Raw genomic sequence first — 72,089 nt, forward strand, 5'->3', positions numbered from 1 at the left:
TTTTATTTTTTTAATATTTCACCTTCCTACCAGTAATGTACGCTTGGCACTGTAAGAATTCAAAATTTTTCCCAGTCTAATGGATGGAAATAAAATGATGTCTCGTTGTTTTAACTTGCATTGCTTATTAGTTATAGAAGTATATTTTGATTTTTTTTCCTGTTTGGATTTTCTCTTCTGAAAATTAATATTCTTCATTCATTTTCTCTTGGGTGACTTGACTTTCTTATTGATTAGTGGTATTCAGAATATTAGTTCTTTTTTGAGAATATATGTCACAATTATCTTTTACCTTTTTTATGTGTTGTCAATTAATATGTCTTTTTTATGGCTAGCCAATTAATTTCATAAAGTTTTAAATTTTAATATTTTCAAAATTTTCAATCTTTTTCCTTTATGGTGTGCGCTTTATGAAACTTCTTTAGGAACTCTTTCCTTAACTTGAAAAACTGATCCTATGTTTTCTTCTACAATTTTTCCATTCATTCATTTACATTGTTAAAATAACTACTGCCTTGCCAAAGACATAAATCTGAACTAAAGTCCCTAGTTTACATTAGGGTTCAGTCTTTGTGTTGTACAGTTCTACGGGTTTTGAAAAGTTCAAGTCTTATAACCACATTACAGTATCATACACGCAGAATAGTTTCACTGCTCTAAAACTTCCTGTGAGCCATCTATTCATCCTTCCTTTCCTCTGGCTGAACGCTTGGTCACCATTGATCTTTATACTGTCTCTATTATTGTTTTGCTTTTTCTAGAATGGCATACAGTTGGAATCATTTTATAGCCTTTTCAAATCAGCAGACTTGACTTAGCAATATTCATTAAAGTTTCTTTCATTTTTTTTGGTGGATTTATCCTTCATTTCTTATTATTGCTGAATAATATTCCATTGGGTACATGTCCTGGTGGTTTTTGTTGTTGTTGCTGTTGTTGTTATTTTTACATCTATTCAGTTCAGTTGCTCAGTTGTGTCTGACTCTTTGCAACCCCATGGGCTGCAGCATGCCAGGCCTCCCTGTCCATTGCCAACTACAAGAGTTTACTCAAATTCATGTCCATTGAGTTGGTGATGCCATCCAATCATTTTGTTCTCTGTCGTCCCCTTCTTCTCCTGCCTTCAATTTTTCCCGGCATCAGGGTTTTTCAAATGAGTCAGCTCTTCACATCAGGTGGCCAAAGTATTGGAGTTTCAGCTTCAATATCAGTCCTTCCAATGAGTATTCAGGACTGATCTCCTTTAGGATGGACTGGTTGGATCTCCTTGCAGTCCAAAGGACTCTCAAGAGTCTTCTCCAACACCACAGTTCAAAAGCATCAATTCTTTGGTGCTCAGCTTTCTTTATAGTCCAACTCTCATATCCATATATGACTACTGGAAAAACCATAGCCTTGACAAGATGGACCTTTATTGGCAAAGTAATGCCTCTGCTTTTTAATATATGTTGTCTAGGTTGGTCATAACTTTCCTTCCAAGGAGTAAGTGTCTTTTAATTTCATAGCTTAAGTCACCATCTGCAGTGATTTTGGAGCCCCCCAAAATAAAGTCTGCCACTGTTTCCATTATTTTCCCATCTATTTGCCATGAAGTGATGGGACTGGATGCCATCTATTCATCTATTAAATCTATTCACCTTTTCACTGATATCTTGGTTGTTTCCAAGTTTTGTCAATTATGAATAAAAATGAAATACATGAATAAAAATTCTATAAATATTCTTATGCAGGTTTTTTTGTGTGGATGTAAGTTTTCAACTCATTTGGGTAAAGATCAAGGAGCATGATTACTGATTTTATGGTAAGACAAAGATTACCTTTGTAAGAATCTCCCCAACTCTCTTCCAAAGTGACTATACCATTATCACTCTGTCAGTAGTAAGAGTTCCTGTTTCTCTACATCTTCAACAGCATTTTTTGTATTTTGGATTTCAGCTATTCTAATAAGTATGTAGTCGTATCACATTGTTGTATAAAGTTGCAATTTCCTAATGATATGATGTTGAATGTTTTCATATGCTTGTTTGCTGTCTGTGTATGGAATTGGGGTTAGGTCACTGTTCTAATCTTTGCCCATTTTTAAATTGGATTGTTTGTTTTCCATTAGTAAGTTTTAAAAGTTATTTGCACATTTTGGATACAAATCTTTTATCAGATATATGTTGTGCAAATATTTTCTCCCAGTCTGTGTCTTGGACTTGCAGTCTCTTAAATACAGAGATGTTTTTCACAGAGCAGAAATTTTTAATTTTAATTAAGCCTGTAAGCAGATAGTATAGAGGGTCTCCAGAGAAAGAAAAGCAGGCATGGCTTTCTTGACATAAGAGAAGCCATTTTTGGCCTAAGCCATTTTGTGATCTGAGCTTGGCTGCAATGCTTACCCTGTACAGATCTCAGTAATTAATGATCTCAAGGGAACAAAGGAGTTTAGAAACAGAAGAAAAGCAGTCAAGAAACAACAGTTAAGCTATAAAGTAGTCTTAGTTCTTTCTCAAGGTATAGCTATATATCTATCTATATAATTTGACACAAATTCTTGAGCTGTTCTACAGATGGTAAGTCCCCTCACCCAGGTGGAAGACCCAGACTGGTCACAACCTAAGGAATGAAGATGCTGACCTTTTCTGACCCTCATGACTTCCATCAACTAAAGCTTGGACTCTGCTGACCTTTGCCCCAGTAATGCTGAATTATCCTCTATTCAAGTTCCTTCATAAATATGCATATTCCTCCCAATTTGCTTCATGAATATGCATACTCCTTTAGCTTAAAACTTCTCCAATTTTGCTGTTCTAGGAGATGTTGCTTAGATGTTCCCTGGTGTCTCTTCACTTGCTGCAAGTAATAAATATTACCTTGTCCAGATCTTTGCCTTGGTTGTGTCTTTTGGCTCAACATTCACGAAGTGGCAAACCCAGTTTTGGGGTAACAATGGGATCAAAAAAATTTCCCATACAAATAGCAATTACTCCAGTACTATTTATCCATGCTTTCCTAATTTTTAATGCCACTTTCATTATATTCAAAGATCTCATAAATGTGTAGATCTTTTTCTGGAATCTTTATTTGTTCTACTGGTTTGTTTGCCCACTCCTAAACTGTTATATTGGAGAAGGCAATGGCACCCCACTCCAGTACTCTTGCCTGGAAAATCCCATGGACGGAGGAGCCTGGTAGGCTGCAGTCCATGGGGTCGTGAAGAGTCGGACACAACTGAGCGACTACCCTTTCACTTTTCACTTTCGTACATTGGAGAAGGAAATGGCAACCCGATCCAGTGTTCTTGCCTGGAGAATCCCAGGAACAGGGGAGCCTGGTGGGCTGCCGTCTATGGGGTCACACAGAGTTGGACACAACTGAAGTGACTTGGCAGCAGCAGCAGCAGCAAACCGTTATATAATAAATCTTGGTAGCATGTGTTCTCCCAACTTATTCTCCAGTCTCCCTCTCCCACAAAGAATCATAGCAGCTTTGTTCGACCTTATCTTTTGGTGTGAATTTTAATGTCACTTTAACAAGTTTTGTGAAAAACTCAGTTGAGATTTTAATTGTAATTGCCACTATACTTATTGGTTAGTTCAGTGAAAACTGAGTTCTTTATAATAACTATGTTTTCTTATTCATGGATGTGGTTCATTTCTCCATTAGTATAATTTCACCCATAAAGTATTACACATATTTTGTTAGTTTTATTCTTAGGCATCTAATAGTTTTTTTTTGGGGGGGGTGTCTAATTATTAACAGATGTTTCTTTAAAATTACAAACTTGTGTAATTCCAGAAATAATTTTAAAAATCATTTCATAATTCACAATAGTTTCAAAATTCTTAAAATTCCAACTGTTTAATAAAAGTACAAATTATACAAAAATAAAATAGATTCTACCTGAAATGTGAAATTGTTAGTATATTATTTCCACCCAAACAAGAACAACATGTAATTTAGCGTTTCTTGCAATATATGATTTAAAAAAGACTAAGTTTGGAATATGCTGAATCAACTTTCTTGTTGTCTATAAAACTCTCTTTTCCTTGTTTTTAGTTTATGAGGTTTGGCACGTGCACACGCCCACCCCCCCCCCTTATTGAAAGTAAGCTATTTTGTGATTTACAAAGGTAAGTGGGTTCTGAACAATCAAAATGTAAACTGATGTTAATCAGATAATTAAACATTTTGACTGTTAAGCTGAGTTGTTAGTGATGTAATTCACCACTAACAAGTATATTCACCATTTACCAAGTGTTGCAGAGAACACAGATTAAGAGGTCAAATCTAAACCCAATTTCCTCACATTATAAGGAAAATTAGGAAGTCCCAGTAAATTACTTGTGGATTACCCAGTTTCCAGTATTCTCTTAGCAGTGGTATTAGCTGATGTAAGACCATGAGACTAATAGGCCCACCCAGCATTTCCATCGCTGAGCCTCAGAATTACTTGCCTTCCATCTTCATCTTAGACTATAACCTGTTCCTCCTGACTCTAAATAATTCTCAGTACGGTCAAATAACCGACCTTTAAAAATACATCTTGAACTGCAGTCTCCGTTTTACCCAATTATCTTAACTGTGCCAGTATACCATGAGCTCAGTATACTGCTGATGGTAATTTAGTCATCAACCCAACTATGTGGACCTCAGTATACAGCAGCTCCGAGATCAAGGCCACTCAGTTAATTCAGCTTGCCCAAACACAGGCCAAACTCAGAGGCTGACCCTGGGGTTATTTCAGGACGTGTCCCTGGCATTCCAGAAAAAGTCAGCTCTACCTCAAACCCAGATCCCAAGACCCACCCCTTCCCCCAAAAAGGTGAGCTAAAGCTTCAGTGCCTTTCGTTCGGGGCTTGGCAGGGCTCAGCCTCATTCCAGAAGGCGAGCCCCGCATGTTTCCGACTAACAGCACGCCAGGAAGAGTCTGATAAAGGCCGAGAAACTGGGAACCAGGCCCATTGTGCCCCAGAACTAGACACGCGGCCTCGAGCCTGACGCAGCCGAGGCCCCGCCCCGCGCGTGACGCCAGCGTCAGGCCAGTCCCGGCAGGCTCCGCGCCCGCCGGCGGCCGAGCGCAGACGAGAGGAATTTTTTTCCCGTGAGCATTCCCCGCTCAGTTCAGCCGCTGTCCAGACCCGGGTCGGCGAGAGTGCCGTCTCCACCGGTTCTCCTACCGCTCGGCTGTCAGTCTGAACGCCCCCAGCCCTCCCGCGAGGGCGCCCCGGGACGGAAGGATCCAGCAGCCTGTCGGCGCCCGCCGTTCTCGTGGTCGCCGTCGCCGTCGTCGTTGTGGTAGTCTCTGCCGTCGCCTGGGCCATGGCCAATTACATCCACGTCCCGCCCGGCTCCCCGGAGGTCCCCAAGCTGGACGTCACGGTGCAAGATCAGGAGGAGCAGCGCTGCCGGGAGGGGGCCCTGAGCCTCCTGCAACACCTGCGGCCGCACTGGGACCCTCAGGAGGTGACTCTGCAGGTAACGCCCACACCCTAGCCCCGGGTCTCTCCCGACCTTGACGCGGCCCAGCGGGGAGGGAGTGGGGGGTTTCCACCTCACCATCCTTTATGGTCCCCGGGGCCCCAGGAGGATCTCCGGGAACGTCTTCTCGTTCCGTTCTTTGGGAAGTGACCCTGTGTTTCCTCCGTCACACCTAGGAAGGTCACTCCCCCTTTCATCATTGCTTACTGAGGTTGTCCTGAGGGCAGATTTCCTTTTTCCCGAAGCGGCTACGTTAGTGACGCACCGCTTGCACCTCAGGAAGGTCCTTCTTGTTACTCGCCCCTCCTCCCCCTCCCCTATTCTAGAAGACTGCGGAATGAACCCTTTCCACTCCCTTTGCAAGGGGTCCTCGCCCGTCGGCCTAAGCCGCTGTCGCCTCTCCTTTCACAAATAATGCAGTAATTAATTTTCTCTGATCTTTTCCTTTCCCTTCCCAACCTTCCCCCCGTCGGTGTAACCCATTGATGCTCACCCTGCGTTTTTATCTTCTCAAATCCTGGGATTGGCGACAGCCCTGTATCCCAAAGTAATGACCGTGGTCACCATGCATTATCAGATTGGGTTCTTAGGTGGCCCTGCACACGTTATTTTGTTTGTATCAGTATTTCTGTAAAGGTTTTAATCATGTGAGTGAACTTAACAATATCTTATATTGGAATGATAGGTGGCTTGTGAATATTTTTTTTTCCAGAGCCACTGTATTCATAGACAGAAATTGGGAGAAAAAGTCCTGGAGAACCCATGCGTTTTTGAATAACTTATTTTTAAAAAGTTATGATGCAGCATACAGGAAATGTATTTTGAGCACATTTCTTTTTAACTTTTGCAGTTTTAGGTACTATATATGAAAATGAACCTCCTTTTCCCTTGCAAACACAAAGTAATTTTAAAGGCTGGCATATTTAAGGTTTGTTTCAAATCTGAGCAATAATATAAGAGTATTCAGTTGAAGTAGCCAGATCATCTGCCTTATTTTGTTGACTGTTTCAGCAAAGTTAACTTAATAGTATCTCAGGTGCTTTGCTAAAGTAGTCACCTATACAAAAATGAATAAAACATGAATAGTGCCCTAGGGCCCAGAACAGTCCTTGACACTTCAGTTTCATAAATGTTGGCTTCAGTTCTTACTGTCTGGAAGAGTTTTGAGCAGATTAAAAGGACCCATATGTTTTGGAAAAAAGTTACCAGATGAAAATTTTGAAAATTTAAGGGGGTGTTTGTTAGCCAGATATGTAGGAATCAAAAGTGAATCAAAAGTGATTTTCATGTGTAATAAAAAAAAAAATAGTAGAGTTGGACCATAAAGAAGGATGAGCACTGGAGAATTGATGCTTTTGAATTGCGGTGTTGGAGAAGACTCCTGAGAGTCCCCTGGACTGAAAGGAGATCAAACCAGTCAATCCTGAAGGAAATCAGTCCTGAATATTCATTGGAAGGACTTATGCTGAAGTTCCAATACTTAGGCCGCCTGATTTGAAACACTGACTCATTGGAAAGACCCTGATGCTGGGAAAGATTGATGGCAAAAGGAGAAGGAGGGAGTGGGGCACGGAGGATGAGATGGTTAGATCGCATTACCGATTCAAGGGACATGAATTTAAGCAAACTGGGAGATAGTGAAGAACAGGGAAGCCTGGTGTGCTGCAGTCCATGGAGTTGCAGAGTCCGACACAACTTAGTGACTGAACAATAACAGCGTATTTTCTTTAGGGAAAATTAGTTTAATTGAAACTTCCAAGTTAAAACTCTACACTTCTTTAGTTTATTATTTATTAACTTATTCTAGTTTTTTTACATTTATTAAAATAAGTTATGTTCTGGCCATCAATTATTAATTAAACATATTAATTAAAGACATTGCTGTTTTCTGGTAAACTCTGGTTCTGACAAGCTGTATTACTTTTTAAGCAGAGACTTAAGAGTTTGAAGCTTTGATGACTGGAATTTCAGAGGTACATGAAGTGTTTTTTTTAAATCATTTAATCCCTCAGACAACCATTTTAGATGGGTACTATCATTTTTTTAGATATAGCTCAGTGGAGAAGGCAATGGCACCCCACTCCAGTACTCTTGCCTGGAAAATCCCATGGACAGAGGAGCCTGGTAGGCTGCAGTCCATGGGGTCGCAAAGAGTAGGACATGACTGAGCGACTTCACTTTCACTTTTCACTTTCATGCATTGGAGAAGGAAATGGCACCCCACTCCAGTATTCTTGCCTGGAGAATCCCAGGGACGGGGGAGCCTGCTGGGCTGCCGTCTATGGGGTTGCACAGAGTTGGACACGACTGAAGCGACTTAGCAGCAGTGAAGTAAAGCCAGGATATAGGTTGAAAAAAAGGATAAAATGTGTTAACATTCAGACTGTTTCTGATTGTTGAAAGTACTTGAGAAACCCGTGTATCAACTTTTGACTTTGAGATCTTTGTACTCATTATCCAAACTTCAAATGTGCTTATTTGTAAATGCAGGTAAATATTACCATTTGTTTTGCTCTTATGATGCTTGATATTTAGAAATCTAATCCCTCCATGTGCAAGCAAAGCTTTCGATCCAGAAGCTGGGACAACTGCTAAGCTGAGTTGATGGTTATTCATCTGTCAATTTAGTAGATCTGACTCCCACATTCTAGGTCATTATAAACTCTGCTTTTATGATGCTTCAGAATTTCTTTAGTAAATATGGACACAAATATTTTCTTTTGAGATTTGCTTTTATTTCCTTTGAAGTATAAAGATAAAAGTCATACCTCACATATAGTTAAAAGACTAAAACAAGTATCAGTAATAAAGCGCATATTTTTAAAAGATTTTTTTCTCAAATTCTTATGTGATATAAAATATTATTTAAACATACCTTAGAAGCTTACTCTAATAATACTTATTTACCTGGCACTTAGTCTTGCCAGCTGAACTTTGAGAGCACATTACAAAATCCAGAAGCAAACAAAAAAAGATGTTAGTACATTCAAAATGATAGAGGGTCCCATCTTTGCTCACAACGTATGGACATATGGATAATATATCTCATTTTAGATAGAGCTTTAAAAAGTTGAATTATTTTTTCCCTATCTCTGCCAAATTAAAAGAATACAATATAAAAGGAGTGGTGAGCTTTGTGGAGTATAGTATGTTAGAATAGGCAGAGTAGGTCTAAAACAATACATCAGAATGTTTTTTATTTAATAATATTTTACTGTTTATAAAGAAAGCACTTTGGCATACACTCTCGCAGCAATCCTGTGAGATAGATGTAGACTGTTAATATGTATTTTATAGTTAAATGATACTGAATTTGAAGTTAGCAGATCTGGGATGCTGCTGCTGCTGCTAAATCGCTTCAGTCATGTCCGACTCTGTGCGACCCCAGAGACGGCAGCCCACCAGGCTCCCCCGTCCCTGGGATTCTCCAGACAAGAACACTGGAGTGGGTTGCCATTTCCTTTTCCAATGCATGAAAGTGAAGAGTGAAAGTGAAACTGCTCAGTCGTGTCCGACTCTCAGCGACCCCATGGACTGCAGCCTACCAGGCTCCTCCGTCCATGGGATTTTCCAGGCAGGAGTACTGGAGTGGGGTGCCACTGCCTTCTCCAGATCTGGGATGATAACTCATAAATTATTGCTCTTTGATAAAAGTTTATGTTTGATCAGTTCAGTCGCTCAGTCGTGTCTGACTCCTTGCGATCCTATGGACTGCAGTTTGTATATTGTGATTAAGACAGGGGAGCCATTTCTCTGCAAAATTAGTAATTTGCTTAAAAATTAAATCTTTGGTTCACAGAAAGATTTTGTCTTAAGTTCCTTACAAATATAATTTCATTACTTTTTCCACATGTGACATTATTCTGGAAAAGGGATTCACTTCTGCTTTCTTTTAAAATTATTACTATCTAATAGGAAAGTATTTGAGTGGGTGATAACACCTAAGAGTATTTTAACTATGACTAAGAGAGATGAGATGTTTAATAGGCTCCTGTGAAGGGTGTGTAATGTTTGATAGGCTCCCATGTATTTTGATAATGTGTGACCACAAAGTCAGGGGTCTAATGTGCTAGTTCACTTTCAAGTATTAATAGCTATATGTCTTGGACTGAACAACCATTTCACCACTCTTTGAGGCCTCAGCATAGTGTAGTGTAAAGAGGATGGTTTCAAATCCTGATGTCAGCCATTTGTCACCTTTGGCAAGTTTAAAAATCTCTATAAAAAGAAATTACTATCTACCTTGGAAAATAGTAGCAAAGTACGAAACAGAATTTAACTACTATCAGTTCAGTTCAGTCACTCATTCGTGTTGCACCCCATGGACTGAAGCTCATCAGGCCTTCCTGTCCATCACCAACTCCCAGAGTTTACTCAAACTCATGTCCGTCAAGTCGGTGATACCTCCAACCATCTCATCCTCTGACATCCCCTTCTCCTCCCGCCTTCAATATTTCCCAGCATCAGGGTCTTTTCACATGAGTCAGTTCTTCTCATCAGGTGGCCAAAGTATTGGAATTTCAGCTTCAGCATCAGTCCTTCCAATGAATATTCAGGACTGATTTCCTTTAGGATGGACTTGTTGGATCTCCTTGCAGTCCAAGAGACTCTCAAGAGTCTTCTCCAACACCACAGTTCAAAAGCATCAGTCTTCGGTGCTCAGCTTTCTTTATAGTTCAACTCTCACATCCATAGATGACCACTGGAAAAACCGTAGCTTTGACTAGACGGACCCTGGTTGGCAAAGTAATGTCTTCGCTTTTTAATATGCTGTCTAGGTTGGTCATAACTTTTCTTTCAAGGAGCAAGTGTCTTAATTTCATGGCTGCAATCACCATCTACAGTGATTTTGGAGCCCCCCAAAATAAAGTCTGCAACTGTTTCCATTGTTTCCCCAACTATTTGCCATGAAATGATGGAACCAGATGCCTTGATCTTAGTTTTCTGAATGTTGAGTTTTAAGGCAACTTTTTCACTCTCCTCTTTCACTTTTAACTACTACACTACAACAAATAGTAATTTTAATTACTATTCATTTACTGCTTTTACTGCTTTACTACTAAGAGTAGAGTATCAGGAAAATTAAATGAAATAGGTAAAAAATTATGCACAGTAAGTTTTATTACTTCACCCTGCCCCCAATCCCCGGCTCACCCCCAGCCTTTGTAAGTAGAAAGTTGTTCTAAAAGAATTGTAAGCTCTTAAAATTCAGTAATTTTGACATTTTTTTTTTTGTGTGTGTGCTGGCATAATGCTAATTTTCAGCAGCATTTCTTGTAGCAGAAGGTAGGCATGGGAGAATGGAGAAGCAAAGGCTTCACAGAGAGGCTTCAGGGGGTACCTTGAATTGAGCTTGGAAGGAAAGACAGGTGATGGAATGGGGAAGTATTTCTGGGCAAAGAAAAACCACTTTCGTAAACTATGAATGTTTCGTGGACTATGAGTGTCTTGGGTAGAATGGTGTACAAAGTGATTTCCAAATACGGCAGAGGTTGAATAGGAAATATTTATGCCTCATTAGGAGGTGGTATTTTATTATCTAGGATGTTTTTAAGCAGTATGTTACGTATTTTTTAGAGAAGTGGCAGATTACTATTTAGGCAGCATCCATTGAAGAAAATGTTTTGAATTGGAAAGTGAGTGATCACTTAGAACGGAGAAGGCAATGGCACCCCACTCCAGTACTCTTGCCTGGAAAATCCCATGCACTGAGGAGCCTGGTAGTCGGACACGACTGAGCGACTTCACTTTCACTTTTCACTTTCACTTTTCACTTTCATGCATTAGAGAAGGAAATGGCAACCCACTCCAGTGTTCTTGCCTGGAGAATCCCAGGAACGGGGGAGCCTGGTAGGCTGCCATCTATAGGGTCATACAGAGTCGGACATGGTTGAAGCAACTTAGCAGCAGCAGCAGATCACTTAGAAAGGACATTATTTTTGAAACTCTTCGTTGCTGCTTACTAAGAGGATGCTAATTAGTATGTGGATTGAAACCACTACAGTTTAAAAAGATGAGTTAAGATGTGATAGGATAGATCAGAGAGCATTGCAAGTAATATGGTTAAATATTTCTTGTGAAGCTTGTTTTAGTTTTACATAAAATATATGTGTTGAATTAAACCATAAACACGTTTTTTTCCCCTGTGTGCTGTGTTAAAAAATGTTGTGAAAGACAACTGAGGAGAGACTGTTATGTTAGTATAGATAAGCGGTGCTGGGATCCAAATTAGGACAGTGGCCTTGAAGCTGGAAATAAGGAATAGATTTGACATTTCAGAAAATAAATGTGCAGGACTTGTTAATTGCTTGCAGGTCCGGGAGGAAGTGGGAAGCTTAAGGGCTTTGTTTTGTTTCGTGTTTCTTTTTGTGGCTGACAAAGATAGGGCAGCAATGAAAGGCCTTTATGTAAGGATTCAAGTTGTATTTTTCAGGATTCTGTCACTGTTTTTTATCTTTTGGCCTTGCCATGTGACAGGTGGGATCTTAGTTCCTTGGCCAGGGCTTGAACCTGAACCCTCTGCCGTAGAAGCACAGAATCTTACACTGGACCACCAAGGAAGTCCCCTGAGTAAAAGAAGTTCTTTTACTCTGATACATCTTATGGGCTATAGGTAAATTTTTGTCACCCTTTTAAAAATTGTAAGATACAACAAGCCTACAGAAAAAAATGAAACATAAATTGTTGTAGGACAAATACCTTTGTAGCCCTAGCTCAGGGAAAGAGAAAATATTAACTAGTAACCCAGAATATCTCCCACTTCCCTTTCTGCTCCTAACTTTTCCCTCCCTCTAGTGGTAATCACAATAACAGTTTAAAAAAAGTTAATAGAACAATATTTTTGAATTGAATTAGTCATTTTTTCTAGTACTCTGAGAAAATATACTGTATGTGTAAATTTTTAAAATAAAGAACTATATAATCATGAAGTAATTTAGTTTTACTGAAAAGATGTAACACAATATTAAAATTTTGAGTAGCTAAAAACCCCCACTTCCTATTCATATTTTATGAAACAATCAACTGTTCTATTTTGTTTATTACCATCTACTTCTCCCTTAAATATTTTACATACTTGTTTTATTGAATCTTATGTACACTTTTGTATTCCTGTTCTTCACATCAGTTCAGTTCAGTTGCTCGGTCATGTCCAACTCTTTGTGACCCCATGGACCGCGGGCTTCGCTGTCCATCACCAACTCCTGGAGCTTGCTCAAACTCATGTCTGTTGTAAATATTTTCATGTTTTTATGGTATTGACCACAGTTTCTGATAGCTAGAAACGTAATATTTGATCATGTTAAAGATATGTGACTTAATTACTTTTAAAGTGAGGTTTTAAAAAGAATTCTAAAGAGTAAAAACAGGAAAATTAGAAAGGCTCAGCAGATAAAGAATCTGCCTGCGTTGCAGGAGACACAGAAGACAGCTTGATCTCTTGTTTGGGAAGATCTCCTGGAGGAGGAATTGACAACCCACTGCAGTATTCTTGCCTGGAGAATTCCATGGACAGAGGAGCCTGGCGAACCATAGTCCATAGGGTTGCAAAGAGTTGGACATGACTGAGCGACTACACAAGCACATAGGCATTCATCACACTCATAAAAGAATACTATCTAACCCTGTTGATTTTGTTTAATAAATACAAATGGTTCATTTTCTTAATAAAATATTTAAAACATAAGTAAGGCTATAAAATGGAAAGTAAAAAACTTAAATCCCTCAACACCAAGTCCTCAAAGGTAATTTTGTGAACAGTTTTTTTTTTGACTTATACAGAATTGTCAGATTATTTACCAGCATAAATAATTTATGTATGGATTTACCAGCATACATTATCTACCTTCATTTATAAATATAGTAAATATAATTAAATTATTCCATATTGTGCTTTTAAAATAATATATCTTCAATATCTCTATGTCAGTGTATGTAATCTTTTTTTAAATTTTGTTTTTATTTTTTAGATATTAAAATCAGTATTGCAGTGAACTACTTTTATGCATATATTTTGGGTAACTTCTTTAAGTATATCCATAAATTCTTAGTGAAATTAAATTTAAAGAAAAAAAATATACACACACATATACATGTATGTGTGTATATATATATATATATAATCTACTTCAAGGAACTGGCTCACACAGTTGTAGAGGTTGGTAAATCTGAAATTTGTATGGCATTGTCTGGTAAACTGGAAACTCTTAAGACAGGAATTGATGCTGTAGCCTTAAGGCAGAGTATCTTCAGGAAAACCTAAGTTTTGCTTTAACAGCCCTTCACCTGATCAAATGAGGCTCACTTATGGGGATTAATCTTTTACTTGAATTTATCTGGTTAATAAGTCTGTGAAATACCTACAGAGCTGCATCTAAATTAATGTTTGATTGAATAACTGGGCATTATAGCCAATCCAAGTTGACGTAAAACTGTCATGGTATTTCTCACTTTATGTAATTTTTTATTCCTCAAAAAAGTATTGTAAAGTATCTTTTTCTGTATACCTTCTCCAATCTCTGATATTAAATTAAAAAAATTTTTGCCAGTTAGATCCATGAAAATGGTATTTTGTTTTCTTTTTACATTGCTTTTAATTCTGTCATTTTGGAAGATGGTGGAATCACAATTGTTTCTTCTACAAAACAGTTACTGACACAAATTAATTCCATCTTTCTAAATTTCTGGTCTTGTCTAGTAGTCATTGTCTTAAAGAATAATTGAAACTTGTCTTTCCCATTATCTTGGCCTGTGGAAGCTTATTCATTTGAATTTAGTATTAATTGGTCATTTTAAACCATAAATAAATATTAAAACTCTGCTTGGTTTCTTAATCATCTTAGGGACTAAAGAAATTTCGTGGTAGCTGAGATATAGAGTTTGTCATTGCAAGATAGTGTCACGTACTGAAAGGAGGCATTGGATTATGTTTTGGGGGTCTCAAGAAGGTCTTCAGGTTCATTGATAGTCACTTTAACTTCTAAAGTGTCATTAAACTGTAATTTCTTTTCACCAACCAGGTTTTCTGTGTTACTTCAAATGGCAACCTGTACAGGTTTGGGCAGTGCAGCAGCATAGAGTCTAGGGCTAATCTGTAACAGATGTTGTCATAATTATTAACTTTTATGATCTCATTATGAATCATTTTGCTGTCTTGTGTTGAAATTTAAATATGTGGTTATCTGCATACTTGATAAGAGCTTAGTTTGTGTCAGAAACTGTTTTATGTGCTTTTGTATATGTTAAGTCATTAATTCTCATGAATGAGAGTTGTTCAGTCGTGTCCAACTCTTTGCGACCCCATGGACTATACAGTCCACGGAATTCTCCAGGCTAGAATACTGAAGTGGGTAGCCTTTTCCTTCTCCAGGGGATCGTCCCAACCCAGGGATTGAACCTGTATTGCAGGCAGATTCTTTATCAGCTGAGCCACAAGAGAAGCTATTAATTCTCATAAAAAATATTAATTAAAAACAAAAACTAAAACTATAAAGTAGATTCTAATTGCTTATATTAAACATGAGATGAATAAAGCACATACAAGTTAAGTGACTTGCCTAAGGTTACTCAACTTATAGACTAACACATCTAGAATTTACAGTCAAGTAGAGGAGTCTTGCTCCGATCTCATTCTCTGAACTAGTACTATCTTAAATACTTGACAGATAGTGTAGGATAAACCCTGTGAAAAGGAGCTCCATGAGATTTCTGTTGTTTTTGTACCCCCTCCAATGAGGTGGAATTTTACATTTCTAGTATATATCTGATATAGTGCTCATACCTAGCATATACCTAGTATATTTTTGTCTGTTTTGGAAAGCTGAAGTACCTTGAGTTAATTGTTGATTTATGCATGAGGTAGGAACCATCCAAGAGTGAAAAAGCATTATCCATACATCTTTAAAGTCAGAAATCTCCATCAAGAGGTCATTTGAATAGCTGAACAAATTGGATTTATTACTCCTTGCAGTTGAGGAAGACTTATTCCATGAGTAATGGTGGGGCTCTCAGTATGTGGGTATTAGAAAGGACTTAGTATAAAAATTTAGGAGAGGGGTCAAGGAAGCTTCCCTGATAGCTCAGTTGGTAAAGAATCCACCTGCAATGCAGGAGACCCTTGTTTGATTCCTGGGTTAGGAAGATCCCCTGGAGAAGGGATAGGCTACCCACTCCAGTATTCTTGGGCGTCCCTGGTGGCTTAGCTGGTAAAGAATCCACCTGCAACCTAGGATACCTGGGTTCAATCCCTGGGTTGGGAAGATCCCCTGGAGAAGGGAAAGGCTACTCACTCCAGTATTCTGGCCTGGAGAATTCCATGGACTATATGGTCCATGGGGTCGCAAAGAGTTGGACATGACTGAGTGACTTTCACTTTCAAGGTAGCAAGGCTTTCCTGTGGATTGGGTGCTGTCAGAAAGGAAGTGGGGCAAGTCTGTGACTGTGGGTAACTTACCTTACCTAGAGGACTGGAGGAATGAAGCAGGGCCAGAACTGTGACTAGAAAAGGAACAGCAGTTCCTCATATTAGCCAGAGCAGGAGGATGTTTGGTGATTTTTGTGGTCTGGAAGAAATTCATAGTTTTATCTGTGTTCACACATGATTACAGAGTGGCTTTGTTTTTGTCTTGATGCATTATGGTCACAGAGTGGTCTCACCTGATACTGATGTTCTGTGAAATTACTTATGTTCAACTGAATCTCTAGGCCTTGCTGTGTGTGCTGGGTCTGTTCCTAGCTATTGGGCTCTTTTGTTTTTCTCACTAATTTAACTTTTTCACATTTAAACTGGATTGATTATGGAAGAAAAAAAAAAAAAACATGCATAAGCCAAAAGAAAAAAGTTTAAAACAGGGAAACAAGAGACAGGATTTAAACTACCTAATATTTGTGTTGGATATTTTTGTAGACATTTCTATCCTTATTTATACATAAATATAAATTAAGTGATACTTTACATAGAATACTCTTATGAAGTAAAAGTCCCTTAGTCGTGTCCGACTGTTTGCGACCCCATGGACTGTACAGTTCATGGAATTCTCCAGGCCAGAATATTGGAGTGGGTAGCCGTTCCCTTCTCCAGGGAATCTTCCCAACCCAGGGATTGAACCCAGGTCTCCCACATTGCAGGTGGATTTTTTACCAGCTGAGCCATCAGGGAAGCAAAATACTCTTATAAATGAAGTAATATTTTTTTGCCCCAGGAATTTATTGTGACTATCATTTTATTGTAAATTTGTAGCTATTTTGTATAGTAGAGTATGTTAGGGTTAGTGTCATTGGAGTTGTGAGTCAGTGTCATCCTTCTAAATATGTGTATATTGTTCAATAATCTTATCTAATGTTATCCACTTCTAGCCCTTTTAAGTGCATACATCTTAAATGTGTATTTCTGTGTGTACACACAAATATACAATATAGCATGCACAATTAAAGAAATGTATTATAGGCAAGAGTGAAAGAATAAATATGGCACCCTACTCCAGTACTCTTGCCTAGAAAATCCCATGGACGGAGGAGCCTGGTAGGCTGCAGTCCATGGGGTCGCTAAGAGTTGGACACAACTGAGCGACTTCCCTTTCACTTTTCACTTTCATGCATTGGAGAAGGAAATGGCAACCCACTCCAGTGTTCTTGCCTGGAGAATCCCAGGAATGGGGAGCCTGGTGGGCTGGTGTCTATGGGGTCGCAGAGAGTCGGACATGACTAAAGTGACTCAGCAGCAGCAGATCAATAAGACAAGCTAGTATTTAAAGTGAAAGTGAAGTTGCTCAGTCATATCCGACTCTTTGCGACCCCATGGACTGTAGCCTGCCAGGCTCCTCCATCCATGGGATTTTCCAGGAGAGAATACTGGAGTGGGTTGCATTTCCTTCTCCAGGGGATCTTCCTGACCCAGGGATCGAACCCAGGTCTCCCACATTGTAGGCAGAAGCTTTAACCTATGAGCCACCAGGGAAGCCAGTATTTAAGTCCTTACTAAATATTTTTGGGGAGGATGTAGAAAACACAGGTTTTACTCCTGGCTTTTGAGAAGTGTGGAGTGTCATTCATCATAAGCATTTCAGAACATTAATTACTTCAATAATTGAAATATTTTATTTCTATATGATATTTGGAGGAGTTACAGAGTAATATGTGTGAGTTGATATTTTAATAAGAACAAACTTGCAACATAGTTTTTAAGAAAATGATGATTGGAATTTAGTATAAGGGCATATGCTTCTTGTCATTGTCTCCCTACCTACCAGCTTTTTGAAATCTAGGTGGAAGGCAGAGTTTGTATGTCTCTGCATACCCTCAAAACATAAATATTCAAAATAAATCTTTTCACATTAGCTCATTAAATTTACCTACATTAGGTGAATAAGGATAAGAAAATACTTCTTTCAAATTTCACCTGAAGATCTTAAGCCTTCTCAGGTATCATTTATCATTATAACAGTCTTATCAAAATAAAAATACCCTCTTTCTCAGGCATTAGTTAAATGTGTATACATTTAAAACTTATCCTTTGTTCATTATTCTTGTTCTTTCCCAGTTGTCTTGGGAAAAATGTCCTTAACACTTGCTTTCACTTTTATCCCTTTATTCCACCCTAGAGCCTCCAAAAGCTCTGAGTTATAATTGGGTAAATAGAAAGTTTTAGTGTCAATTTTAGGAGAAGGGGATGACAGAGGGTGAGATGGTTGGATGGCATCACTGACTTGATGGACATGAGTTTGAGCAAGCTGCAGGAGTTGGTGATGGACAGGGAAGCCTGGTGTGCTATAGTCCATGGGGTTGCAAAGAGTTGGACACGACTGAGCAACTGAACTGAACTGAGTGTCAAATTAATGTAGAGGAAGACAAAAGTTGCAGTTTTTGGATAGACTTAGAGAACTAATATTGCTAATCATCTGTTTGCTTTTTAATATAATATTATACTCAAATCTGAAAAAGGACTTTAAAACTCCGGAGGGAACTTCCCTAGTGGTCTGTTGGTTAAGACTCTGCCCTTCCACCGCAGGGGGCATGGGTTCAGTCCCTGGTTGGGGAACTAAGATCCCTCATGCCTCACGGTGCAGCAAAAAAAAAATCTTGAAAAGTCCCCAAACTCCCTTTTAGAAAATATCTGTGAAATCTCTAGTTACTTCTCTGTCTTCATCTAATTAAATTGTGCTGCTGCTGCTTGTTTAGCTGTAGCATTCAAGTTTAAATTATTATAACCAAAATACTTAGAAGAATTTCTAGTGTATATTATGGTAAGTAATCTTTGAAAATAACATTTAAAATTAAGTTTTTTATAAATTGGAGATTTACCATAATAAAAATTATGGTACATTATGTTTGTAATTTTAAACTTGTGAACATTATTAAAGACTTTTTAATATCATACATTACGCTAGCAAGAAAGCCACTTTCCCTATCTTCAGAGATTTTCCAATCTGTTAGACATAGGAGAGAGAAAGAATGTGTGTGTTGCACCACACAACATATTAAACAGCAGCATTCCATTTTGTTTACATCTAGAATTAAAGTTATAGACATGTTAGGCAAAATTATATTCAAAAACTAAGTAGATATTTTCTTTCAATTAGTATTTAATGTTTTTCAAGTTATCTCCTAATCCTTCCTTAAAAGTGAATAATTGTTTTTCCTTTTTTTTTTTTTCTTTTTTTTGGGGGCAGCTTTTCACTGATGGAATCACAAATAAACTTATTGGCTGTTATGTGGGTAATACAATGGAGGATGTCGTCCTGGTGCGAATTTATGGCAATAAGACTGAGTTGTTAGTCGACCGTGATGAGGAAGTGAAGAGTTTCCGAGTGTTGCAGGCTCATGGCTGCGCACCACAGCTCTACTGTACCTTCAATAATGGACTGTGCTATGAATTTATACAGGGAGAAGCGTTGGATCCAAAGCATGTCTGCAACCCTGCCATTTTCAGGTACATTTCTTTTCCGAAGTAATTTATCCTTTTGAAAAGTTAAGTGCACTAAGGAAATGTTTTTTGAAGCTGCCTTTTCTTTCTTTAAGCAACTATTTGGTTAATTAGAAACTTTCTCTTGTTCGGGTTTTGTTTTGTTTTTGTTAAAGAAAAAGCATTCCTTTTTATCTGAATTCTCATAGTTAACTCTGCAAAAGAAATAAGAGTGTGAGGTTTTAGATTAGCTTGCTATAGAAGGTCAAAGTTTCTCCTTAATTTTTTTAAAATAGTGCTTGAATCAAATCATTACACATTTCTTATTATTAAGTTTTGTCACTCAGTTGCTCATAGTTTCAGAATTATTGCTCACTAAGATCCTTTTAATACTGTTAACACTTCTTTGTTACTCTTTAAACTTCTAGTATTTAATTCAATGTATTGTATTTTTATAAGGAAATGCCCTAAAAATATAAAATTGATAAAATTTTCTTTTCTGCTCTTGAAAACTCAATAAATGGGCTTGATTTGAAAACCGCAAGTTCATTTATAGTTTAGATCTAAACTTCTCAAACAGTTTGGTCCCAAGACTGTTTTACAACTTTTAAAGTTTACTGAGGACCTAAAGAGTTTTTGTTATTGTGAATTATATTTATCAATATTTACTATGTTAGATCATTCAGGTATGACCTAAATCAAATCCCTTATGAGTATACAGTGGAAGTGAGAAACAGATTTAAGGGACTAGATCTGATAGACATAGTGCCTGCTGAACTACGGATGGAGGTTCGTGACATTGTACAGGAGACAGGAATCAAGACCATCCCCAAGAAAAACAAATGCAGAAAAGCAAAATGGCTGTCTGAGGAGGCCTTACAAATAGCTGTGAAAAGAAGGCAAGCAGAAAGCAAAGGAGAAAAGGAAAGAAGATAGAAGCATCTGAATGTAGAGTTCCAAAGAATAGCAAGGAGAGATAAGAAAGCCTTTCTCAGTGATCAATGCAAAGAAATAGAGGAAAACAACAGAATGGGAAAGACTAGAGATCTCTTCAAGAAAATTAGACATACCAAGGGAACATTTCATGCAAAGATGGGCTTGATAAAGGACAGAAATGGTATGGACCTAACAGAAGCAGAAGATATTAAGAAGAAGTGGCAGGAGTACACAGAAGAACTGTCCAAAAAAGATCTTCACGACCCAGGTAATCACGATGGTGTGATCACTCACACTCACCTAGAGCCAGACATCCTGGAATGTGAAGTCAAGTGGGCCTTAGGAGGTATCACTATGAACAAAGCTAGCGGAGGTGATGGAATTCCAGTTGAGCTATTTTAAATCCTGAAAGATGATGCTGTGAAATTGCTGCACTCAATATGCCAACAAATTTGGAAAACTCAGCAGTGGCTATAGGACTGGAAAAGGTCAGTTTTCATTGCAGTCCCAAAGGTAATGCCAAAGAATGCTCAAACTACTGCACAGTTGGACTCATCTCACATGCTAGTAAAGTAATGCTCAAAATTCTCCAAGCCAGGCTTCAGCAATACGTGAACCGTGAACTTCCTGATGTTCAAGTTGGTTTTAGAAAAGGCAGAGGAACCAGAGATCAGATTGCCAACATTTGTTGGATCATCGAAAAAGCAAGCGAATTCCAGAAAAACATCTATGTCTATTTTATTTATTATGCCAAAGCCTTTGACTGTGTGGATCTGTGGAAAATTCTGAAAGAGATGAGAATACCAGACCACCTGACTTGCCTCTTGAGAGGCAGGTATGACCTGTATGCAGGTCAGGAAGCAACAGTTAGAACTGGACATGGAACAACAGAGTGGTTCCAAATAGGAAAAGGAGTACGTCAAAGCTGTATATTGTCACCCTGCTTATTTAACTTATATGCAGAGTACGTCAAGGCTGTATATTGTCACCCTGCTTATTTAACTTATATGCAGAGTACATCACGAGAAACGCTGGGCTGGAGGAAGCACAAGCTGGAACCAAGATTGCAGGGAGAAATATCAGTAATTTCAGATATGCACCCTTATGGCAGAAAGTGAAGAACTAAAGAACCTCTTGATGAAAGTGAAAGAGGAGAGTGAAAAAATTGGTTTAAAGCTCAACATTCAGAAAACCAAGATCATGGCATCCGTCCCATCACTTCATGGCAAATAGATGGGCAAACAGTGGTAACAGTGGCTGACTTTATTTTGGGGGGCTCCAAAATCACTACAGATGGTGATTGCAGCCATGAAATTAAAAGATGCTTACTCCTTGGAAGGAAAGTTATGACCAACCTAGACAGCATATTAAAAAGCAGAGACACTACTTCATCAACAAAGGTCCATCTAGTCAAGGCTATGGCTTTTCCAGTGGTCATGTATGGATGTGATAGTTGGACTATAAAGCAAGCTGAGCACTGAAGACTTGATGCTTTTGAACTGTGGTGTTGGAGAAGACTCTTGAGAGTCCCTTGGACTGCAAGGAGATCCAACCAGTCCATTCTAAAGGAGATCAGTCCTGGGTGTTCACTGGAAGGACTGATGCTGAAGCTGAAACTCGAATACTTTGGCTACCTGATGCAAAGAGCTGACTCTTTTGAAAAGACCCTGATGCTGGGAAAGTTTGAGGGCAGGAGGAGAAGGGGACAACAGAGGATGAGATGGTTGGATGGCAATTCAATGGACATGGGTTGGGTGGACTCCAGGATTTGGTGATGGACTGGGAGGCCGGGCGTGTTGTGGTTCATGGGGTCGCAAAGAGTCGGACACGACTGAGTGACTGAACTGGACTGAACTATGTTAGAAATTAAAACAAAGTTTTTAGAATGGAAGAGTACCAAAGTGCATATTCTTTTAGCTGTCAGTCAACATGATGACAACATCACACCATTTCATGTAACTTTTCAATATTGTTCTCTACACCCATTTAGAAAAGAAGAACGAAAAAGGTAAATAACACTTGATGAAAATAGTTTTAATCTCACAAACCTTTTCCTGAAAGGGTCTTGAGCCATAGATCAAAGTGCACAGTATTCTCTTGCTTTGACTTCTTCAGACGTACCTACTTGCCTGTATTATGATTATAATAAAGAGAATCTACTTTGGATATACCGGACATTGGAATATATTTATATTTAATCTAACCTAGGGGAGGGAAAGTAATTCAGACAGTCAGCCGCTCTACTAGTAATACAGTCTGTGATAGATAATAGCCTTGGGGGGGGAAAATAAGCTAAATAGTATACACAGAGGGGTAGAAAAGGCTTTTAAAAAAGTACAACTAATTTACTGTGGTATAGTTGGGAAATAAGCAGTGTTTAACTAAGATGATACTTGAATTGGACCTTAAAGGTGATGCAGAACATGGAGGAGTCTGAGGGAGATGACAGGTAAAGACGAATTACATCATGCTAATACTTAACTAGTAATTCAGCCTATGCAAGTTTATCATGACCTTTTTTATTTGAATTTCTCTATAGCAGTCAAATATTGCAGAAATCTTTAATTATTATTATTATTATTTTAATTCTAAAGTGTTTAGGAATTTTTTTACCTGGTATTTCTCTAAAATTTACCTCTTGCTGGGAATCCTGGCTGAAGTGTAATTAAAACTGCTCAGCAACAGACATACAGGGAGAAGTGCAGTTTAAAATGAGTTATTGCACATTTATCAATAAACATAACTAAAAAATACCAACTTCCAGTGCTGAGCATATTGTAGTGAAACTGGTAAACTATGGGTTGCAAATAGAATTGGTAATGTTCTCTTTTGGAAATCCGTAGGGCAATATATAGTAAGTCATAAAAGAAAGTCATATGGCTTGGTTGTGTGATAACTCATATTTGAATATAACAAAGGTACATTAGCACAAATAAATGTTATGTTAATATTGAATGTTGTCTAAAACATACAAAATGTCTGATGTAGGACTAAGAAAAAATAAGCTTACTAGTTAAACTGTGGCTACAATCAGTAATTTGTTTATGTAAAAAACTGAAAGGAGTTTTTAAAAAAATAAATTCTGTTGGGAAGGTAGGATTGGGGATCTGTTTTTTCAATTTCAAAAAATGCCTGTTATTGTTATAGTTTTTAAAAAGCTTCCAAGAAAGGAGCAACTAGTGAGTATTAGTAGGTATTTGAAGAAATTCTCTGCAGCCTTGAGGTTTTCAAACATTTGGGTTTATTGAGTATGGAATTTAAAGTAGCATTTGCCTTGATGTTAGTACAGTAAAACCTTATCTTACTGAGACTACATAGAAGAAGGACCATCTGTGATAGTGAAAATAAGAAATCTTAATTTTTTATTACCTAATTCTTTTTCTTGTTGTATATAAAATTAGCTAATAGAAAATAATTGAATTGTTCTAATCAAGTCTTTTTAAGAACTGTATTCTTTTTTATGACCATTTATATTATTTAACATTTTTATTTTAAATTGTAATAAAATACATGTAACATAATTTGCCATCTTAATTTTTAAGTATGCAGTTGCATAGTGTTAAGTACATTCACATTGTTTTGCAATCTCCACAGTTCTTTTCGTCTTGCAAAACTAAAATTTTATATACAAAAGCAACAACTTCCCATTCTCCCCTACTGCCCCCTTGGCAGCCATACTGCTTTTTGTCTGTATGAATTTGACTGCTGAGGATACCTTATATAAGTGTTACTTCTGTCTTTTTGTGACTGGCTTATTTCACTTAGCTTAATGTCTTCATCCATGTTGTAGCATGTATCAGAGTTTCCTTCCTTTTTTTAAAGGCTGAATAATATTCCATTGTATGTGTAGGCTATGTTTTGTTTACTCACTAATTTATGGATGAACATTTGGGTTATTACTAGTTTTTTTGCTTACGAATGTGGGTGAGCAAATGCTTTTTTAGACCCTGTTTTCAGTTCTTCAGGATATATTATCAGAATTGCTCGATCATACAGTCATTCTATTTTTAATTTTTTTTGAAACTGCCATACTGTTTTCCATAGCACCTATACTAATTTCCATTCTCACCAGCAGTGCACAGGGTCCAGTTTTTGCAAGTCTTTGCTGACATATTATTATTATTTTGATAGTAGCCATCCCAATTATAAGGAGATGGTATCTCATTGTGATTTTGATCTCTGTTTCCCTAATAGTCACATTTAGCATCTTTTCTTATGCCTGTTGGCCATTTGTGTATCTTCTTGGGGGAAATGTCAATTCAGGTCCTCTTCCAGTTTTCTACTTGGATTATTTTTTGTTGTCAAGATGTAAGAGTACTTAGATAATCTGACTATTAACCCCATATCATATATATGATTTACAAATACTTTATTTAATTCTGTGGGTTGCCTTTTCACTCTGTTGATTTTGCCCTTTAATGCACAGTTTTAAATTTTGATGTACGTGGATTGTTTTGCTGATCACTAACAACCTGTGCAGTTGTTGGAAGAGGTCATCAAGGGGATGTGACCACCAGTTGACCCCCTGGGCTGTACTCACACAATAGGAGGTTCCTCACCCCCTCCCTGGAGAAGGCCATGGCACCCCACTCCAGTGCTCTTGCCTGGAAAATCCCATGGACGGAGGAGCGTGGTGGGCTGCAGTCCACGGGGTCGCTGGGAGTCAGACACGACTGAACGATTTCACTTTCACTCTTCACTTTCATGCATTGGAGAAGGAAATGGCAACCCACTCCAGTGTTCTTGCCTGGAGAATCCCAGGGATGGGGAGCCTGGTGGGCTGGTGTCTATGGGGTCGCAAAGAGTCGGGCACGACTGAAGTGACTTAGCAGCAGCACCCCCTCCCCTGCCCTTGGAATGTGTACTCTGCTTACTGTTCCCCAGGTGGAAGCTATTTTCGAGGATAGAGCCTTGAGAGAATGGGGTGTTGTTGAGACTGTCTGGATGGCATACATTACTGAACCCCGTTAAGACTTCTATATAAACTTCTAAGATTCTGGCAGGCAGGTAGATCTATTTCTCCTGCAGCTACCCAAGACAAGCCTTATATGTAAGTTCTCTTGCTTATTTAACCTGCTACCTGCCCATCTGGGGGAAAAAAAAAATTGATGTATGTAGGCCAGTTTGTTCGTTTTTAGTTTTGTCATCTGTGCTATTGGTGTCATATCCAGGAAATTGTTAGCAAGTCCAGCGTCATGAAGCTTTTCCCTTATATTTTCTTCTAAAAGTTTTATAGTTTTAGCTCTTACATTTAGATTTTTGATCCACTTCAGGTTAATTTTTATGTATGATTTAAGGAAAGGATTAAGGAATTTCTGTCTTTTACATGTGGATATTCTCTTTTTCTAGCACCATCTGTTGAGAAAACTGTCCTCTGCCATTGAATAGTCTTGACATCCTTATTGAAGATCATTTGCTCATAAACTGGGGGGTTTAGTTTTGGGCTCTATTCCATTGGTCTGTGTGTCTGGTGATATGCCAGTACCACTCTGTTTTGATAACTGTAGCTTTGTAATAAGTTTTGAAATCAGGAAATGTGAGATCTCTAACTTTATTCTTTTTTCTTTAACTTGTTTTTAATCTGTCTGGGATTCCTTAAAATTACATTTGAATTCTAGGTTTTTTTTTTTTTTTCTGTTTAATGTAAAAAATTCTATTAGGATTTTGGTAGGGATAGTATTGAATTTATAAATCACTTTGGCTAGTATTGACATTATAGCAATTTTAAGTCTTCCAGTCCACAAACAGGGGATATCTTTCCATTTAATTTAATTTTTTTCAGCAATGTTTTGTATATAAATTTTTTTACTTTCTTGGATAAATTTATTTTTAAGCATTTTATTCTTTTTGATGCTGTTGTAAATGGAGTTGTTTTGCTTAATCTCCTTTTTGAGGAGAATGTTGTTCATTGATAATGTAGATTTGTAGCATATTTTATGTGTTGATTTTGTGTTCTGCAAATGTGTTGAATTCAGTTACGAGTGGAAAACTGTAAATTTTCCTAACAAAGCCATCCTTCAAAAATTGCATGTTGGTTTTTTTTTCAAGACCAATTTATTAAAAATTTCAGATGAGTATGGAACTTGTAAATAGGACTTATTTAATTTTTAAAATCTCTTAGTAAAGCTTGTTTTTTAAGTATGTAGTTGCTGTGCTTGCAGTTTAACTATATTTGTTATTTCCATGAGGATATTTGTATAATAGATTTTCTTCCTTTCCTTGTTAATTTTGCTACAGAGATGAGAGACCAGTAGTTCTAAGACCTGTAGAAATTAGCTTGAATTCTAAATTTTGAAAGAAAAAAAAAAGACATATTATACAAGTTATGTCTTGTCAAATAACAGGCAGTGTTTCAAATGGATGGTCACTTTGTCTTTCTGTAGCTCTGCATTAATTTTGGCACAACTGGTATTATATGAGATTTAAAAAAAATCCAGGATAGATTTTAATCCACCTGAGGATAACTCCAATAGTGGTAGAATCCTGTGGTAAGTTTCTAAATGTACCCTGAATCTGTTACAAAGATGATGATTCTTATTCATCAAGTATCTATTAAGTACCTCCTTTTAGTGCTGAATGCTAAGAGAGAAGAATTAAGGCATGGTGTTTGCCTCTTGTAGGATAACCTAGTGATAGTATTGATCAGTAGTATTAATAAAGCAATCTCAACTATACTATTATCATTTGCTGCTATTTTTAAAAAATTACATAGGAAAATGCTATAAAACATTTAAATAATATTCTGAATATATTTTTACCTGTTATATAAGCATGATGTTATCATTTAATATTAACATCATCCCTTAATCAAATACTGTTTTGACAGTGTACCTTTAGAAAGGACAAATATATCTATAATTTACTTTAGAAGATACTAATCATTAGCTCTTAAGTTTCGATATAGCTTTGTTTGAAAATACTAATTTTGCTCTTGTATGTTGGTAATTACCTGTTATATAAGCATGATGTTATCATTTAATATTAACATCATCCCTTAATCAAATACTGTTTTGACAGTGTCCTTTAGAAAGGACAAATATATCTATAATTTACTTTAGAAGATACTAATCATTAGCTCTTAAGTTTTGATATAGCTTTGTTTGAAGATACTAATTTTGCTCTTGTATGTTGGTAATTAACAGTTTGTTTTCCATTTGAGTAGATATGTATCTCATTATGTAACAGTATTTTTTAAATTTCATATAAAATAATTTTTATAATTTCACTTGTAATTTCAGAAATTTACTCAAAGATGAAAATAGTTGCTGATTTTTGATAAAAATCAGTATCATTTGGAAAACTTTGCCTCTTTTAGTCCATAGATCATGTATGTTTAATATTTCTATTATGACTAGTAGGAAATTGATATGAGATGGGAAGTTAGTTTACAGGAGCCTTGTATATGAATAAAAATGTGAAATTCCTATTGTCATTATTGAACTTAAATCTCTAAACAGAGTGGATGTTTATATAAATTTTTTTCTTTTATTTACAGACATCCCTTCTTAGATTTGAAGGAGAGATTTTAAGATGACATGAGTAATTTGGCTTTCCTTGTTAGAACCCAGAGACTCAGAAATGCAGTGATTTGCTAATTCTGTGCAGTGTAGCCATCTTTCTGCCCAAAAAGTCAAGATTCTCACAATTAGTAGGTGCTTTTTCTCATAGCAACTATTCAACAGATTCTGTTAATATGTAAGAGCCCTTTGGAGTTATGAGCATTCTATTTACCGTAGAATTGTCATTTCAGTCACTCGTAGCTGAGTAACTTATATTTGGAGAACTTCTGAAACTACATTTTGTGGTTTTCAAATCAGTCTCATATAAACTCTGGGGTAAAACAATGAAAAATGACATTATTATTTATTTTTAAAACAGCAAATAAAAATTTATGTATCTATTCTAATACGTGACCCTTCTCCAAAATCATTGGTCTCATTTGTTGGGTAAACAGTTTTAGGTCATAATGTTCTGTTGATATAGATTTGTCCTTGAGTTTTGTGTAACATGGATTACTTTTCTTCAGACCTCTTGTCCCAACTCCCTCGCTTAAAGTTTAAAACCAGTTTATGTATACATATACCTGTGTGCACGTGTATATAAATATATGTGTGTTTATTTGCACTTTGTTTTAATTATCACTTGGTTTTTTTCATGAAGTTTCTTAGTGCTTAAAGTGCTATATGTTTATTTATAGCACTTTTATGGGTCTGGCTTTTTAATGCAAATACTGTATGAGAGATTGATAATAAAAATAGATTTTTTTATTCTGTATTCTTATAGAATATGTGGTCTTAAGGTCATTCAAGCAATAATTATTTATAAAAAATGATTATTTGGTAATTTGAGAGATATGAACCAAAACACACATACCTAAAAAGATCATGGGTTTTAATATTTTGGCAATGCATTAGGATTCTTTTTTTTTTCCATCAAAATATGATTTATTCTTCACATGGTTGCATACTTAGTTTTATTCTCAAATCAGCAAAGTTTTCCATTTTAGACAAGAATGCAGTGCCTTAAAGGCAAAAGATATTCTCAGATAAGATACCTTTTGCTTCTCCTTTTAAATAACTTCAACATCCATAGGTAGAATTGTAACTTAATCATCAAAATAAAGGCCAAAAGCAAATATTACTCAGTTACAGTGAAACCTCATCATACTTATTTTTCAGAATAGAAAACAGTAGAAGGAGAAAAATATTGAATGTCTCACAAGAAGAAAAATATTGAATGTGTCAGACATGACACTTGCAGTGTCTTTAGGCTGAGGAACTGGATATGGCTGGATATGATCTACATGTAATCTTTAAGCTTAAGAGTAACAATATTAGGAGGTTTCTCTTTAAAAATTTAGGTAGGTTAAAGAACAGCATTAAAATTCTTTGTTACTCATTTTTAATTCGATAGTAAAATCCAGTAGTGCTCTGAAGACGAGAAACTGACCAATTTCTGTATCTGGGTACAGGGGAGAATCAATAGGGAAACAGTGAATTCAGTTACAGCATTGTGCATCAAAGACAGATCTGTGAGGGCTATGTCCCATAAACCTCATTTTGTTGCTTCAAGTACTGTCAGACCAGTAACAGTTTTCTGCTTCTTACAAGCATTAAGCATTACCCCCACTGTGAAATATTTTTCAGATCATCGAACATCAAAATAGATGTGATCAGCTGAATTATAATCATCTAAATGGAAAGATGAAGAATATTAGTCAATTGGTTGGTTCTTTAATGCTATGTTCTTTCAAACAAAGCATTGAATATTTCTTGTAGTAAAACTGGAACTCACTTGCAGTAATGTCTAAACACTTCTGAGCCGCATCAGGACTCTTATTGAGGATAATAATATGAAAATTCAGACTGGCTCAAAGAAGAAGGAATTTGTTGGTGTCTATATCTGAGAATACTAAGTTCAAGCATGGGTGGATCCAGGGGCTCTAATAGTGTCTGTCATGAGGAGTGTTGCTGTCTATTTTATTGTATGTTAGCTTTTTTTTTCTGGCAAACTTTTCTGAAGAGTGACAATTATAATTACTAGTAGTTGCAGACTTATCTAATCAATTTGCACAGTGTGCGTGTGTGTGTGTGTGTGAGGGTGTGTTCCTCTTTTTCTGATGGCTTCACCCAAAGTCAGTAGCTTCAGTAGAAGTTTTGGGATCAAATCCTTTTAGCCTGAGCTTGGGTAAAATACCCTGAACCAATCACTCTGGCATGCAGGATGGAGTGCTCTGGGCAAGACTGATATCTCTTCACTCCTGAAGTTAGTGGTGCAGCTGGGATAGGGGGTTAGGATGGAGATCAGCTCTGAAGGAACCACATGAACTAAAAGTAAGAGGGATGGAAGTTTTTCCAGAGGAAAATCAGGAATCTTATTAAAAACTAAGTAGATAAGAATATTCACTGTAGTATGAAAACATAATAAAACTGTTATTTTATCACAGATTGGTGAGCGATAACTACAATACTAGATTCCCTGTGTGCTTAAAGTGATTTTTGCGTATTTACGTCATCTGAGAAGCTTTTAAAATAACCTTGATGCCATGGCTGCACCCCAAACCATTTAATTTCTGGGGTAATACCCAGGCTTTTTTTTCTTTTTTTCTCTAAGTTTCCAAAGATCAATTTTAGTACATAGGCCAGCTAATGTTTGTTAACATAAGATATAGAAATTAAGTTATAGAACCTGTTAATCTGCCCACTTACCTTTTTACCTTAGTCTCTTTTGCCGTTTAACCTCAGGGACTTCAAAAGCAGAATTGGAACATTAAGTCAGTACTTCTCAAATTACACAGTGAATTGGAATCACCTGGAAATCTTGTTTAAAATGTAGAGTGCTAGGGCCTACCCCTAGAGTTTGTGATTCAGTAGATGCAGGGTAGAACTTCAGAAATTCCTTGGTGGTGCTGTATTTTAAGACCTAGGACTTTACTTTGAGGGATGTTACATTAGATTGTAATGCTGAAGATTTGCCAGTTTTAAGTTCTTTTTTTGTAGATTATTGTCACTTTTTTACCTATAGTTCTATGGACTGAATATTAATTTAGTTCCTATTTCTATGTAGTATGCTTATTCCTCCATTAGCATTTGCTGTACTAGGTTCTACAGATAAAAAGTTAGTGTGGACATAAATACACACAGCTTCATATTATTTTTTCATTATATCAAGATTAATTGACATCATAAAATCCTAACATTTGTTCAGAGAATTTGTTAACACCCCCCTTCAGAAATTAACTCATAGAACCTTTTTATCTGTCCATTTACCTTTTAGTCCTCTTTGCCCTTTAACTTCAGTGACTTCAAAGGCTCAAAATTAAAATGACTCAGTGTAATTTAAATGTATTGGTAATTAATGTCTAATACGTGCCTTGAAATCATTTATAGTTGTGTATTCTTCTGCTGGTTGCCGACATTGTATAATCAAAATAGGCTGCCACTCAATCCCTTTTGAACTATAATTGCTATATTAATTTTAGGTATTTCTTCCTACTTATATTTTAAATGTTTACCTTTTCTAGTGAAAGTTGACTTGCCATATTATTTTGAATCTTATGTAAGGTAAAAAGAAATCATGTTATATGATAAAAGCACCCTAATTATTTTAGTTTGAGTAAATATGAACTGTATGGTGCATAACACTTTCCTTTTTATGCTGTTTTGTTTTTAAACAGGCTAATAGCTCGTCAGCTTGCTAAAATCCATGCTATTCATGCACACAATGGCTGGATTCCCAAATCTAACCTGTGGCTAAAGATGGGAAAATATTTCTCTCTCATTCCCACAGGATTTGCAGATGAAGACATTAATAAAAGGTAGAATTACTTTTTTCATTTGAAATTATGTTTTACATTGTTTTGCTATATATGTATAGGGTTTCAAAGATAACTGTAAGGTGTGTAAAATCTGATTTTGTTTATCTCTTTGCATTTAAGTAAAATAAGCATTAATTCATTTGACTCTCAGAAGGCACTACAGAAATCTGCTTTCTTCCCTAGTTAGCTCAAAAAAAAAAAAAAAAAAATCAGTCCCTATAAAAGTGGGGAAGTGGGGAGCCAAGAAACAAATATAGAACATTTATTTGGCAGTAAACATAATATAAAGGTTACTGTTATTGGGTATATTAGTGTGAATTGACCATAGAGACCTTTTTAATGCAATTCTTTCTGTCCAAAGGAAGGCTGCTTTGAATGGGCCTAGAGATCTACATTGGGGCAGTGTAGTCATATTGAAGTGTGAAAAGGTTTGGGTTGTCTTAGTTTATTGTGACTTTTAAAATCTCATATAATGAGATTGAAAGTTCTTTTACTGGAGTCTCAGATTTTGTAGGACTTCAGGTTCAGAGTAACTAAGATATTTCATTTCCTATAAAGATAAATGTGTAAATCAGAATTTAGAATCTAAACAAGTTTTTTTTTCTTCCAGTTTTATTGAGATATAATTGACACACAGCACTGAATAAGTTTAAGATACACAGCATAATGGTTTGATTTATATATGTTAATGAAATTATTACTGCAATAAGTTTAGTGAACCTCTGTCATCTCATGATAAAGACATAGAAAAAAAATTTTTTTCCTTGTGATGAGAACTCTTAGGTTTTACTCTCTTTTCGTGTATAACGTACAACAGTGTTAAGGGGGCCAGGCTGGCTCTCTGGTGGGCAGAACTGGGTCTGGGGTCGGTGGTTGTGGGGCTACAGATCCTCAGTCTAGTGTGGGCCTCTGGTGGACAGGGTCCAGGTCCTGAAGCTTCCTGGGCCTAGAGCTGGTCTGCTGTTGCGTGGAGTCAGGTCCCAGGGTCTCTGGCTGCAGGGCCCTGAGGTTCCTCAAAGTAGGTATCAGACCTCCAGTGGGCAGGGCTGGTTCAAGCACAGCTGGCTTTGGGGTCCAGGGTGTCCTGGAAGCTGGTATCAGCTTGCTGGTGGGTGGGGCAAGATCCCTGGATGGCTGCGGTAGGGGCCCAGGGTGTCCTAAAACTTTATCAGTTAGAGTGGGGCTGGGTCCTGGTGCCAGTGAGCTAGAGGGAGGATTCCACAGTGGTGCTTGCCAGGACCAGTGTCCTCCTGGTATAATGAGCTCCCAGAATGGCTGCTGCCAGTGCCTGTGAGCCCAGAGGGAGCTTCATTTGCCTCTTGCCTTATCAGGAGGCTCTTGAGGATCAGCAGGTGGGTGTGACCCAGGCTCCTTTCAGATTACTGCTTCTGCCCTGGATCCTAGAGTATGTGGGATATTGTATCTGCCCTTTGAGAGTGGAGTCTCTGTTTCCCACAGCCCTCTGGTTCTCCTGAAAGTGTGCCCTTAAAAAGCCAAATGTTCTAGGAGCCAGCCTTCCCAGTGTAGGATTCCTGGGCTAGGGAGCCAGAGATGCGGCTTGTTGTCTCTCCATGTGGAGAGCCTCTGCAATTGTAATTATACTCCCATTTGTGGGTTGCCCACCCAGGGGTGTGGGTCCTCACTGTACTGCATCTCTGCCCCTTCTGCTTGTCTTACTGTGGGTTCTCCATTCTACCTTTAAAAAATCTTTTGTGCTAGTCTTCTGGTCTTTCTCCTCATTAGTACCTCTATTGGTAGTTGTAATTTTGATGTGCCCGCTGGAGCAGGTGAGCTCAGTCTTCCTACTTACCATCTTGACTGCTCCTAACAAAGAGAGCACAGTCCTGCTGGGACCCTCTGAAATAACCTGTGACACATGCCTCAGAAGCTATACCAAGCATGTTTTTACATAATGTTATTAATACTAGTACAGAAATTGCAAATCTTACTTTGTCTTTATATCTAAAATGTACATGAAGACTTCCACTTTTGTATTCAGGAAGTCTTTAAGAATGACAGAGGTAAACAGGACCTGTGGATTTTTTTTTTCCTTGTTTTGTTTTATTTTTTATAATTCATTAGGAAAAATTAAAGTTGATTATTTCAGAAGATTAGTTTGGCTCATTCTGTGTGTGCTTTGTTTGCACACAGTTTGTCAGACTCTGAATGGACAGGGATATTGTACCCTGTAAACTGGGAGAGACAGACATCTGAAAGTTTGTCCATGGTGCTGGATATTCAGAAAATGATCACATAAAAACAAACAAAAAAATCCACCTTTGAAATAACAATTTTATTGAAAGATTTCAGGAAAAAAATCACTTTAAAATAATGAAGCTGGCAGTGGTGCAGTGTTGAGAGGGAGTATGATATTGTATGGATTAAGAGTATAAGACTCTGGAGCCAGATTGCCTGGGATCAAATCTCAGTTCTGCTGTGTAACCCTGGACACGTTACCTGTTTCCTTTTCTGTAAAATGGAAATAACAAGGGTAGGATGTTTACATTTTAGAGATTTTGTGAGGATTGAGTCAGTATATACAGATACCTTAGAACAGTGCTTGTGCATTTAAGTGCTAAATAAATGTTAGCTGCTATTTTAAAAATTTATTATTCAGAGGTTACTTTAAATTCTTGAGGTTAGTGATAAATCTGGAGATGGCTCTGGTAGATAACGAAAGATCCTTGCCCCAATAGAAAATACACAACTAAAGTATTAAAAATAATTAATATTAAAAATATTTTTCATATTTCCTTTCATTCCTTTTTGTCTGTACATGATTGTGATTATGTTAATAATCCTTTGAGTCCTATTATTTTCATTCAGCTCGGTACTTTTAAAATAAATTCTTGAATAATTACACCATCTTACGGATCTCTGTTGGAAGCTATGTGTAGAAGAGAATGCAGCAGTTGGGAGACAGTGAATAGGCAGATTCATTAAAGTAAACTCTGATACAGATTGTTTATTGTATTGTAAAATGAAAGGGGTAATCTGAGAGACTGTAGAGAAAGAATGAAGAGAACTTGTCTTGAAATTTTAGGGAAGAAGAGGAGGAACAGCAATTTTGTAAGCCTGATGGTGCTATTGAGGAATTAATAGCAGCACACTATTTTTGTTCCATTGTATTTTTATTATTACAAATATGGTACAATAAATAGTACAGAAAAGAGTACAGGATAAAAAGCCATAATCACCAGTCCTTGGCAAACTCTCATCCTTCCCAGTCTAACTACTGAGGCAATTCTCTGTAAAGATGAATATTCTATGATATGGTTATCATATGATAGTATCATAATGTTTATATGATTGATGATTATCATATAATAATGAGTTGATTTGTCAGCAATAGATAATATCTGCATGCATGCATGCAAAGTCACTTCAGTCATGTGTCTCTTTGCGACCCTGTAGACTGTAGCCCTCCAGGCTCCTCTGTCTGTGGGATTCTCCAGGCAAGAATACTGGCGTGGGCTGCCATTTCTCCCTCCAGGGGATCTTCCCAAGTGTCCTGCAGCTCTTGCACTGCAGGTGGATTCTTTACTGCTGAGCCACCTGGAAGGCCAAATATATCTGTTGACTTTCAAATGTGACTTTAACTAATTTATACGACATTCACCCTTCCAAGCTTGAGATAGATGTTTTAGTTCTTTAATAGGCTGTCTTTGTGACTTTAAATACTTAAACTTCTTTTTATTAAACTATGTGTCTTGGTTTCCCCCATCTGTAGAGTGGAGATAAATATAAAACATTGAGAAGAATAGTGTTAGTAAATGTCAGCTGTTAGACATGTATATTCTTCCCTGCCCTGTTTTGTACTGATGCACTTTTTACTTTTATGCCCTGCATTTTAGGTGTCTTGTTCAGTTTTTTTTTATTCATAGTAAAGTTGTTTATAATGGATTTTCTTTATTCTAATCTTAGAATAATTGGCCTGTTTTAATTCAGAAGTCTACATTTAAATGGAAAGAACTTATTAAAAATAGATTTTTTGTTATGTATTGAAATACCGAATTACTTTGTCGTACACCAGGAAGTAACAGTATTGTAGGTCATTTATATTTCAAAAACAAACAAACTAACTCAGACAAAAAGAGATCAGATCTGTGCTTACCAAAGGTGGGGTGTGGGGAAGGGGGAATTGGATGAAAGTAGGCAAAAGGTTCCAACTTCCAGATATAAAATAAATAAGTACTAGGGATGTAATATACAACATGATAAAGTAACATTGCTATGTTATTTATGAAAGTTGTTATATTGTTATAACAACTTTTGTTATATTGTTATATATGAAAGTTGTTAAGAACATGAGTTTTCATTACAAGAGAAAAATGTTTCTTTTTATTTTGTATCTGTATGAGATGATGGATACTTACCTAACCTTATTGTAGTAATCATTTCATTATGTAGGTAAGTCAAATTTTATTTTTTACACCTTCTATAGGGCTGTGTGTGTCAATTATATCTTAAAACTGAAAGAAAAAAGTTGTATGTGACCAAAAAGAAAATAAAAGGTTTTATTCCTTCAGTTCAGTTCAGTCGCTCAGTCGTTTCGAACTCTTTGCGACCCTATGAATCGCCAGGCCTCCCTGTCCATCACCAACTCCAGGCCTCCCTGTCCATCACCAACTCCCGGAGTTCCTTAGGGAAACTTAAAAAAACATGTTGTCATTAATATAAACAAGATGTAACTTTTTTTTTTTTTTAACTGAAAGGTTCTTAAGTGATATCCCAAGCTCTCAGATTCTTCAGGAAGAAATGACTTGGATGAAGAAGATTCTTTCCAACCTGGGCTCACCTGTTGTGCTTTGCCATAATGACCTGTTGTGTAAGAATATAATCTACAATGAGAAACAAGGTAGGTATCTGACTTTAGCAGTAAGTAAAGTTTTTTTTTCTTTGTGTTTATAACAGTCCTTTGATCTTTGTATCAATCAATAAATTTAATTCAAATGTAAGGGTTAAAAACATGTTTGAAGACTGAAGTGTTTTCTTTTGGTTACAAAGTCATGGTAACTGTGCTACATTAGGAATATATATTTTCTGCATAGTTGTATAAAATATGTTTCTTAGAATTGGTTTATTAGAAATAGTTTTTGGTTTCTGTTAGAGTTTTAAGTGAAAAATGATGACATGACTGTTTATAAATTTAATTGTAAATATTTGGTAATTCGTGATTTGAAAATGCACCTGCTTGTAATGAGGGTTATTGAAAAACCGACTGACATTGCACTGTTTTATAAATATAGAAATATTCTGAGTGTTGGGGGTAGACAGAGTATTAAAAACAAATGTATCCAGGTTTCCTATTACCTGTTTATTTTACTGACTTGTTAGATATTTTGATGCTAAGGAAATAAGCCACAGATGGAGGAAATTTTATTTTGTAGTTGCTGAAATTTTATCTACTGAAGTAATAATCAAGACACTTTAGTAAATTGTCTTAACATTTTTTGAGGAGGACAGTGATACATTTTGGTGAAATGTTTTTGGGGATTGTTTTTATCTTGCTGTATTCAAATTCTCTTATGTTTTCATATTTAAGAAACACATGATTGTATAATATTGGATAAAGTGGTTTGAGGTTTGGTTGCTAAAATGGTAGATGCCCTTCAATATACTACACTGAAATTTAAAAGACACAATTTTGGTTGAAAGATTAGTGTTAATTCAAAAAGTCTGTCTGAAACTTTGAAGCTGTTGCGTTTTGTAGGAAACCAGTTTTGAAGATAAATATTACAGTTGGAAGATTATTTTGAATTACAAGTGTGCTTTTTGAAGATACTGAAGCCAAAGAATTCTGATTAAGTGGTCATATTATGTCAAATTACTATTTATGACCATTCTTATCAATTATAAGTTGAGACTGTTCTAATGCAAAAGCTTGTAATATTTATAACTGACTTCAACTTGAAAAACAAAGAACACTGTCAAGGATGGTAGACTGAAGCACATATTTTCAAAAACATGCTTAAGTCCCTTTTATATTTGATATTTTAATCTGGATTAGAGAGTCTAAAAAAATTTTGAGCTAACATCTCTATTTTGAATGTCTTGAAGTCTATGGAATAATTTTTTTAAAAACTTCCAGTGTACCCTAAAACATTAAGTACTTGACAGTGTCCTTTAATTTATTGTTATCCATTTATTACCTATAATTGTTACAGTATATATGTACTACATTGTATAATAGTAACCAAATCTCAATGCCATTTGTGAAACAAGAATATTAGTTATTCATTAAAGTGATGTATTATCTTTTAAGTTCAGTGCAAGATCTAATAACACATTATATTATATAATGGAATTTCAAGTAAGGGCCTTCATCTGACATTTGAAGTGGACACTCAGCTTTATTTTTAACTGCAAGTTAATTAAGAGAATCTCTTATTTCCTTTGGAATATAATTTTAACTTTTCACATTTTTATTTTATAAGTTTCTTTTGCATATTCATTTCACCAAACAAACTTAATTGATTTCTAAAATAAAAGGGACCAAAAAAATCAGATTACTATGTTTTAGGTATAGAACATGAATTTTTGCTTTTTTATTTAACTAGTTGGCTATCTAAACTGCTGATTAGTGATATGAAAAGGTCTCCTCTTTTCAAATAAAATATTTATGCTTCATCCTGGCTTTAAAAGTTCAAACTTCTTGTCATTTTTTGTTTTACCAGGAGTTACCTAAATCATACTTTTGTGTCTAATTTTTCTTCCCTACATTGAAGAATAAAACTCACAGTTTAACAAGTATAAATATGTTGATACAGTTTTTAGAGTTTGCCCTTCGTCATAGGAGTCTATTATGTACCATTTGTTTTTTCTTGTCTTTGTGGTTATGTTTGTGTGCTAGTTATGAAAATATTCTGTTATATTTTCTTACAATGTTTTTTTTTCCTTCTTACCAATGGTTTTATACTGTTCATTAGGAAGGCTACTTTGGACTTTGCGGCATCCATTAAAAAAATCAATTTTTATGTGATTAGTTGATACATAAGCATTAAGAAAACATGTTTGGAATGTTGTTCAGGTAAAATCTGAAACTCATGAAAATGTGGCAAGAAGCTTGTTTTTATTTTTTATTATCTTATCCTGCTATTATCTTACTTATTTTGAATTAGGAGCTAATGGTTTTGAAGTAATGTGGTTATGACATATTGTCTTTAGTTATAAGGAGAAGTAACTTGCCTCATACTTTTAAAAAAGGTAAATTATATAAATTTAGTGAATTTAATAAGCAAAGAATATATGTATTTGAGTTGTAGCATAGCATTAGTACTTAAAATTGTACCATCAGGAGGCTCGTTGAAATTAGAAACATGGACTGCAGAGTTCTTTACCTTATTGCCTTGTAGTATCTGAAATCCCAAGTTTTAAGTCTTTCAGAATTAAAATGGTTTCTACATAGAATAAATGATTAAGTTACATATTATGTTCACAAATGTGTTTGATTTGTTATCACTTGATAAGTCGTTCATGTGATTTGAGCTCAGGGCTTCACCATTTTGTACCCACCTATGATATATATAAAGTAATAAGATATAGTGTATTTCAGACTCTTAATTTCTTGAAAGTACAAATTTTAAACTTCATGAATGTATATTGGATCATCTTGGTCTCTATATGTACTTTTCAGCTATAATAACTTAGATTTTTATATCATATAACTAGATTAAAAATCTCTTAAGTAACTCTTATCAGCAGATATATTACTCTTAAAAGAGTAATCAAACTCTTAAGTAACTTTAAAGAGAAGTCAAAAGGAATATAGATTTTGGAACCAAACACTCTTGTGTGCAGATCCCTGCTAAATCACATATGGAAGTAGGTGGTATTAAAGAAGTCGTTTTTATCTTCATTAAATGTTTATATTTAATCCTTTACTGTCTTCACCAGAATCACCTAGGATACTTAGGGAAAATGTAGGTATCTGGGCTCCATCCAAGACCATCTGAGCAAAAATTTTTATGGATGGGCTTAAGACTCTAGGAAGTGCTGCTTATACTATTGATAGTCTAGAACTTTTATTTGCTCTGTTTGAGACTAGAGATAATAGCTACTCCAGATGTTTCCTGACAAGACTTTAGATGAGGCATATAACACACATTGCACCAGACTAGGTACTTAACAGCTCTCAGTTGCAACTATTATACTGTGATAAGTGAAGTCGCTCAGTCGTGTCCGACTCTTTGCGACCCCATGGACTGTAGACTACCAGGCTCCTCCGTCCATGGGATTCTCCAGGCAAGAGTACTGGAGTGGGTTGCCGTTTCCTTCTCCAGGAGATCTTCCCAACCTAGGGATCGAACCCGGGTCTCCCGCATTGCAGGCAGATGCTTTACCATCTTGAGCCACCAGGGAAGACTCAATACTGTGATAAGAGTTGGCAAACTGTAAGGAGCTTTCTGTAAGGAGCTATGTAGTACATACTTCAGACTTTTCATCCCATATTATAGTCTCTGTTTCCACTATTAAGCTCTGTGTTGTGGCACAAACACAGCCATATATTGTTAGGCGCTGGGTTGAATTTGGCTTGAGGACACATTGTTTGCCAACTGCTGTATTATGTTCATAGGAGATGTATTATACAAAGTGTATCTGATTCTGAAAAAGTAAAAATGGTAACTGTAAGCCAGAAGGATTTATGGCTTAGTAGTATAAGATGACGATTCAGATTGTCTTTAAATGCAATTTACAGATTTTTCTTAACTATAATTCGAGTGATTAATTTAAAGTTAAAAATGTATATATATGTGTGTGCTGTACTTATTCATATCCACACAAACACAGACTATGAGTACTCTGCAGTTTGTAGGCATTTTCACCTGTGAATGTTACAGGAACTGGTAGGCATCACAGAAGAAATCCTGCTTCTACTTGTTTTCATCATGTCAGTTGACAGGACTCAGGAATATGGGAGAAGAGTAAGCTTCCTTTCTGAAGTTGATGGTAGTTGTCAAGATTTTTGAAATGTTAGTCAGTGCCAGGAATTAGGTGGTTGGTAAGACAGCGTCCCATTCCTTGGCTTCAGTGAAATGACATCTTAAAAAGGTAAGAAAAGTATACTTAATGATATGATGATAGAATTTGTTATATAATGATAAAACCAAAAGCAGTGACTCTTGATCCAGAACTGTATGATAAGACTTATCAGTCTTCTTCTAAGTTAATCAGCAATTAATTAGAAATAATTTATACTAAGTGGAACAAATTTCAATATTGCTTATTAACTGACTTCAAATCTCGTATTTTAATTTTAACTAATCCTTTAGCTGCTGACAGAAGTAATCGCTAAAGCTTTTGAGTTTGTCGTCTCATGTCTTAATCCTCTGTCAGAATGTTTACTGGTGGCTGTTTTGTTTCTTCTTTTCCCCAATTCATAAACTGAAATTTGCTCAGTCGTGTCTGATTCTTTGGGACCCCATAGACTATAAGAGTCCATGGAATTCTTCAGGCAAGAATACTGGAGTGTGTAGCCTTTCCTTTATCCAGGGGATCTTCTCAACCCAGAGATCAAACCCAGGTCTCCTGCATTCCAGGTGGATTCTTTACTAGCTGAGCCACCAGGGAAGCCCCCCGTTCATAAAAACTTCATAAAAAGCTTAAGACCTAATATGTAACTTTAAATGGCTGCCATTGATTTTTTTTTTTCTGTCAGCAAATGCAGGAAGCTAATGTATAACTATTTAAGGAAACAAAGCTTTCTTGGGCAGTTACAGAATAAGCTAGATTCTTCTTCAGAGTTTTATTTTTATTTTTTTCTTTTTTTTTCTTCAGAGTTTTAAACAATATAATTAGAAAATGGGTGAGTCACCATTCACCCATTGATTGACTCTAGAGTTGATTGACTCTAACTCTTACTCACTTTATTATTATTCATGAAAAAGCATTGTTGTGGTTATTTTATTGATTTTTAACAAAAGTGTTTTTTTGTTAGTTTTATTTTTAAATTAAAATTTGGTACCGTATTTGTTAGCGTATATTTTCCAGGGTAGAATTATTATGAAGGATAGTCTTAACTTTGCTTTAAACCTTGTAGTCTAAATCACTATTTAGCATAAAATAAAATATCCCTAATTCACACAATAAAAAACTTAAATGGACTGTAAAAACTTTAACTATTAAGGAAGAGCTACCTAAAATAGTTACTAGTTTAGATTTTTTTCTTTGCTCATACATTCACTTCCTCTGTATGGTCAACCATATACTTGAATAAGAATGTCAGAAATGCCATACTTTGTTCCTTAGTGTTTCATACTTAACTCCCCTGCTCCCATTTAAACATGTGTTATCACTGTGTCTGAGCATTCTCTGCAAAACTTCCATTTATTAATATTTCACTAGCATTTGACTACTTCCTGTATGCTAGGGTTTGCTCTGTGGATTGCATGAAGAAATGTGGAAGGGACCTGCTGCCCCTCCAACTGCCCCTCCAGGAAACGATGGAGGAATCAGATAAGAAAACGGATGTTTGCATTCAGAATGATGAGTGCTGTGGTGAAGGTGTGCATGTCCAGGGTAAAGTTACTGGACTTCAGAGAAAGAGATGAAAGGAAACTTTCCCAGAATAGAATACTTCCTTTTTCTGCCTAAGAGAGAAAACATTTTGCCAACTTGAGTGTAATTGTGGTTACTTTTTCTCTCTTCTCTTCCTGTCTTACATAACTCTATAGAGCAAGTAGGGTGAATTGGAACCATTTTCAGGTTTTCATACTGGTTACTTTGCTTTTAATCCTTTTTTCCTTAACAACAACAAGTAAAGGAGTCCAAATGAATGGATCGTGTGAATTATATAGACTTAGTTAATTAACTTTTTTTTGGTTTTAAAGTACTTTAAATATTGTTTAAACTGTACTGAGATTTGAACGATTTATTTAACTCAGTAAGAGTGGACTTCATTACTGTGAAGATAAAGAAACATAGTAATAAAAGAAAAAAACTTTTGAGAAAACAAGATAGTCATGTCATATGAGCTGTTAGTTTTTAATAGTGATGTGGATGTTTCTCTAAATAAATTGGAAATTTTAGAATTCAGAAGTTAAATTTGTAGAGGAAAAAAGTTCAGGGTATTTTTTTTTTTCTTGTAGGAAAGCATTTTTCAGTAATTTGATTTTTCTGGCACCCAAAATAAGGAAAGCAGGCCTCTTTAATTCTACTTTGTTGCAGAAGATTAAATTTAAGGTTGAGTTCCACTTTGTTTGCAGTAGTTTGAAAAGAATAGTTAATGCAGATTAAAAAATTTTTTTTTCCTTTTAAGCTTTGTGTCTTGTAAAATGTGAGTTTGCCAAATTTTCTTCATCTGCTACAGATTAGGTATGCCATTGTTGCTGCCATGTGGCGGCGCACCCGTGCTTCTTAAACGCACTGACTGGAGGTTTATCGCATCACTTGTTCACATGCACGGAGCCTGGTAACAGCCTCATCTGTATCTTGTTAGCTTCATTTTCTTATTTTTAAAATTTCATTATTTATAAACTCAACATAGCATTTAAAAATAAAGGCTAGTTTTAATGAATTAATGCTACTACAAAAAGTCATTGCTAAAATTTTCATACTGAAACAGATTTTAACTTTTGTTAAAATGATCTATGCTTTATTTAAATTGTATATCCTCTATAAGCAGGCATGTTTTACCTGCTGTTTTATTTATATTTGCCAAATTCTAAATATGATTTTGAAAATTGAAATTGAAGCTTTTGTTTATGTGGCTAAAGTAAGCTTCGGGACTGGGCTGTGTATTTTTATTGGCATGTAACAGTTTGTATGAGCTCTACAAGAATTTGTATTAAAGAGCTAAAACAATCAACAGCTGTAATTTGAAAAATTGTTTATTAAAATTGTTTGGTTGACTCAGTGAGACAACTTGGTAAATCCTCTGGAATCCTCATATTTTGAAGTCTGGGTGGGTAGATAGGTATTTCCCAAATCATTATGTTTAGTCTCTTTCATCCTAATCTTTTTAAACTATCATTTTTTTTTCTCCTTAAAGTAATGTTTATTGTAAAGAATAAAGGAAAAAAGGTCACTTGTCTACCATCTGAAATGAAACCAATAAAAATGTTTTGGTTTATTTCCACCATCTTTCCCCCCCTATGTATTATGTTTCTTTTTTTTTTCCTTCTCTCTTCAGGCATATTTTAATAATTTGGATCACTGTGTTTGCTATTTTGTATCTTTTGTCATATAACATTTGTAATTCTCCTGGCCATTAAATAACTTTTGAAAATGAAATTTTTATCATGGCTGCAAAGTATTTTGTCATCATGGTGGTCTTTACCCTGTCATTCCCAAGGGTACCTAGAAGAAAATTTTTAAATATATTCTGACTTTTCATTTTGCAACTTATTGGTGAAGTGATTTGGTTAAAGCTTGTTCTGTCCTCCCATTCTGCTGGTTAGTGAAGTGCTTTGGTTAACTTTAAGACTTTCTGTGGGATAGTTTTTGTTTCTCCAAGAATATAAATTGGTTGTGTTGCAGTGGTTTATGTAGTCACCAGCTTTTAGAAACTTTATTTTGTCAATATGCATATAGATTTTGGTAACTGGACTTTAATACTTTGATGATCTCACTTATTTTACTCTAGACTTGACTATTATGAAAGTTTTGAATTATATATTAAATGCCATTATATTAATTTTTTTTTGCTTTTGTGTAAAATACTCCACTTGCTATTACATTTTTTTGGTCATATAATACTCTTTTTCTGAGTTGGAATATGATCAACATACAGTCCAAGATTAAACATATAAATTGATAGCAACACATGATAGTTAAAAGGCTCTTTCATCTGGGAAAAGCCAGTGTGTTTAAACCAGAAGTTTATTACCTCAGCTTGATGTTTTAAAAGATAGTGTAACTAGACATAGCTCTGTATTTTCTCAATATCAGCAGCTTAGAAACTATTCTTACAGCCTTACATCTGTGTTCATGTATCCATTTTAACTGTTGAGCCTTTTGAGTTTGTGATCCCCTGGTGTAGACAGTGACCCATTTTGATGTGTTTTCCTTAATGTTTCTCTTTCTCTCTCCCTCCCTCCCTCTCTTTTCCTCATTTGTCTTTTAAAAAATAGGACCTATATCTGTGTTGAGCCAAATCTTCTAACTAAAACTCAGTATTCAAAGATGAAGCTTCCTAAGCAGGAGTTTGTCCCTTGGGCGAATGGAACAGGATAGTCTGAAGAATTATAATAAAATTTGCATATATATAAAGCACTAATTTAGAATAGGAATTTTTTTAGTTTATATAAAAATTTCTCAAAAAGAAAAAATAGCTTACCTTTATTCCTTTAAATGATAAAATGACCACCTTAATGCTGCTCAAGTAAGCTATTGGAAACCTTAATTATGTAGCATTTCAAGAATATTTAAGAGTTTGATAGCAACTATCTTACCTTAAAGAGGTTTTGTTAATCAGCAAGTGTTATAGCTTAAGTGCAGGACTCACAGAATTCAAACCTTGGAAAGTCTATGTATTTTTTCCATCGGTAAACTTACTGTTGGAATATATATTAATTTTTTGAGAAAGTTGCATAAATTATTGTTTCCAAAGGTAGTTTTCATTTCTGACTAAACTTGAATTTTTAAGTAACTGATGCCCCCATGTGGTTAAATACATATTTGCTTTTGTTTGAATGTGGAGAATGACTGTATTTTTTGACTTTTATTTAGTATAGTGGACATTGATGTCCGCAAAGAAGCTGTTGACCTATGTACATAATTGGAATTTTGTAAAGCTCATTGCCATAAAATTCACAGCCTTACCCTGTATTGTCTCAGAAGTGCATGTAACCAAGCACGTACAATGAGACAAAATATTGGAAGCTATTTAATTATAAATAGCATAGGGATTTTCGTATCCTATACGTGATTTCTTATGTCTTTGTTTTTGTGTCTCACATAGGTGATGTACAGTTCATTGATTATGAATATTCTGGATACAACTACCTGGCATATGATATTGGAAATCATTTCAATGAATTTGCAGGTAAAATCCAGCAGAGAACATGTTCCTCTAGTGAGGTAGCATATAAAACTTTGAAAGGATGCTTTTTAGAATTTTTTTGTTCTTTACAGAAGATCAGCTTGGGGGTAGGAGCAACAATTTTTATTTTCTTCACGACCATTATGGTTTTTCTTTATTATTGGAGGAAAGAGATGATGACCTCTTCCTTAATTTCTTAAGGAAAATAAGAGAAAAATAATAATTGTGGCTTTTACTCTTTTTTTAAGAATTGACATAGTTACTTTATAAATCTCATCTAATTTTTTCTACACACAATCCATGTTCTCAATTTACAAATGAATAAAGTAATTCACCAAGGTCACGGTAAAATGCAGAGAACTAAGATTTGAAACCAACTCTTTTTTTTTTTTTTTTTAATCATGTAAAGGCCTTTGCTGTTTCCGTTGTGTGTGAGTGAAAGTCACTCAGTCATGTCCAACTCTTTGCAACTCCGTGGCCTATACAGTCCATGGAATTCTCCAGGCCAAAATACTGGAGTGGGTAGCCATTCACTTCTCCAGGGGATCTTCCCAACCCAGGGATCAAACACAGGTCTCCCACATTGCAGGCGGATTCTTTACCAGCTGAACCAACCACCAGGGAGGCCCTAGTGGAGCTTCCATGGTCAGAGGAGCCTGGCAGGCTACAGCCCATGGGTCCTAAACAGTTGGAGATAGCTGAGTGACTTTGACTTTCCATTGTATACCTGGGCTTTTTGAATGTCATCTAACTAAAAAGCTCAAGAATTTATTTATTTATCTGTAGGAAGGGAGAGTAGTTATGCATAAAAAGTTATCACCATGAATATGCTTCACTGGTGAGGATACAAAAGAGGAAGCTTCAGTGATCTTATTATGATTTTGTGTAGAAAAAAACTGAAAAAGGTAGAATTTGGATATGCACATAGAAAGGAGGGCACTGCAGGAAGAAGGAAGAAATCTTCAAGGTGAATATACCTATTCCTATAGGATATAAAATCCATGAAGGAGAATAGAGTGTCATAAGACCAGAGAGGTAAGTTTGGATCAACTTAGGATCAACTTGAATGGTAGGCAAAATACTAGGAACTAGATGAGTATTTTTCAAACTGCACATCATGAGATCAGATGTGTAGGGGAATTAATTAAAGAATGCAAAAGAAATAGAAAATATCAGAATTGGAAGGTGTAGTTAGTTAGAATAAATATTGTTTCATGAAATACAGTATCAGGTGCATGTGTAAGGCTTCAATATAAACATGTATTTATGGTTTTCACTAGTGGTCCAGTAGTTAGGACTCCAAGCTTCCAATGTAGGGGGTGCAGGTTCAATGCTTGGTTGGGGAACTAAGAGCCCACATGCTGCGTGGCCAAAAAACAAAAAATATAAAGGTCTATCCACTTAAATGTATTTGTTACTTTGGGAGTAATGGTTAAAGACGCTTTAAAGCCACAGTTCTAGAAAATGCTTTAGATGCTAGTGTGCATAAGAATCATAAGAATCTCCTGAGGTACTGGGGTAAATGAAGATTTGTGATACCTAATGGTAGTTGGTTCAGGCTTCACATTTTGAAGAAAAATTGAGGCAGTGAAAATTGATTATGGTGATCAAGTGTATTGTATATTAGAATTTAATTAGGAATACGTTATGATTGGTTTACTTAATAAATGGGATTTGCTTAATAATATCTAGTGTTTCAGCAAAAAATGGAGACATTTAATAATTTTTTTCTGAAAAAATAGGTAGATGGTACACATTATTAAAGTAGACAGAAGATATGTCATGTGTTTTAAAAAATCTCACTGTATTTTTCTATTTTAGGTGTGAGTGATGTAGACTATAGTCTTTATCCAGGTAGAGAACTACAGGGCCAGTGGCTGCGTTCTTATCTTGAAGCCTACAAAGAATATAAGGGTTTTGGGACTGAAGTTACTGAAAAGGAAGTAGAAATACTCTTCATTCAAGTCAATCAGTTTGCTTTGGTAAGTTTAAATTTAAGAAATTAATGAAAGGTTCTTAATACAGTGTTAATAGCTTAAAAAAAGTTTTCTATCATTTTTTAAGCAGTTCCTATTTTGAGTTTTTTGAACTTGTTAATTGTTTAAAATAATGACAAAACAAGAGTGTTTAAAATTCCCCCACTGTAATGCTTTTGAGGACAAAGATTTTATTTCATTTACTACTGTATCCCCAGCCCCTAGAACAGCAATGCCAAACTATAGGTTAAGTGCTCAATAAAATTATTTGTTCAGTGAATGGATTTGAGATAGAGTTAGGATTAAAGTGTGAAGCACTTTTTAAAAATACCGAATTCTCTTTCTTTATGTTATTAAAACACATAATCAAGGATAGATTTATGAGAAATGAGGTTATTTCTAGAATACATGTAATCATCACATGAACTTCCCATGTTAGCATGATTAAAAGTACATTGGAAGAACCGGTAGAACTGCATTCATAACTGCACAGTATTGTGTCTTCATGACCTTTTGATAAGCAGTTATTTCCCACATCTTTGGTATTTTAATGCTCTGTTATTTTCAAGACCCACCTCTCTTTACTCTAAATGCATCTACTTTTTCAAAATTTAATTCATTTAAATTATCTTTTGAGAATGACATGATGCCATTAGAATGAGCTTTCAGCTAAGGTGTTGAGACAAATTGAATATTGGGTTGCAGTTCTTTTAGCTACTGTGTCTTTTTAGTTTTAATACAATTCTCTACAATTGACACGGGAATTATTTGCCATGTAGTCTTTACAAATAGACCCTAATGGTGGCTCATGGGTGTACTGTTTCCATAGTATTAAAAGTAGCATTTCTTCAGAGCCATTCAGAATACATCTTAAGAGGATGTGCTGAAATGTGACTTCTTTGCCTACTGTTCTGATGGCTTTAGAACATTAATGACATGCTCTCCATTTGGTCCTAGGATGCCTGCTGTTTCTATTCTTTTTTAAGCATGATTTTAAAGTAGAGAATATAGGGTTTTCTTAACAATAATGGCATAATTGCTAAATCCAGTTAAAACTCTTAAGTCTTTATCTTACTTTATCTGTCCATAGCATTTGACAGTATATTTTCCCATTGATTCCAGTTTTTTATTTGTTAGTTTTTGTGGTACCATTTTCCCTTGGTTTTTCTCTTTTGTGCTCTCCTGCTTGTCTGCCTCTCTGGCTCTTCTTTCTTCTTACTCTTCCTCTAATTCTTTTTCATTCTAGTGTTTCCTAGTGTTCAGATTTTGGGCTCTGGCCCATTTTCTTCTTCTTCTTCTTCTTCTTTTTTTTTTTTTTTTGCAGCACCACACAGCTTGTGGGATCTTAGTTCCCTGACCAGGGATTGAACCTGGGCCCTTAGCAGTGAGAGTACCTAGTCCTAGTCACTGGACTACCAGGGAATTCCCTACTTTATATACAGTTCCCTGGCTTTTACTGCCCTTTCTTTTAATGATCCCAAGTTGAGTTTCCTGCCACTGTCAAGCTCCAGATCTGGACTGTATCTCTCCAGGGTTCCATTAGTATTTGACCACAATGTGTCCAAACTTGAATTTTATTTTCAGCATCTTGTCCTGTTTCCCATTATTTATTCTTTACTGTACTGTTTTGACTTAATTAAAATGATGTGCATTCTATTGTATTCTGAAACCAGGAAAGAAGGAATTATCTTTCAAGTGTTCCTCTTCTCACACTTTTCTATTTTCAGGTTCTTTCTTTTTTTTTTTTTTTTTTTTGGTTCCTGAAATTCTGTGAATTCCACCCCTTATCTCCTTAATTGCACGGCCTATGATTAAGGACTTAGTCTCTCACCTACGTTAGTCTTTACTTGTCTCTTCACCTTTAGGTTTTTTCTGTCTATAATTCATACAGTATGTTTGAAAAGTGATCTTTCTAATAACTAGAATCTAAGTTATGAATCTGATTGTGTCACTTTTCTACTCTATGGCTCCCTGTGATTTACAGAGTGACATACAAATGATAGCATCTACAGATTTTCTTATTTCCCACTGTATTTCTCACATCCCACTTCCTCCTCTAGCAGAGTCATCATGTTTTCTAAACACTCCAAGGTGTTTTAACCCTGTATGCTTCTTTCTACCTAGGATGCCCTTTTCCCTGTATTTTCTGGCAAGTTCCTCTTATTCCTTATGGATATGTCTTAAAAACTCTTCCCTTCTCCTTCCTTGATCAATTGTCATGAAGAAGACAGCACTGACTTACATTGTAAGGCTGTTTTGATAAGGGAGGAAAAGAGGTTTGAGTAATAAGATCGAGGTGTAGATGTTTTAAATAAATAAATGGTTATGTGAAAGTCACTCAGTCATGTTTGATTCTTTGCAACCCCATTGACTATACAGTCCATGGAATTCTTCAGGCCAGAATATTGGAGTGGGTAGCTTTTCCCTTCTCCAGGGGATCTTCCCAACCCAGGGATCAAAGACAGGTCTCCCGCATTGCAGGCGGATTCTTTACCAGCTAAGCCACCAGGGAAGCCCCAAAATAAATGGTTGGTAAATGTTTATTCCTCAGGGCATGGTCATACTTTTAAATATTAAAAGACTTCACTTGTTATTGATTGTTTACTGTAATTAATTAATGTTGAGATGATGACAAACAAAAGTAGGTATTTGCATTATAAAACCAAATAGCTAATGCCTGGGTTTTTTAAGCTCTGATGAGTTTTTAGACACATTGTTGGCAGACTTCAGATTCTTTGTAAGTAAAGTTATATTGTATAATTATATATTTACAAACTTATACATATGTATTATTTATACATAATATATTAAAATATGAGGTTTTCAGAAGAGTTTGAGAATTTATTTTATTTGTTCACTATATAAAGCTTCTAATTTTTCTTGGCAACAGATGTGGGTAGCCTGGGCATTAAAATGCCCTCTGATAGACGTACATATCTGTAACTTCCAAATCTGAGACAAATAGTATTAGTAAATCATAGAATTATAGATTATTATATTAGTTGTACTTCAGTATCCTCACTTTTCCATTTTTGAGAATGCAAATAATAAATGGACTGTTCCCTTATTTTCCTTTTTATTCATATAGGAGACTAATATAAATATAATTTTTTTGTTTTCAGCCTGTAAAAGGTGTTAACCTACCAAAATAAGTACGGTTCTGTGTATAATGCTTCTCTAACATAGAATCATTTAGTTATTTTACATTACTGTATGAATAAAAATTGAGAAATACTGTTGATAACAGTGCTTGAAACATTGGGGAGAGCTGTTTTGATGTTATTTTTAGGTGACCAATATTTACCATCTTGGATATTAAAACAAATTTAAAATATTTACTAAATATATATATATATTTAAAAATCTCAGATTAACATAAACAGCATTTTAAAAATTAAAAATAACTATTTTCCAAAGCAAAAAACACTTCAGTGAGAAGAATGACATAATTTTATACTTTTACAAATTTCTCTGATGTCTAGCTTAACAAAAGTTAGACTCTCATATTTGCTTCTGCATTTCATCTCATATAATGTGTTGTTTTCTCTGAAGTGTGTGAAGATAGTCCTGTTTGACACACACATGTTGTTGGGAATGAGAAGTATTTTGCCTTTTCAGAGAACTGTGGATATTCTTTTTTTGATGCTTCACCAAAATTCAATAAGTAATAGTTGCTTAAAGTTTAGTAGTAATGTTTAATCTGAGCATATCAGTTAACTTTTGTACTCTATTACATTAAACTTCGTTAGTTTATCTTACACTTTGAATGCCTGTTATACCAGTGTGTGATTTTTTATAATTTTAATGTCATTCATTAGTTATTTGGAAAATATGGATTTATTAAGTTGTATAATCTTCTCAAAGTTGATACATCTCATTATATATTGAAAAATTACACTTGTTTATGTCACTGCCAATATCAGAAAAATAATAAGCACTTTATTGAGAAGCTGATAATCTCACAGAGTTGAACACAGGTTTTCCAGTGTTCTAATTTAGGTTGAATAGTCTTAAGTCTATCATTGGCAACAAATACTGTCAGTTATTTTCAGTGAAATGACAAGTTTTCTTTTTTTATATTTGAGAAATGTCTGCCAAATACCCAAGTCTAATAGTTCATATGTCAGTTGTTCTTTCAAGTAAGAATGGTATTCCATTAAAATTGTGCAAGTTTAGGTCACAACTCAATCATATGTGTGTTACCTTGAGACAGCCTTCATACTCTGGGTAGGCATCAGCCGTGCTTTATGTGTACTTCCAGTGTCATCTCACAGAATGTCAGAATATCATGTATTCAAGGGTGGAGATGTAATAAGATTAATAGTTTTAATGGCTTCATAAAGTACATTCTTTAGTGAGACTGTATTTGTACTGTGAGTGTGTGGTGGTAAAGAGTAAGACCATTATGCTAGTACAGTTTGGTGTACCGCTGCCTTGGCTTATGTTAAGGAACCAGGAGCGTCACCCATTACTGCTTTTCCATTACTGCAAATGTAAACAGAGTCATAAAGACAAGTAACATGTTAGTATTATAATGAAAATAGCTCGGGGCCTCAGAATCTTCCATGGACTTCATGGATGGACCACTTTGAGAACCGCTGACTTAGACTTTCAAAAGGAGGAGGGCATTTCATAGTTCACCTTTCAATACCTGAGACATATCCTTAGATAGAAAAACCATTTTTTAAAGTCTTCCTCATTTTTGTCATTCTGGTTTTGTGTAATTATAATAATTAACATTTTATTGGATGTTTGTTGTATGCCAGGTGTAAATACTATTGTTAGTTGCTCTGAGGTGGTTCTCCCCTTCCCCCGCCCCTAAAACACACACTAAGCAGTTCTCCAGTTCTCAGCAGGCAGTGATTGGGTGTCTTACATATTCTACTCAAGTCTGATGCTGTCCACCTGGAGGTAGTGTCAGATTCTATAAGTTCAGGGTTCAGTCCCACAAGACTGTGCCCTCACCCCTTTAGATGCTACTTGCAAGTCTAGGGTGTTATTGGTACTTCTTACCAACTGGCTATAAATGGGAGGTTTTCACAACTCCCTCCTTGGGGCCTATTAATTTGCCAGAGTGGCTCACGGACCTTAGAGAAATGTTTGCATATGTTCACTAGTTTATCATTAAGGATATTATAAGGATACAGAAGAAAGCTCAATGAAGAAGTGTGGTAGAGTGAGGTCTGGAAGTGTCCTGGGTTTAGGAACTTCTGTTCCATGGAGTTTAGGGTAGAACACTCCCTCCCCTCCCAAGCATGTGCATAGGTTGTGGTTCGTGAAATTAGGAAACTCGCAAGACCCCTTCCTTTTAAGTTTTAATAGATGCTTCATTACAGAGGCAAGACTGATTAAATCATTGGCCATTGATTTATCTCAGCCTTCAAGCTCCTCTTCCCTCCCTGAGGTGTGGAGGTGATGGGGTTGAAAGTTCCAACCATCTAATCACCTGGTTGGTTCCCCCTGGCAACCAGCCCTCAAGTTTAGCATCTTTTCAAACGATACTTCAGTAACATGTGGTTGAAAGGGACTTGTTAAGAATAACCAGACATTCTTTTCACTTTTATGGCTCTGGAACTATTTTAGGAACCAAAAACAAAAGACCACTATATAAAATATGCTCCCAGTTGCTTTATGCTTAGGAAAGTCAGAAACGGTGGATGTAGATCAGATGTTTATTTTTTATTATAAATGGTCACACCTGCATTTTACCAATGAGGAAACAGAGGAGTTAAGTTGTTTACGGCTACACAGCTAGTAATTTTTTTCTGGTTATATAGTATTAGTTATAGTATTAGTTATAATATTTCTGGTTACAATAGAATATTTCTTGGGAAGTGAAGTCTTAGATTCACTAAGTGAATAGTGAAATAGATTTTAGTAAAGCATAAATAAAAAATTATTGTGCAGCTCCCCATTATACCAGAGGAGGCAATCCAGTACTCTTGCCTGGAAAATCCCATGGATGGAGGAGCCTGGTAGGCTTCAGTCCATGGGGTCACTAAGAGTCGGACACAACTGAGTGACTTCACTTTCACTTTTCACTTTCATGCCTTGGGGAAGGAAATGGCAGCCCACTCCAGTGTTCTTGCCTGGGGAATCCCAGGGACGGGGGAGCCTGGTGGGCTGCCATCTATGGGGTCGCACAGAGTTGGACACGACTGAAGTGACTTAGCAGCAGCAGCAAATTGTGCACTTCAGTATTACCTGTGTTGTAGATACTTTGTGTTAAAAAGGCATCAAGGAAATATGCATGGGGTTGATGAAAGAGGAAAAACTTACAATTTGATATTTGCTTTAAAAAGAAATCAATTATCATAATTCTTGATTTTTCTTTCCTTCTTTTAGGCTTCTCATTTCTTTTGGGGATTGTGGGCTTTGATTCAAGCCAAATACTCTACTATTGATTTTGATTTCCTTGGGTAAGTTTAATTTTATTGTATGCATTACATTTGTCTCTACTCTTTTTGGATTCATTTTAGAATCCATAAGGGACATGTAGTTACTATTAGTCAGATGTTACAAGAGTTGCATGCATTTAATAGTTGGTTTGCAAGGAAATTTGGTTTAATCTGTTAAATGTTCTCAGAAAAGTGTCCAGTAGGTGGTGCAATAAACTAAAAATATGTCCTTTTAAATTTTAAAACTTAAAACAACTTAGAAGGGTGAGTGAAAATAAAGGAAGGATTAAGGTTTTTAGCTCTAATTCTGTTGTTACTCTCTTTTCTTGATAGGTATGCAGTTGTTCGTTTTAACCAGTACTTTAAAATGAAGCCTGAGGTTACTGCATTAAAAGTGCCTGAGTAAAGAAGACTTTAATTATTCTTAAGTAGCTGAACAGTGCTTGTGGATCTTTAAGAAATTCCAAAAAGTCAATATTTGTTAAAATTCTTTTAATTTGGTTTTCTTGCTTTACAAATTATGCCTCTTAACAAACAATTTATTTTTTAAATAGTCTGAATGATGTCAAGAAATATACCTACTGCTTTCAGTATGTGGTGGGTTAGAAGTTTGTTAAATCAGCAAAAAGATACAAAGATGTCAGTTTAATCCTTTTATAATTTAATCTATGTTATATGTGAATTATTTATTATAAATTTAACATGAATTTTGTGACTGCTTTCATCTGTTTCATCTGTTTGTTGAGTGTAAGCAATGAAAAATTCCCAGAGAAAATATTTTTTTTGTTATGTTTTACTTTAATAAGATTAATTTCAGTAAACATTTTTGATGTTTAGAGTAACCTTTCTGACACACTGTAAGTAAAATGAATCATCTACTCTTGAATGCCAGACACTGGTTTAGATAACTTAGAATGTTCATAGAAAAATATCTGTTTAGGAGAATGAAATACATACACTGTCTGTGATAGTGGTACATCTTTCTGAAGAATTGGAAAGCATTTTGGAGGGGGGAACATCTTAGAATTTAAATTTCCCTCTTCTTACATAGTCTGGCAGAATAAATATTAACATTTACCATATAATCCTGGAATAGATATATGGTGGTTTTGTTACCAAAATCTGCATTAAATAATGTTTCCATGTACTGTGTATGGTCATTTTAGGTACAGTTTGTTTTTAAAATTTTACTCTTATCAATTTGTTTCTAACCAAAAATTTTGTTTCACTTATTGGGATATACTGTATTTTGTTTGTTATTAAATAGTAGCTAGTACAGCAGTTACTAATTTTTGAAACAAAGGTAAAATGCTTATAATATTTGGGAACAAGAAAATGTCATTTAGATTAATTCTTTTTTACTTCTCCAGATTCATTCCTTACACTGTGGCTTTATGTTTTAGTTTGGCTTCTGTGTCTTTAGAATGATAGCAAATGATTACTTGATAACATGTAGTTTCAGAGAAATAAGTTGAGGTGGTTAAAAGAATTAAATAAGGAACATTTAGAACATCAATCCTGTACACTTAAAATCTGATATAACAGTGTGAATTAAGCAAAAATACTCATGGTAGGAAGGCTTCTGTTTGTTTTGATTTCTTTTGATTTCGTTCGTTTTTGTCTATGAGAGGATGATAGTTATTATTTGGAAGGAACTTGTGTCTTTGGGATAGATAAGCAAACTTCAAGTTTTGAAGACTGCTGTGTGGAGTTGAGCAGTCATGGTTAACTTTGCTTAGAAAATTAGTCTGAGAAGCTTTGCACATTTTGGTCACATAAGTGCCCATGTACAAAGTTGGCTTAATGAGTCTGCATATTCAGAATATGCAACTGCAAATTTATCCTCTGAGAAATCTTCTGGGGAGTCTGATGTATTATTCCAAATGACTTATACTCTCAGATAAGTGCTTTAAAATACTTGGATTAGCTCAAGATGTTTAAAACTGATAAGTAGAAACACAGGCATTGAAAATGGTAAATTCTAGTTCCATGAGTAGAATCTTAAAATCTGTCTGAATCTGTAACAGTGTTAGCCACTATTTGTTTCCTACCTCCCCAACGTTGCAAATGTTCATTTCTGTTTTTATAAACCGTATTATCATTGGATCAGTACAATTTTACCTAATTAACTAAAGGAAAAGAACCAGTTAAACAGTTAATAGCTTTTTATAGAATGTTAAGAGTGAACTTAAGAAATTGTTTTTGGTGGAATTTTCATCTGTGGCTGGAACATTTTCTTAGAACAATGAAGAATATGTAGGACTCGAGGTTTTTTTTGCTTTCTGACTTCCTAAAAGTGCAACAGTATATATCTTGGAGAACGGTGGTCGGAGAGGAGATCATTTTTCTATCTTCCTCCATATTCTTCAGACTATTTTGAATAGATTGACTGAGCCATTGCTGGTAGACTGTGCATGGCTGCTCGCTGTGACACCATTGTAAGTGGTTCAGAGAGATTCAGGAAGTGAATGTAAAGGGGAATAAAGACTCTCACTTTAGCCCTAGGCAGTGGATCTTGGGAACAAAATAAGGTATTTAAGATATTTCTCCCACTCTTTGGGGTGTCATGATGTTCTCACTTCCTTTGCAGGTTTTGGGGATCATACTTCAGCCTAATAATAGAATTCAAAATTGCTTCCCTTTGAATTGACCATCTAAGGTATTCTCAAGGGAAAACATCCCTCTAAAATTTGTCCTGTGGCTTGCTGAGATGTCTTTTGCCTTTTTATGTTAAGGAACTTGAATGCCTTACCTAATAACTGATAGTAAGCTCATTTTGTAAATATGAAAATGGTTGTTAGAGAAGTGGCATTCATGTATACTCATTGTTAGTCAGTAGACCATAGTGGCCTGGATGCTTAAACAAGCAGAATTCCACAATTCTTTTCTCCTTTGTTCCTTACCTACTTATGTGATCTTACCTGACCAGTAATACTTGACTTTTTTCCCTCCAGACCCCATGCTACCACCACTTTCTGGGAATTAAAGACATGTGGTAGTAAATCATACTGTTCACGTGATCATTTGAGATCAATATGAGCACAAAACTCATCAACTAGGTCTGCCTGGAATGTATATAAAACAGTGTAAATAAAAGTTTGTAAATTAGTGTGAATTGTATCTTGCATATGAGATTGTGTATTGTTTTTGCATTCTCTTTCCTTTTGTAGACATTTTTCTGTAAGGGAATGATCCAGCTCTTTGGTTTAGACTGGAAATAACCAACAGATGGGGCGGTACAGTGGGATAACAAGAGGACTGGAAATAGGGTTATCCATTTTTGTTAACGTCAGTACTTACTTGTTTAGCCTCTCAGTGCCTAATATGACTTTTTTTCATTCTTGATTTGGCCATTAGTTTTTGGAGGTTAGATTCTTGCAAGCATTAAATTAATACCCTGTAAGAATTCCATTCTTTGAGTCATGATTCTAAACTAAAGCAAATTAAAAATGCAGTTTAATGATTGCAAACTGAAGTATTACCCTTTTCTATTTTCAAGGCTGTTAACTTTTCTCTACCAAAAAAACACTTTCAATTTTTATATATCTCAATATGATTCTTAAGTCCCATAGGTACAAGGGAGATGATAAATAATAGCTTCTAGTTCAACTTAAGCATATCTCAGTTGGCTTCTCTAAGTATGAAATTGTTCATTAGGGGATTGTAAAATACAGAAAAAGATAGAACTGTTCTTTTAATGACTGCTAATTCCATTTTTGTGGAACTAGGAATATTTAACTTCATAAACATATTATGAAAGCTTCCAGATTTAAAGGAAAAATTCCCCCTAAACGCTGAATTAAAAGTTAAAAACCTCCACTTTCAAAGTTATATAGGTATTTCTTTCTTACATTTTCTGTACCATTTTCAAAATCCTTCATAATGTAAATGAGAAAACTATCATTTTGCTTTTCTGCTTTACATTGCTTTTAATAAGCATTTTATACTGCGTTCCAAAGTGATATAGGCAAGCTTTTAATATTAGTCAGTCGTTCAGTTAATAGAATTAACAATGCTTTATGCTAGGAGGAAAGTTTTGTTATTGACGGCAACTTGCATCACTCAACACAAAAGGCAAACGCTAGTAACTATTATGTAGCAAGGAAAGTGAATTATAAGGATGTCCTAAAGCAACTTTAATCTTTATTTCAAAATTGATTTGCTCTGAATTTTCTAATATAGTTCATTAGATTTTAGAATATGTTTGACTGGAAACTTAGTTACATATTAAGGCAATTTGTTTTTGTTTCTTTTTTTAACAAAAGATATTAGTTATAGGGAACCGCCTTTTTTTCTGTTACATACCACTTGTGTGATTACAGTGTTTTGTCTTGGGTTTGGTGTCTTCAGACAGAAAAATGTAGCGATTATTTTAAGTGAATTTCCCCCATCTTGGAAGTTTAGTGTGTAAATGCATTGCTCTAAAAGAAAATGCTTGAGTTTGCATTACTTGAGTACTTAAAAAACTGAAATTAATAAGATATATTACATGATGAATTGGATTTTTTGAACAGGTTTTACACTAAAATTTTCCTTTCTGGATTATAATTTGAAATGGACAGATTTCAACCATTTGAATAGAAAAAATAATGGTAGTGCTTGTAGAAAATACCTTTTTGAGTTTGAGGCATTCAGAAGTCAATTTTTAGTAGGGTTCTATCCTGCAGTCTGCTTTCTCTTCTTTCCTATACTTAATGCACTTACTATGCTACTGATGTTATCAAACAGCCAGTTAAAATCTGTGTTCATTATGCATCCTATGACTTTTCTAGTTATGAAAAAAGTTGCTCTGTAAAATACTCTTAATCCCTAAATGTAGACATATTTTTGTTTACATCCTGCCCATTAATGGTATTAATTGCCATTACTCATTTTGACAAAACACAAGGTGTTTATAAAAACTGAAAACATTATGTGTTATATTTGAACTAGTTAATGAGTAAGAAAAACCTGGCTGATTTGAATTGTTCCATTAGTTAAATTTCATAACTCTTAAGAAAGGGACTTTAAGAGAGAGACCAAGATCTGATGATATCCATGAATGCTAGATCCTATGAACTGGAAAAGGACCACCCCCCCAAAAAAAGCAGTGGCAGAAATAAGAGCACTTGCATGGTTGTGGTGTGCTGCTACCTAATTTATGTAGTGACACACTGATGTTTTTATTGTTCAGTAATCTGAGGAAGTTTCCTGTTACTTCCATGTTCTAAAGTTCTAAAGTAATTGTAAATTGGTGGAATTTGCAAAGAGGAGAGTTTTAAACTCTATTCTATTTAGGAGCCTTTGTATAGCTGGGTGAAGTTTCCATGATTTAAAGTATTTGGATTTTAAAATATACTATTATTTTAAGAAAGAAGACCTGGCATTATTCCATGTTCTTAAATGATAACGTCCTTATCGGTTTCAGAAGAAAAAAACTAAATTAATAACTGTCATTGCATTAGCTGTATGTTGAATTGGGAAATTGTGGCATAAAGGTTAAATTTGTGTTTATCAAATGTGAAACATAGTAGTATAATGCTGCTCTGTAAATACTGTAAGTGCTACAAATAGTCTCAGCACTGAAAATGTATTGATACCTCTCAAATGAATGCAGCGTTTGAGGTAGGTGTATTTGATATGCCTCAGAAAGTATCTGAGTGTCTGAGAACTTGTAATCTGTTTGGTAATGAAGATACTTCCTGTTTTTTGTTGCTTATTTTCATGTTTCAATTTTAATTTTTACATTTTTACTGCTGTTAATTTAAGTAAAATTTGTTCTGTGGTTAAAATGGGGTTGCCAGTGAATAAAATTAAAAACAGCCTCATTCATGTAACTGCTTAAATAAAAATGCGTTTTTGCTATATGTTCACAAACTTTTAATGAATCTGTATTTCTGTTTAAATATAAGTGATGTTTAGGCTTTATTTCTGTTTAATAAGGCCTTTTACCATTGATTAAATGAAGGAATGTATCTTTTTGAAGAGATTTATAATCTGTAAATAAAAATTGGTTGTAACAATAAAGTTGAGTTCTAACTGCTTGTATCCATAAATCTTGTGACTTCAGCTTATTTTTGTAGTTTTCCTTTTGTAGAAAAAGCTTTTCAGTGTTCGTGTATAACTGTTTGTATATTTGAAGTTGTTCAGTTGCTCAGTTGTGTCTAACTCTTTGTAACCCCATGGACCACAGCACTCCAGTCCCTGCTGTCATTTACTGTTTCCTGAAAGAGTTTGCTCAAACCCAGGTCCATTGAATCAATGATGCTCTCCAGCCATCTCATCCTCTGTTGCCCCCTTCTCCTGCCCTCAGCCTTTCCCAGCATCAGAGTCTTTTCCAATGAGTCGGCTCTTCACATCACATGGCCAAAATATTGGAGCTTCAACTTAGCATCAGTCCTTCCAGTGAATATTCAGGGTTAATTTCCTTTAGGATTGAATCCATACTGATAGCTCCAATATCTGATTCAAGTTTCTAGAGTTCTTCCTTGCCTCTCCAAACAAATATTTCATATTTGTTTTTCTTATTTTCTTACTCTGAAAATATAGATATGTATTTTTGTTAAGAATGCCTTAGTAATGTATCCTTTTCAGTGTTCTTACGAGATTGTTGTTATAGTTGCTCAGTCATATCTGACTCTTTTGCCACCTCATGGACTGTAGCCTGCCAGGCTCCTCTGTCCATGGGATTTCCCAGGCAAGAATACTGGAGAGGGTTGCCATTTCCTTCTCCAGGCAATCTTCCCAATCCTGGGTTTGAACCCGGGTTTCTTGCTTTGGCAGATGGATTCTTTACGACTGAGCTTCCTGGGAAGTTATGTGAGGTATAATATATTGATACGTATGTTACTAGTGGTTTTAATCTTAGTTGATTAAAATGTCTCCCAGGTTTTTGAAGCTGTGCAGGAATTTTTGTTTTTTTTTGCTATTAATTTTAGCAACCATTGGCAGTTTTTGCCCTGAGACGGTATTGTGACATTTGCATGATGTTGCTTTTCTGTTGCTCTCTTTCCTTCTACATTCATAAATTAGAATTTTACTCTTAAGGAAAAGATGTACCTTTGTTTATTTACTTTTATTTATCCAACCAGTAAGGACACAAGGATGTTCTGTGAGCTGTAATTTTTCTTGTTGTTGTTCTAGTGCTCAATTAGTTTCAGCTCGGTGATTGGGAGCTCCTTCACTGTATTGGCTGTATTCTTTCAACACTGTCCACATCATTTCTAGAGCACTTCCTTTTCTGGCAATATAAGGTGTTCCAAGCTAGATTTGTACTTTACCTGCCCCAGCCCTCAGTTCAAATACTTAAGGAGCCTTAACATTTTTTTAATTTTTAGAGAATATTTAGAAATTAAGGCCTTAACCATTTGGGGGCATTATTGTTTCTAAACTCCCATCAGTGGACAGAATTAGGAAATACTAGCAAAGTCATGAGGCTTTCCCTGGTGGCTCAGATGGTAAAGAAACTGCCTGTAGTGCAGGAGACCTGGGTTCAATATCTCTCTGGGTTGGGAAGATTCCCTGGAAAAGGGAATGACAACCTACTCCAGTATTCTTCCCTGGAGATTTCCATGGACAGAGGAGCCTGGCAGGCTACAGTCTGTGGTGTCACAAAGAGTTGGACACGACTGAGCAAAACTTAACTTTTTTCAGAAAAGTCACAACAATTGTTCAGTGTACTCTGACACATCCTTTTCAGAGTTCCCCTATTAATATTTTACTTCCTTTGCTGTACCCTTTTCTGTGGTATTTCTTTTTGTGAATTAGTTGAGTAATTTGCACATATAAATCTTTGCGTGTGTGTGTGTTCAGTCGCTCATTCATGTTTGACTCTTGGCGACTCCAAGGACTGTAGCCCGCCAGGCTCCATTCTCCATGGGCTTCTCCAGGCAAGAATATTGGAGTGAATTGCCTTGCCTTCCTCCAGCGTATCTTCCCAACCCAGGGATTGAACCCATGTCTCACGTCTGCATTGGCAGGCGGGTTATTTACTACTAGTGCCACCTGGGAAGTCCCACAAATCTTTACCCCTCAATGTTTCAATACTTGTATTTCCTAAGAATACTAATTTTACCTCTGATGAGTTAGTGATCATTGAAATGAATGAAGAAAAAGGATGTTTCTTTTTTGTTTTTTGGCTGCTTTCAAGACCTCTTTTTAATTGGTTTGTAGCAATTTGGTTGTAATGCATTTTGATGTGATTTCCTTTCTATTTATCATCCTGCTTGGGTTTTGACCATTTTGCATCTGTAAATTTATGTCTTTTACCAAATTGGGGGAAGTTTCAGCCATTATTTCTTTGAGTATTAGTTCAGACCTGTTCTATCTTCTCTTTATGGGTCCCTGATTACACATGATTAGACTGAAGTTGTTCAGTAGAATACTGGAGTGGGTTGCCATTCCCTTCTCTAGGGGATCTTCCCGATCCAGGGGTTGAACCCACGTCTCCTGCATTGCAGGTAGATTCTTTATCGTCTGAGCCACCAGGGTGGGAAACGTTCTTGAAGAAGGTATTAATATATTCTCTTGTCAGTGTGTGGTGTTATACAGAGCTATATATATTTATGTGTACATATATGTGTGTGTGTGTGCATACAATTTATCCTCATTATTCCTGGATTCCATATTGGCAAATTTGCCTACTTGTTCAAATTTGTTTATATGCCCAACAATTCTTGGGCTGCTCTTATTGTCTTCTGTGGACACGTGCAGAGTAATGAAAAGTTTGAGTTCCCCTGACACATGAATTCCCAGCTGAGGTAGAATAAGCTGATACTCTGCCTTTTGTTTCAGCTCTCTTAATGTTCTTTTCGTCATGTGGTTAGTGCCACATTTTTCACATTTTTGTGCATTTCGTTGACAATTTCACTGTTTAAAATGGCTCTCCAAACAGTGCTGAGGACTTCCTTGGTTTGGTCTCAGCTCTTCAGCTTCAGATTCGTCCCACCTCTTGCCTTATACTTTTAGGGCAGCACCCATCCATTTATCTGCTCATAGTTCTGGGGCATAACAGTCTTATTGAAAAACCCCTGAATTTTTCCCCGTGCTGCTTGTCCACTTACCAGGTTAATGCCTGGCTTTATTAAAGCTTTTAAAAACTCTGCAGACTACTTTGGAAGTATCACTTCCAGAAAGCCACCCCCATGCTTGTGCAATTATCCCTTCTAGCCCTTTTGCCCACCTCACTGCTTTGTCCAGGAATACCTCTTATTAGTGAATGTATCCATAATTGTCTGGTGACGTATTTGCCTTCCTGAGTATATTTAATGAGCCTTCACAACCTGAGCCTTATTTATCTTTATGGTGTAACCTTACATTGTGCTAGGTACTTAATGGGACTTATTCTTGTTGTTCAGTCACTAAGTTGTATCCAACTTGCGACTGCATAGACTGCAGCACACTCAACTTCCCTGTCCTTCACTGTCTCCCAGAATTTGCTCATACTCATGTCCACTGAGTCGATGATGCTATCTAACCATCTCATCATGTCGTTCCCTTTTCCTGCCCTCAGTCTTTCCCAGCATCAGAGTCTTTTCCAATGAGTCAGCTCTTTGCGTCAGTTGGCCAAATTATCAAAGCTTTAGCTATAGCATCAGTCCTTGCAGTGAATATTCAGGGTGGATTTCCTTTAGAATTGACTGGTTTGATCTTGTGTCCAAGGGACTCCAGGAGTCTTCCACAGCACTACAATTCAAAAGCATCAATTCTTTGGCATTCGGCCTTTATGGTCTGACTTTCACGTCTGTACATGGCTACTGGAAAAATCATAGCTTTGACTATATGGACCTTTCAATTTATATTTTTTGAGTGAATGAATCAAAGTATTGAATAATTGGGAAATATTTCTAAGCAAAAAAATACTAAGTGAAATAAAAACTCAGTATTTGATTTTGGAGAGAGGTTAGCCATGGAAATGGCTCTCCAGAATAGCTTTTTCTCCATTGATATGATACCGGAAAAGCTTAAAGGTTGGGCAGTTGCATTGGATTGTCTCCTCTGCCTTCTTAGCACAACCAGAATATCACAAAAGAGGAATGAACCTAAAACTACACTGATGTGTCAGATATCTTTACTGTATTACTTTAACACATGTTCATGAATCATACATCCAGATTTCTACTACAGTTTCCCTCATTGGTCTTTCTCAGCTGTTTATATTGTGAATCTTTATAATAATTGAAAATTACTTAGTCTTTTATATAAACTATATATATTTAGTATCTAGTTAATAAGAATTGCCTTTTTAATCTCACAACATTTCAAGAATCTAACTCAAAACTGTTGTCTTTTTCCCTCTTTGTAACACTTTGAAAAGAACTTAAAATTTGATTGTGCTTCTTGCAGGTTTGTTGTTTTTTTTTTTTTCTCAAATAGAAGCAGAAGGCTGTGTAGGTGCCTTGTAAAAGGCTGTCTTGTGACATCCCTAACAACTTAAAGCAATCCTGCTAAAAAAGATTTCTGAGTTCCAGCTTTGAAATAGTCTCAAAAGAAAAAGTCAACAAGAAAGAAAACAACCACTTGGCTACATTAGCCAGTGAGTTTCCTTCTTGATTAGAGGAGCTGAGTTTTTTTTTTCCTTTGTCTTCATGTTACCTGCAATTGTGTTGACCACAACAGCTCATTTATCTTTTGCCATTTAAAAACTTAGTGGGTGTTGCTAAGTGGGTATTGCTTACTGGGTGTTGCTAATAGTGCCAGTCTTGGGATAGGTTGAGTGGTTTAGTTATTGTTCTTTTTTCTTGTCAACTCAGAGTATCTTTTTTTTTTTTTTTTTTTTTGAGACAACCAGAAACTTAGAGGGCAAGTATTTCATGGTGGAAAGATCCTGTTCGCATGGCAGAAATTTCCAGTAATGACCAGGAGTTTTATGGGCTTCATTTTCTCATTTTTCTCATATTAAATAAGATTACCTCTAGAGTCTGTTTTAGTTCTAAAATACTGGAATGCAATAACCAAAATACTTTTGTAAAGATTTTGTTATTCAGTTACTCAGTTGTGTCCAACTCTTTGTGACCTCCTGGACTGCAGCATTCCAGAGTTCCCTGTCCTTCACTAGCTCCTGGAGTTTTCTCAAAAACTCATGTCCACTGAGTTGATAATGCCATCCAACCTTCTCATCCTCTGTTACCCACTTCTCCTGCCCTCAATCTTTCCCAGCAATAGGGTCTTTTCTAATGAGTCAGCTCTTTGCATCAGGTGGCAGAAGTATTGGAGCTTCAGCCTCAGCATCAGTCCTTCCAATGAATATTCAGGGTTGATTTGCTTTAGGATTGATGGTTTGAAAAGCTTACATAGCAGAATTGGGGCTTTCCGGTATTCTTCTGCACTCTGGCACATCCCTGCTCTTCCTGTGCTGTGCTCCCTACTTGAACTGCCGCTGGTACAGGGGCTCATTCTCCCTGTAGCTTCATCTTGGCTAAACACTGGCTACTGCAAGGAGGTACCTTGTCTTTGGAAGTCTCAGGCTTTGAGTGTCACTTCGAGTCTTTTCTTTCTGAAATATTATATAGGTTCTTGCCAAATAAGTCATTTTTGCCTAGTGTTTGAATGGTTTTACGGACTGAATGCCTTTCCCCAAATTCACATGTTGAAATCCTAACCCCCCTCATGGAAATAGAGCCTCAAAAGAAGTAGTTAAGGTTAAATGAATTTACAGGGCTGCGGCCCTGATCCGAGAGGATTAGCTTCCGTATAGAAAGAGACACTAGAGAACTTGCTTACTCTCTTCATGCATTGAGGAAAGGGTTTGTGAGCACACAGCATTTACTATCCAGGAAGAGACCTCTCATTAGAAACCTAATCAACCGGCACCTTGACCATGGTCTAGAGTTGTGAAAAAATGAACATCATTTAAGCCACTTGAATATATCCATGTTCAGTATTTTGTCATGGTAGCCTGAGCTGATTAGTACAGATGGCAGGAATTTAGAATATCTTAGGCTTTAATGTTGTAAGTAGGTAAGGCAAGTAGGTATTAATGGGTGTGGGTATGTTGGGGTGGGGTTTAGAAAAAGTATATAAAAATGTTCACTGTGGCACAAGGTATCTGTGGTACCACTTAAAGTCCCCACAGCAAAGGTTGCTCATTCTTTCATGAATCTATGTGGCTAGGGCCCTGAACCTCCCACTACTGTTTCTTTCCAGCAAACACTTGCCTTATGTGAAGTTCATAAACTATGCTGTACTCACTTTCTCCTTCTTACTGTCATTTTCTGTTCTTCTGGCTGTACCCACATGTTCACGAAGGGGCTTCAGGGTCTCAGTCACAGTCTTTTCTCTCATCTCCACTGCTGTCATCACCAGAGACAACTTAGCTGTACCTGAGAATGTCACCTGAGCAACCCAGGCTGAAAGTTCTTTAGCCTTTTCAAATTTTAACATTTCCATTTCATATCAGCATCCTATCTGGATGGTCAAGGCTCTGCCTCATTTGTCATTTGAAAATGCACTTTTTTATTTATCTAGCTTTTTTCATTTCCTTTTTTTCCACCTTACTTTTTCTCTTCCTTCATTAAAACCTCCAGAACTTGGACCTCTTCCTTTTGTGTCCAAATGACCTTCTTCTGGCCTGTAACTTTTATCTAGCTTAGACTCTGGCATGTCACCTCAGGCCCTCCAACGAGCATCCTCACCTACTGGCCACCTCTGTTTTTCTCCCACCATCATCCAGCCAATCCTTAGGCTTCAATATATCCAATTATGTCTCATCCACTCCTGCCTCTGGGACTGGCCTGTTGGGGGATACAATTTTGCTAGTTAATGCTCCTACAGTCTCATAATCTCCAATGTAGCTTGGCCTTTAAGAGCAGTTTAACAACTAGCTAACTCACAAGAAAGCCCTGAAATATTTGCTGACTCCTGTGGTATAGATATGCTCTCCACGGTCAATTTTCAGTTCAGTTCAGTCGCTCAGTCGTGTCCGACTCTTTGCGACCCCATGAGATGCAGCACACCAGGCCTCCCTGTCCATCACCATCTCCTGGAGTTCACTCAGACTCATGTCCATTGAGTCCGTGATGCCATCCAGCCATCTCATCCTCGGTTGTCCCCTTCTCCTCCTGCCCCCAATCCCTCCCAGCATCAGAGTCTTTTCCAATGAGTCAACGCCAAAGTACTGGAGTTTCAGCTTTAGCATCATTCCTTCCAAAGAAATCCCAGGGCTAATCTCCTTCAGAATGGACTGGTTGGATCTCCTTGCAGTCCAAGGGACTCTCAAGAGTCTTCACCAACACACAGTTCAAAAGCATCAATTCTTTGGCGCTCAGCCTTCTTCACAGTCCAACTCTCACATCCAAACATGACCACAGGAAAAACCATAGCCTTGACTAGATGGACCTTAGTTGGCAAAGTAATGTCTCTGCTTTTGAATATACTATCTAGGTTGGTCATAACTTTTCTTCCAAGGAGTAAGCGTCTTTTAATTTCATGGCTGCAGTCACCGTCTGCAGTGATTTTGGAGCCCCCCAGAATAATGTCTGACACTGTTTCTACTGTTTCCCCATCTATTTCCCATGAAGTGATGGGACCGGATGCCATGATCTTCGTTTTCTGAATGTTGAGCTTTAAGCCAACTTTTTCACTCTCCTCTTTCACTTTCATCAAGAGGCTTTTTAGTTCCTCTTCACTTTTTGCCATAAGGGTGGTGTCATCTGCATGTCTGAGGTTATTGATATTTCTCCTGGCAATCTTGATTCCAGCTTGTGTTTCTTCCAGTCCAGCGTTTCTCATGATGTACTCTGCATAGAAGTTAAATAAGTAGGGTGACAATATACAGCCTTGACGTACTCCTTTTCCTATTTGGAACCAGTCTGTTGTTCCATGTCCAGTTCTAACTGTTGCTTCCTGACCTGCATACAGATTTCCCAAGAGGCAGGTTAGGTGGTCTGGTATTCCCATCTCTTTCAGAATTTTCCACAGTTTATTGTGTCCCACACAGTCAAAGGCTTTGGCATACTCAATAAAGCAGAAACAGATGTTTTTCTGGAACTCTCTTGCTTTTTCCATGATCCAGCGGATGTTGGCAATTTGATCTCTGGTTACTCTGCCTTTTCTAAAACCCGCTTGAACATCAGGGAGTTCACGGTTCACGTATTGCTGAAGCCTGGCTTGGAGAATTTTGAGCATTACTTTACTAGCATGTGAGATGAGTGCTATTGTGTGGTAGTTTGAGCATTCTTTGGCATTGCCTTTCTTTGGAATTGCAATGAAAACTGACCTTTTCCAGTCCTGTGGCCACTGCTGAGTTTTCCAAATTTGTTGGCATACTGAGTGCAGCACTTTCACAGCATCATCTTTCAGGATTTGAAACAGCTCAACTGGAATTCCATCACCTCCACTAGCTTTGTTTGTATAGTGATGCTTTCTAAGGCCCACTTGACTTCACGTTCCAAGATGTCTGGCTCTAGATTAGTGATCACATCATCATGATTATCTGGGTCATGAAGATCTTTTTTGTACAGTTCTTTCGTGTATTCTTGCCACCTCTTCTTAATATCTTCTGCTTCTGTTAGGTCCGTACCATTTCTGTCCTTTATCGAGCCCATCTTTGCATGAAATGTTCCCTTGGTATCTCTGATTTTCTTGAAGAGATCTCTAGTCTTTCCCATTCTGTTGTTTTCCTCTATTTCTTTGCATTGATCGCTGAAGAAGGCTTTCTTATCTCTTCTTGCTATTCTTTGGAACTCTGCATTCAGATGCTTATATCTTTCCTTTTCTCCTTTGCTTTTTGCCTCTCTTCTTTTCTCAACTATTTGTAAGGCCTCCTCAGATAGCCATGGTCAATTTTAGGTTAGTAATATGATGTCACTAAGTGTAGAGCTGGGAAGAGAGGCTAACAGTTGACTCTCTGGTATCAGTCAGATGTAGCACACCAATGGATCATTCAAGAACACTGCCTGAATAGATCTGACATTCTGGTTTTGAAATGACTCTTACTTGAGTATGACCAGAATGAGTTTAGGGTTCTGGGTTACCAGTGGTCTACTACTGACTCCTGGGATTGAGTATGTGGAATTATGCTTTGATTTGCTATATATTTTGACCATGGTACTGGCTCTGGTCTACAGTACCCCAGGGCAGTGAGCATATTTTTAAACATTCTTTACTCTGCATACCCTTCTTCCACTGCTACCCAGAGTGGTTACTCCATTTCTTAGGCTCAGGCAGTTCTCCTAGTTCTCCTGACTGCACTGTACCTCTTTTCTTTGAGGTTTTCAAGACCATTGCTCTGTGATGCAAATAAGTACATCTAATTGAAGTCCCCTTTTGCCTTTGATTAACATGAATCACATTACATCATGTCAGATGAAGGACAGACATCTCTCATGCAGATAAAAAAAAAAAAGGCAATTTTCCTTACCCTACCCATTTTTGTTGTTTAGTCGATAAGTCCTATCTGACTCTTTGTGACCCCATGGACTGTAGCCCACCAGGCTCCTCTGTCCATGAGATTTGCCAGGCAAGAATACCGGAGTGAGTTGACATTTCCTTCTTCACTAGTGTGTCTCTCATCTATTCTCCCAACTGATGGTAGGGTGTGAAAGGCAGTAGTGTGGTCAACATTAAAAGAAACAATATTCTTGGAATCCAGCCTAGAGAATTCAAGAGAAGACATGATTGAAGGTATGTTATTTTACATTTTGGCTATAAAACTCCAAATGATAAATTTAACTTTAACAAATGGTATTTTCCTGTATACAATAAGATGAGCAAGACTTGCATTTGTGGTTATATCCAAAAGCACAAGAGGGACTTCCCTGGTGGTCCAGTGGCTAAGATTACATGCTCCCATTGCAGGGATCTGGAGTTCAATCCCTGGCCAGGGAACTAGATTGCACATGCTGCAACCATGACTGTATGCCACAGCTAAGACCCAACACAGCCAGATAAATAAATAAATAATTTTTTTTTAAAGGCACAGGAACAACTTTGAGAGAGTCACTGGAAGCCACTGTTTATGGAAACTACAAAGAATGGTGCAAGATCATCATCAGTATGTATGTGCCATAAATAGTATTTAATGTAACATCATTTAAAAATGGTCTAGAGGAGCTGAAGGCAGAGGCAAGAAGATCTTTTTGGTTCCCAAGCACTCTGAAGAGCTACATTTTTCTTGTCATGGGAGATATGAAATTAGCCAGTAGTGGTGCATTTGACAATAAAGAACATTAAAAGGTGGTTCCTGGACCTAAAGGCAAGAAGGATGTTTATGGACACCACAAAGAATCATTACATGTGCTGATTGGACAGAAAAATAATATGTAATTACCTCTTCTCTACCCATTATTCTAAATTTTCATTAATATCACTGTATGGGCCCATGAATTTTGTAAAACCCTTGGAACCAAGCTTCCCCAGTGGCTCAGTGGTAAAGAATCTGCCAGTGCAGGAGACGCAGGACATGTGGGTTTGATCCCTGGGTTGGGAAGATCTCTTGAAGTAGGAAATGGCAACCCATTCCAGTATTATTGCCTGGGAAATCCCATGTACAGAGAAACCTGGTGGGCTACTGTCCATGAAGTCGCAAAAGAGTCAGACACGACTTAGTGACTAAACAACAACAATGATTTATGTAGACAGGGGTCCTCAAAAAATGTTCGCTCAGAGGCCTGAACGTATAAGGGATTGGCTTTGGTGGAGATGGTTACTAGAAAACATCATCCCTCAGGGCAAAAGAGATTAGCAAGCTATATGTAAATAAAAGCAAAATCAGATGGACAGTAGGGTGATGGCAGTCAGGATATTAAAACTCCTGCCCAGTTTTTAGTCAGCCACTTTTCAAATCTGGATTCTGTTTACAAAAGAGTTGGTCAAGGCCTCAGGGAGAGGGTCACTACAACACCATAGAAAGTAGATGATTAATACCAATGATTCTCCAATCTTTATTCAAAGGGAATGACAGCCCTTGAGACTGTATTCAGAAGGAATAAGAATACCTGGAACGTCTGTTGGACATAGGGTCCACCTTGGCACTGATAGCTGGAGACAAGCCTTATTTTGAGCCCTCCGATAGAGTGGGATCTAGAGGTTTGGGAGTAAAATCTTGCCCTGTGCAGCAGAGAATTAACTGCCTGTTGATAATAGCTGTTAGTGAACTACTGGTCCTCAGGAGATGGAATAGTTGAACATGGGACCCCAAGGAACCATGCATCTCAAAACAGCCATCATGATCTGGATCCTGTTGGTCATACTAGGTTATAAAGTCAGGTGGACCCAGTGGTACTCCTTTGTAGGTTGGAAATAATATGTCTGAACCAAACATGAGTAGTACCGAAAAGATTTAAGCAGAATGAATGAGCTGATAACCTACCCCCTACATTACTCATCATGTTTGCACCATTGCCCTTCCTCCAGGGCACACCCATGGTCTTGTGGGAGGACCTGTAAAACAGCTGGAGGAAAGGGGAAAAAGCCTCAGCTTGGTTGGTAGACTGGTTGGCTTGGTTTGTAGAGGTGAGCCGGATGTGGGCAGCAGCTGAGCTACTGCTCCACTCAAGGTGGCCTTGAAAAACTATGGTGAGGGAAACTTAGTGGGTGGTACATTAGGCTATCCACTTTGTGTGGAAGGAAGTTACGCTATCAGGACTAATGGCAGTGACGAGCTGGGCAGAGATGGAAAGGAAAAAGGTTGGGAAACTGGTGACAAGAGCTAAGAGTCATACGGGTGGATAAATGGGAGTGGACATGACATGTAAAGATCTTCCTTACATTAGCCATGCCCCAGATAGAATTCACCATGTGAGAAGCACCAAGCAACGAAGCAGTCAAAATGGCTTGACCATTTGATGTTAGCATTCTGTGTCAGTGGCCTTCCTAAGGGTAGCACAGTTGGCACAAAGATGATGAGGCCACAACAGCAGTGATGAAGGCTGTGATGTGTGGGCTTACTAGCATGAATTACTACCTACCAAGCTGCATCTGCTTCCTCTGAATGTGCAATAGTACAGAAAACTCTGAGCCACTCGTATGAAACCCTTCCTCTTTAACCGGTATCTTTCCAATGATCCTTTGTACTCCCAACTCTGTCCCAGTGTCTGCTTCCCAGAGAACACCACCTTTGATGTTATATCTTTTCCTATAAGACATTATCCAAAAATATACCATGCTTCTAAACCCGCTATTCCACCCCTGTACACTCCTTTCC

General features: G+C 36.5%; 1 protein-coding gene across 1 annotated transcript; it reads left to right on the forward strand.

Annotated features, from left to right (window-relative positions):
* The first annotated feature begins 5,026 nt into the window (after window positions 1-5,026).
* ETNK1 (ethanolamine kinase 1) lies at window positions 5,027-60,003 on the forward strand. The gene is made up of 8 exons (XM_040235356.1): window positions 5,027-5,460; window positions 19,128-19,387; window positions 31,473-31,613; window positions 36,329-36,471; window positions 45,514-45,597; window positions 47,416-47,576; window positions 53,916-53,989; window positions 54,302-60,003. The coding sequence occupies exons 1-8, from the start codon at window positions 5,305-5,307 to the stop codon at window positions 54,372-54,374; spliced, it is 1,092 nt and encodes a 363-aa protein (XP_040091290.1). The 5' UTR covers window positions 5,027-5,304; the 3' UTR covers window positions 54,375-60,003.
* The last annotated feature ends 12,086 nt before the right edge of the window (window positions 60,004-72,089 follow it).

Source organism: Oryx dammah, unplaced genomic scaffold (assembly GCF_014754425.2).
Source record: "Oryx dammah isolate SB20612 unplaced genomic scaffold, SCBI_Odam_1.1 HiC_scaffold_29, whole genome shotgun sequence".
Taxonomy (NCBI): Eukaryota; Metazoa; Chordata; class Mammalia; order Artiodactyla; family Bovidae; genus Oryx; species Oryx dammah.

Excerpts from the sequence above, each read along its gene's own strand:
- ETNK1 (XM_040235356.1), top strand. The coding sequence starts at position 5,305 with ATGGCCAATTACATCCACGTCCCGCCCGGCTCCCCGGAGGTCCCCAAG. Across the intron at positions 31,614-36,328 it reads GATGAAGACATTAATAAAAG|GTTCTTAAGTGATATCCCAA; the intron begins GTAGAATTACTT and ends TTTAACTGAAAG. Across the intron at positions 47,577-53,915 it reads AAGTCAATCAGTTTGCTTTG|GCTTCTCATTTCTTTTGGGG; the intron begins GTAAGTTTAAAT and ends TCCTTCTTTTAG.